General features: G+C 46.7%; 2 protein-coding genes and 1 long non-coding RNA gene across 4 annotated transcripts in view; all 3 read left to right on the top strand.

Moving 5' to 3' along the window:
* The first annotated feature begins 16,764 nt into the window (after nt 1–16,764).
* Nucleotides 16,765–17,881, top strand: LOC144101786 (uncharacterized). Its single transcript, XR_013308062.1, has 2 exons — nt 16,765–16,836; nt 17,505–17,881. It is a non-coding gene; the product is annotated as an uncharacterized LOC144101786 (long non-coding RNA).
* A 5,760-nt stretch (nt 17,882–23,641) lies between these two features.
* On the top strand, nt 23,642–60,635 carry LOC144115699 (uncharacterized). Its single transcript, XM_077650172.1, has 2 exons — nt 23,642–23,720; nt 59,569–60,635. Exon 2 carries the CDS (start codon nt 59,591–59,593, stop codon nt 60,407–60,409), a length of 819 nt encoding a protein of 272 aa, XP_077506298.1. The 5' UTR covers nt 23,642–23,720; nt 59,569–59,590; the 3' UTR covers nt 60,410–60,635.
* A 9,941-nt stretch (nt 60,636–70,576) lies between these two features.
* The window catches only part of LOC144115698 (hexokinase-1-like), a 12,758-nt gene continuing 11,245 nt past the window's right edge, over nt 70,577–72,089 (top strand). The window contains exon 1 of one of the 2 annotated variants that reach the window (XM_077650169.1): nt 70,577–71,320. In XM_077650169.1, the coding sequence (XP_077506295.1) occupies nt 70,725–71,320 (596 nt within the window). In that variant the 5' untranslated portion in view covers nt 70,577–70,724. The remainder of the gene's footprint in view (nt 71,321–72,089) is intronic. The other variant, XM_077650170.1, reaches the window with a different exon arrangement.

Here is a 72,089-nt window from a genome sequence, read left to right as displayed (position 1 = left end):
AGACACAAAGAGCTGATCAACGGAATGCACAACACAAGGATCCATCCTGGCTGTCGTCTGGACTCTCTGTACGTGCTGAGGAAGTCCGGCCGTTCGTCGCGGACTAGACCTTTTCTCTCCCAAAGTTGTCCCGATGGCGTCGCCGTCGAAGCCCGATCTCGAGTTAGCACCAGCGCGAAGATAGGTATCTTTGCACCCTTCCGCTCCCTCTAGAACACACACACACACACACACACACACACACACACACACACACACACACACACACACACACACACACACACACACACACACACACACACACACACACACACACACACACACACACACACACACACACACACACACACACACACACACACACACACACACACACACACACACACACACACACACACACACACACACACACACACACACACACGCGCACGCACGCGCACACTTGCACAAGGGGCCACAAAGGCGGCGAGAGGTGGAAGACAGGAGTAAAGATCACGCCAGTAAGAGCCATGCGACGAAGACGCACTTTTGTAACACGCGTGGTAATGCGATGGTGAGTTTAGTTATGCAGACAAAATCACGTTTCAGTTTTATTATGCTTCGCTGATGCCACTCATGCAGGCTGCTACAGTATTCTTCAATGTTTCATGTACAAGGAGCGTCCTAGTTGTGCGAAATCCAACAGGAGGGGCGGAAGAAAACCAGGGAAGAGAGGCAAAAGGAGCGAAATTCTACTTTCGACCCCTCCCTCCTGAAGCCCCGTACAGGTACCTGCCCAGATATTTTCTTGGGATGGCGTTGCACAAACAAGACGTACACAGGAAAAGTAGAAGGCGACAGATAGAGCGCAATATACCTGAAGATGTAAGTGCGATATTCGGCCTCCACAAACCACAAATTTGCCTTTTGAAGCGCATTTGCAGGTACATTACATCAGAACTTTGTCGTCAAGTACGCAGGTTTCAAGACCTGTTGCGTTCGCTTTGTTGCGCTTTAGACCCGGGTTGGCTAGCGGAAATCAAGTTGCGTTCCGCCAGAAGATTCGCAGCTCAGTTGACTGAGTTTTGGGGTGCTAACTGCCTTCAGCAAGCCATCGCCCGCACCAGAACAACTGACAAGGCGAATAGCCCAAGAAGCCTTCTAGTTTTGGACGATGTGGTACTGCCTGAAGAGGTGGCTGGCTTTATTAGCAAGGGTCCGAAGTACAGTTATGAGCCGTCGGTTCCAGCTCACGACCTGTTAGCGTTTAATCGGCATATTTCAAGCAAGGCCGTCAGAGAAGATCGTGAGAGGTGCCTCTTGGAAAGAGTGGAGGCTCTAACAAAAACAGTTTCCATGGCTTCCACCAAGCACACTAAAGACCCAGCCAGAAGCGTCGTTGCCTTCTACAGGCACAACTACCTGAGGTTACTTGAGGCCGACAAGAATGGAGGATTCGTCGTCCTAAAAGAAGATGCCTTCAACGAGAAAGCGGCACAAGCTATCGCTAAGAACTTTGTACGCGTCAAATCAAGTGCCACAAGGATCAAAAGCAAGGATTCAGCGCTGTGCAGGGATTTTGAATTGTGTAAGCTTGCAAGCTCGATTATCAATTGTAAAAAGAAAGCGCTGTCTGTTTTCTTCACGACAAAACCGCACAAGGACTCTGTGCCGTTTAGAACTATTGTAAGCGAGAAGGGTTCCTGGCAGATGTTAATTAGCCAATTTCTGCAAAAACATATTTGTGCCTTACAGATTGTAGACCCTTTTGCGACAAAAAACTCTGGTGATTTAGTAAGGTTCTTAGATTCCAGTGATCATATTGGCTACGCCTTCTCTATTGATGTGGAAGATCTGTTTTATTCTGTGCCTCATAATGAATTGTTCGCAGCCGTCAAAGAATGCATCGAGAATTCTGGAGAAATAGCGTTTCAAAATGCGGCTGGGGTTTCTGCAGATAGCTTCATGTCAATGCTGGAATTTTATTTGAAAGCCACATTTATCTCTTTTAAAGACAGTTTTATATTCAAAGACGGGGCATTTGCATTGGCTCCTGTGTCCCCCCTATCCTCTGCGAAATATTTTCAGCTGCTATTGAGAGTTCTCTGACTCTAGAGCTTACTAACCACGGTGTTCTTAAGGCTTTTTGATATGTTGACGATTTTTAATTGTTTGTTTAAACAAAAGCTCTGACCTGCACTGATTCAGTTAACAGTGTTTTAACTCTTTTTAGACAATATGGCCAATGTTTGGTTTTCACGCACGAACTCCCAACTAACGGTTCATTGCAGTTTTTAGACATTAACTTGCAGTTTGGCCTGCATCATGTCTGTTGGAAATATGCTCCTCGTGCACAGAAAGAATTAATTCCATTTGATTCTGCACATTCTAAGATTGTGAAAAGAGCAAGTGCAAACTCGTGCCTAGAATCAGCTTTAACCAAATCATGCCAGCATTAAATGCATTCCAGCTTTCATAATCAGATCACCAGGCTGCTTTCAGCCGGATTCCCTTGCTCGCTAATCAGAGCAGTAGCCGAGAACCTTCTCCAGAAGATAAAGAAAGGCAAGCGCAGCTTTGACCTTCAGCGCTTGCAGAGTACAAAGCCGACGGTGGTGCCATACATGCACAAAGGCGCCCACAATTTAAAAAAGTGGCAAACAGGCATGGTGTTCCGGTGGTTTTTTAGCCCCCAAAAAGCTCGCTGGGTTATGCCCAAGGATCACGGACGAAGGAGCCCCACCAAGCACATAAACAAAGAAACATGCTGTTCAGTTCGTGCAATGTGTCGCGGGCGTGGTCTATCAAATCCCGCTCAAGTGTGGACGCGTGTATGCCGGCCAAACTGGACTCTGCGTCAATGAACGCGCATGGGAGCATGCTCTGTCTATATAAACAAGTGAAAGGGCGAAATTACCCGCTCATTGCATTTCATGCCTTGGTTGTGAGCCGCTGCTCAACGACATCAAGATTCTAGGCAAGAGTAAAAACAAAATAGCCCGCAAACTTTTAGAAGCATTAAACATCAGAGAAAAGGGCGATAATTGTGTTAGCGATACCTCGGTCACCTATAAGATAGGGAAAAGAATTTTCTCCGTTGCTTTTGCTGACCTTTGCTGGCTTGACTTGTCATTCCATTCTTTTTTTTCCCTCTCCCCCTTCTTTTGCACCTGTGAATTCTGCATATATATGCTTTTGTGAAAGCAATAAATCCAGTTGATAGTTTGCGCTCTATCTGTCGTATTTTACTTTTCCTGCGTATATCTTGTCGTTTGCGCAACGCCATCCCAAGAAAGCTATGCACCAACTCGCCCAGCAAGAAGTTCTACATTACCTGCCCAGCGATACTGCTACATTTCAACACGGTGTAAGGTTATAGGCATGGACACCAACTAAAAATCGCAAGGCGGCGACCGCTTCGAAGAGTAGAACCTGTCAAAGCCCCGCTGCTCGCTGCTGGGTCGGTGGTCATTAAGAGGGTCGCCTATTGTAAGCCTTCTTTCACCAAGTGTGCCGAATGCTTTCCGCCGTTTTTTGCGTTTTTCATTTTCCTCCGAAGCTTAAATCTTGCTGTTCGTGCGCGCTTCCTTTGTTTTATTTTAAATATGGGAGCGGCGACGGAAAAGGCGTGCGGCTCTCCGCCTTTCTTTTACGCCTCGTGTACCTCCAGACTGCAGAAACTACTTCTCCCCTGGGAAGCTTCACCCTAGGCAGTAGCGCTCTAAAACGGGAATTCATAACAGGCTGTTACTGTTCCGGAGTTCCCGGGTTCGAACCCGACCGCGGCGGCTGCGTTTTTATGGAGGAAAAACGTTAAGGCGCCCGTGTGCTGTACGATGTCAGTGCACGTTAAAGATCCCCAGGTGGTCGAAACCATTCCGGAGCCCTCCACTACGACACCTCTCTCTTCCTTTCTTCTTTCAACCCCTCCTTTATCCCTTCCCTTATGGCGCGGTTGAGGTGTCCAACCATATATGAGACAGATACTGCGCCATTTTCTTTAAAAAAAAAACAATTATTATTATTACTATTATAACGGGCTGCACGTCAGCCCGCAGTACGGTTCGAGCCACCATACTCGCCCTCAGACCGTGCATCTTGCTTTCCTTCGCCCTCACCTCATCATGTCTTCCCTCCCTCGCCCTTACCTCACCATGTCTTTTCTCCCTCCCCCTTCGTCCTCACGAATTTTTTTGCTCCCATCCTCCCTCACCCTCACCTTACCAAGTGAAATCCTCATGAGGTGAGGGCGAGGACCCTCTCATGAGGACTCGCCTTCGTGAGGATGCCCATCTCTGGTGGAAAGGCTGTTGCACCCCCTCATTGAGATATTTTCCGTGGAAAAACCACGGAAAACCATAGTTGTTTGACGAAAAAAGTCTACGGCATGCACTGCGAAATTAAGACCTCCCCTGCATCCGCTCCATGAGCCCCCCATAAATTTGACCGGCACTGTCATCTTATTGCTCTCCAAAAGTACAGGCGCTGTAAAAATACGCGGCCCACGGCTCCGATCGGCTGAGCTGCTGCGAGCCGCATCGCGGCGCTCGCGCCAGCGTTGCGAGAGTATGCACTGTGACGACAGATTTCTCCCTCGCTCTCGAGCGGACACGTCACAGGTACGGTTGATAAAGTTCGAGTGCGACGTTCAGCTCTTTCGCAGCTTACGCTCAGGGCGAAAGAGGGCTCCCATTTGCATGAAGCGCCGCCGCGCTGGTGCCGACTCGCATCTCGTCTCCCGCGTGGGCGCATCGGCAGCGGCGCGCGAGCGCTCAGCCGTTCGCGAACAGCACGGCGCCCCTCTTTCTAGCATCGTAGTTGGGTTGAAACCTCGTGCGTGTAACCCGCCACGGTGGCCTAGTGGCTATGGTACTCGGCTGCTGACCCGAAGGAAGCGGCTTCGATTCCGGCAGCGGCAGTTGCTGCATTTCCCCTGAGGCGAAATGCTTTATAGAGGCCCGTGTACTGTGCGATGTCAGCGCACGTTGAAGAACCACAGGCGGACTAAATTTCCGGAGCCCTCCACTACGGTGTCTATCTTAGCCTGAGATGTTTTCGGGCGCTCATCATCATCATCATCATCATCATCATCAGCGTTACTACACCCACTGCAGGGCAAAGGCCTCTCCCATGTGTCTCCAATTAACCCTATCCTTTGCCAGCTGCATCCACCCTTTGCCTGCAATCTTCTTAATCTCATCCGCCCACCTAACCTTTTGCCGCCCCCTGCTACGCTTACTTTCTCTTGGAACCCACTCCGTTACCCTTAAGGACCAGCGGTTATCTTGCCTTCGCATTACATGCCCTGCCCAAGCCCATTTCTTTCTCTTGATTTCGACTAGGATGTCATTAACGCGTGTTTGTTCCCTCACCCACTCTGCCCGCTTCCGATCTCTTAACGTTACACCTATCATTTTTCTTTCCATGGCTCGCTGCGTTGTCCTTAACCTAAGCTGAACTCTTTTCGTTAGCCTCCACGGTCGTTCAGCCCCACGAAATAAATTCTATGCTAACGCACTGCCCGCTTCCGTGCAATCCAACGCGCCCGCAAGCTCAAGGCTTGGGTGTCAGCGTGCATGCATCACGTTCTCAACTAATATACCAGGGTCGTTCGCTGTATTACAGTGGTAACATGCAAAGAACCTCCGCATTAGTAGAATCAATAGAGTTGTCTTAAAAGCCACATGTGGAAGAAAAGCCGAGTATATATTACGTAAATTCAAGTGGTTAATTATTGTAATAGATGAAAGGGCGGTATCTCATGTAAAACTTTTATGGAGAGTAATTTATTCACTGGACAGAGAAATGAAAATTCGTGTAATAATGGTCCCTTACAGTTCCAAGAAAACTGTAACGAGGGTTATTAAGTTCGAATGCGAAAATGACTGCGTAAAATTAATCCAGAATTACGGGAGTCGGTAGGGTACGGGCGAACAACGCGAAAGCGGTTTTTTGGGACTGCTAAGATTTGGTGTAAATGTAAGTAATGCCACGAAATGAAGAAGTTTATTATTGTTGTATTGACAAGCAAGGCTCATCAGTGCTATCAGTTACGGGAGCCAGGCGCCATCATCATAAAGATAAAGTTTGAAGAATTTGAAGAGAAAATGATTTAGATGTATGTGTAGCAGGAGCGAGTGTTACAGTTTTATGATAGTGCATCGGCCGCGCACAGTGATAATAGGATATTTGCTTTTTAAGGTGAATCTGCCATTTTTTTGATGGGGCGGTAGTAAGTGCCGCTGAGTTTCCAGAAGCTTGCACCTACTTCTTTTTGGAAAGAATACTTCTATATTTTCTTGCGTTCCACATTTGTGCGCGATCATTTTTTTGTGTATATGGTATGAAAAGGTGCGCGTCTTCTTTGTCCTTGTATTTAAATATTGCTGAGTATAAGTTTACACGATTGGTAACTGGCAGTGATAACCGCATTTGAGACCGAAATAAGATGGTGGTAGTTCGCATACATCGACTTTACATAATAAATTGCCGGAAATGGCGAGAAATCTGTAGGCTATCAAAAAATAACTTGATGCATGTGTTTTCAGGACAATGATGATTGATGGTTGACACAGCAAGGGCATTAGAAAATTTTATTTTAATGCAGTTATTTTCGCACATTTTTAAGCCGTCCATCTTTCGGCTTAACGTGCGAAAGATTATTTCGCAACATACCAAATCTCAAGCCTGCCTAATGCTTGGTAAACATCCCCCCGGAAGCGACCACATCTCGAAGCCGCTCTGGTATGGAGGCGTACAACGCCGGAACGAGACAAGGAAGCAAACGAAGGTGATTCCATTCCTCTTTGGCTGCCCTCCACAAATCTTCTCGAGTCTACCTGATATTGAACGGCGAAACAGTCGACTTTTCTTTTGCCCCCATACGTTCTCACTTCTGTTTATGTCGGCACCTTTTTGGGGTCGTGGCATTACTTGGATGCCCAATGCGTCAAGGGTTTCTCCAACGTTCCTGCGCAGTAATGAGGAAAAAAAAGTATGTGAGTCACAAAACACAAAGGCATGGATCAATAAAGAAACAAAATATTTGAATAAAAAACTTGGCAGTTCTTGGCATAACAAGGTCGTAACATTACCGGATACGTTATTCTCTCCTGAGAGCATAACACGCTAGACTGGTTGTCGTTCGTTGTGTGTACATACATGCGTACTTACATACATACATACATACATACATACATACATACATACATACATACATACATACATACATACATACATACATACATACATACATACATACATAGGTATACGAAATGTGAGTGCATGTGAAATACCTCCCCCCCCCCCCCCTGTTGGGCGCAGTAATCAGAGCCCTCCTCATCGGTGCCTCTCCAAGCCCGAGCAGCATTGGCACATTAAGCCACCCCCCTACTTACACATACTCTTTTGTGGGGTAATGACCGGCTAAAGATGCATTACATTAGGAATATTAAATTGATTTTATTGAATCCAAGGCCTATGAGAAATGTTGTGCAATTCTCTTTTTCTTCCTTTTTGTACACATAACTGTCTGCACTTTAGCACAGAAAATGAATATAAATTAAGGCCCTTTCATATCGTTTTCTTTTTGTGGGAGGTGTTTACAGATATGTTGCCAACAATTTTCAACACGCTGCAAATAAGGTTATAATTTGTACATACGACAGGGATTCTCCTTACCTCGCGGTGTGGATAGGGATCCTGTCTTGTTGAAAAATATTGTGGGTTTCTCAGTAGGCACAGGCCACTACCCACCGCGGGTTCGAGCTTCGCGCGAGCCAAGGGCCCCGATCAGCCGTCACCACACGCACCCTGGGGCACCGCTGCGGCGGCGTTCAACCTCTGCAGAGAGGAGAGCGGCTCGCCGCAAGAAACAGGCCTCCAAGTTCACAAAGGAGACGTTTATTGACGCCGTCCTCCAGCGGTACATACACACACTCAACAGTCACCCCGTCCCGGGGCGCGCTCAGAGCAAGGCTCCGGTGCGCGCTCGGGGCAACAAGAGAAATGCGCGCCGCTAGCACGCCGCTGCAGGAGATTGTCCCCGCGGCAGTGCTGTGATCTCTCTCGTGTCGGCCGTTGGGCCGTTTGCGAGAGAGAGTGGGCAGTCAACGCAAGGTGCGCCTGTCAGAGGTCGTTGGACCCCTGGACAGGCTCGAGCCGCGGCGGATCGAGGACCCACGCTGGCGAGCTCGAGTATGAACTGGTCCGAACGGCAGAGGCCGGCCCGGACGAACAGTACCGTACGCACCTTACGCTGTCTCGGAGGGGTCTCTCTCACTGGGCCCCGCTCGGACGGTCGCGCGCCGCGCGACCACCCCAAACGGGTCCCGAATTCCCGCCAAAAGTCACCAATGGCAAAGGCCCTTGGGAAGCCGGGGGCGGAGCTGCGGCCGAATGACAGCGATTAGCCACCAGCCGTCTCTCCGCCGCCCGAGGCGGGAGAAAGGGAAAGAGAGCGACGCGAGATGCCGCGCAGACGCCACGGCGGGAATCTAGCAGGCTTCCCACATCCTCCTCTCCTTAAATGCCCTCCTACCCATCGGCGAAAGCGTGCGGCAAAATAAAAAAAAAATAAAAGAAATTAATCCATATAAAACTACCACACTTCAGTTCCAGCCATAAACTCAAACGACAAACAAACAAGAACAGAAAACAAACAACACTTGCGTACGTTTCAAAGAGGCAAAACTAACTACACTGTACACTGTACACAAGGCCAGCTGACAGGAGGTGGCCTGCAGCCTGATAATGTTCGGTGGCGCGGCCCATTGGGCCTGTCGGCGGCCAACTCACGCCCTTGCTGCCTTCAGGGTCCCGGTGGATGATTTATTGACGGCGGTCCCATGTCCTCCACAAGGTCGTCAAAGTTGAGCATGAGGACGTCGACGACGCTCGACGATCCCGAAGAGGACCCGCAGCCCGACACCTCCTCGCCTGGAGCTTCCGATCCCGGTGGACCACTTGCCTGGCCGCCGCTAGGCGCCGGCACTCCGGGCGCCAACAGCGCGGCGAACGCCGGGCTGGCCTCCGCCCGCCGGCGGCACAGCGCCGCAAGAAACAGGCCTCCAAGTTCTCAAAGGAGACGTTTATTGACGCCGTCCTCCAGCGGTACACCGCCGCCTACGCTCACGAAGAGAATGCCCGCAGACCACGCACGCCCGGCGGCCGGCCGGCCGGCCGCCGGGCGTGCGTGGTCTGCGGGCATTCTCTTCGTGAGCGTAGGCGGCCGGCCGCCGGGCGTGCGTGGTCTGCGGGCATTCTCTTCGTGAGCGTAGGCGGCGGTGTACCGCTGGAGGACGGCGTCAATAAACGTCTCCTTTGTGAACTTGGAGGCCTGTTTCTTGCGGCGAGCCGCTCTCCTCTCTGCAGAGGTTGAATGCCGCCGCAGCGGTGCCCCAGGGTGCGTGTGGTGACGGCTGATCGGGGCCCTTGGCTCGCGCGAAGCTCGAACCCGCGGTGGGTAGTGGCCTGTGCCTACTGAGAAACCCACAACTGGCGCCCAACGTGCTAAGTCACAGGATCTTAGCCTTTGATAGCACATTTGCCGAGCAGGTCGCCTTGACGATCACGCTTGCGCACCATGTCTGCCACCCCCATCGGGGCACTCGGCAGCTGCGTGTCGGCTCCCTTAGGAGTCGTAGCGTCCTTTGATCCGTTGGCGGCTGTTTCTTCAAATATCCAAACACCGTTGTTGGCCGCGGCCCCCATTGGGGCATACGGCGGTACAACCCCCAACGTCGATCACGCAGCTCCCATTGGAGCTGTATCGGGAGCACCCTGCGGTGCACCCGTCAATCACATGCCTCCGCTGTGCGTGCTTTGCACCCAGTGCGAAAGCGGTGCGTGCGACGCTGCCGCAACCGGCCGTCCTGCACAGCAGCATCCGTGCCCCGCGAGCAGTCAATTCTGCTCTGGGAACGGTGAGGCGCTGGCCCGGCTCCCTGTGGAAACCGCGCCGCTCATCGAACTGGGCGCCTTGCCTCCTGCGTTCGTGCAGCCCGCCCAAGCCTCCTCTGAGGCCGGGGCGCAGTCGCTGCTAAGAAGTGCTGCCCAGATGATTCAGTCGCTGTCAGGGGCGGTTGAGACGCTTTTGGCCGCGCCGAAGGTGTCTCACCCCGCGGTCAAGTTGCCCATGCCAACATACCGCGGATATGATGACCTCCTCAGTGCCCGGGATTTCCTTGAGTCCCTCACCCATTACCAGAGAGCTTTGGGTCTCACTGATCAGGTTGTGCTTGCACACATCATCCCCGCAGCACTAGAGACTTTTAGTATAGCGTACGCAGACATACGCAAAGGCATAGCGTACGCTATAAAATAGCGTGCTTCGTACTGCGCATGCGCCAAACGTTATTCCAAACCGAGGTTTAGCGTACGTGCGCGTTACGTACGCTATTTCTCGAATTTAGCGTGCGTGCTCTTGCGTACGCTAGGAAAAATAGCGTTGTCAAGATGGCGGCGTCCACGTCCCCCGCTTCGGAGAGAATTCGTCAATGTTATTGGGTTTTTAGGCATATTCACTGCTTTAAATGGCACACGTGATATTCGCTTTGCCTCGCCTCGCCAACAGCATAAAGAAAGAGGGATAAACTTGCCCAATTTTCGATTCTGTGTAACGATTCCGCAGCTCTTAACCCTAACAAGACAGAACCGACTGTGGATTGCCTTGATTTGGATTCTTAAGGAAATGTTTGGAAACCATTTGGCCACGCAGCCGGCTATCTGCGTGATGCGACTTGGATAACCTTGGCCATGCCTTGGCTAAATAGAAAAAACTTTGTCGCAACATATTTTCACAATTTAACACCAGATGGCGCCACTGCAACCTACGCTATCGTTGCGTTCAGGTTGGCATACGATAAACTAAAAGGGGTCGTGCGACCTCCTCTGTTACCTCCCGCTAAATGCTTGCGTATAGCGTACGCAAGCGCTCATACGCTATACTAAAAGTCTCTACTGACTGACACCGCAGCTAGGTGGCATCGGCTTTCCGGCCACCGGGCAGCGACTCTCGAGGAGTTCCGTGCAGCATTCTTGCGCGAATTCCTGCCCGCTGACTATGAGCGTAGGATGCGGCGACAGTTGGAGCTCCGTACACAGGCTCCGGATGAGTCACTCCTGGAGTACGTACGTGTGATGGAGGACCTTTTCTCAATCGCAGAGCCCAGAGCCTCGAACGAGGAACGTGTGGAAAGGACGATCAGGCAGGCACATCCGACTTTTTCGGCATACCTGCGCGGAGGCCGGTTCCGAGATTTTGAGGAGCTGGCCGCCGAGGCAAAGCGCATTCAAGGCGACATTCTCGCCGCGCGCGCCTATCGTCCGCCACCGCCGGCAAGCGAGGCCCTCGAGCCAAGCTGTGCATGGAGAGGGGCCATGCCCCGACCCAACCGGCGATCACCCGCACACGCTGCCTCTGCAGCCGTTAGCGGGCAAAACGAAGTATGGGAGTTGAGCGAACGAGCTCTCGATCCCTACTCCTACAGGAGACGGACAGCCTGCGCTGCACCGTTTTCTGGACCGCCGGCCGAGGGACGCCAAGCGCCCCAACGCACAGCGGAGGGGGAAGCCCGAATCAGCCAGCCCTTTGGCCGTGCAACGGGCGGAACCAGGCAGGGAGAGGCGCCATTGTTCCGCGACCAAGCTCGCGGCGGTGTGCGCTGTTTCCGCTGTCAAGAGACGGGGCACTTAGCGAGAGAATGCCCCGTACCCAGGTCTCCTTTGAGGCAGGGAAATGGCGGCGCGGGTCGGTCGTAAACGGACGACCGGCCCAATCCTCGCTAATCCCCTCAGCGTACAGAGCAAGCTGCCTTGCTAATGCGCACGCGCCGTTTATTCCGGTCACCATTGCTGGCCGCGAATTTTTGGCGTTACTGGATACGGGAGCCACTGCCTCCTTGTTCGGTGAAGAGGTGTTGTCCCACTTGCAAAAGCACTCGGTGCGCTTGCGGGACTGCCGTACGACATTCAACCTTGCGAAAGGCGTAGCCCATTCGGCTGGCGCCGCGAGGCTGACTGTCAGGTGGGGAGAGCGGACGAGACGCACGCGTTTCATCCACCTCCCAGGGCTCAGTGTGCCCGTGATTCTCGGAAGGGACTTTCTCCTGAAAACCGGGATCGTGGTGGACATTGCGAATGGCGGCTATCGCGACGGACCATTTTCCCAGCTGAAGCCGTTCATCTGACCACCGGCGTCGATAACTGCCTGTGCAGTGAAGGCGTTCGGAGAGTGCCACGCTCAGCGATCAGGGCCAAGCCCTTGTGTCGAGCGTTCCGCCGTTCACGCTCCCCTTTGGGACCGAGCGGCGCGGCACGACCAGGCACCACATCCGCTGGCCGCCTTTGCGGTAACGTTGGATGACACACAGAAGGCTCGTTTGACAGCACTGTTGTGTCAGTACGATGAGCTCTTCACGGATCAACCTGGCTGTACTAATTTAGTGAGCCACAAGATCCACACCGGAGATGCGCTTCCTTTGAAGTGCAACCCCTGACCCGTCAGCCTTGCGAAAAGGCAGGTGATCGATGGGTTGCTGGATGAGATGCTGTCGGCGGACATTATCCGTCGCTCGTCCAGCGCTTGGGCGTCTCCGGTTGTTTTGGTGCCTAAGAAAGATGGCAGCCACCGGTTGTGTGTGGATTATCGCCGTCTGAATGCGCTGACTCGAAAGGATGCCTATCCGCTCCCGACGATCAGCTCAATCGTAGGAAACCTGGGCAGTGCGCGGTACTTTTCCACGCTAGATGCCTCCAAAGGTTACCTACAGGTCCAGATGGTGGACGCTGACCGGTCTAAGACCGCGTTCACGTGCCACAGAGGGCTGTTTGAGTTCACTCGCATGCCATTCGGTCTCTGCAATGGTCATGCGACTTTTCAGAGGCTCATGGACCGCGTCCTAGGGGAAGCTAAATGGTCTCATGCCATGTGCTACCTGGACGATATCGTGATTTATTCACGAACCTTCGATGAGCACTTAGGCCACATTGCCGACGTGCTCGCGAGGGTACGGGCTGCTGGGATGACTTTGAATCCTGCGAAAGCCCAAATAGCGCGGACCCGAGTTCAGTTGCTAGGGTTCACGCTGGGCGAGGGCTCCATTGAGCCCGATGCGGACAAACTCCGAGCCATACTCGAGTTTCCCGTGCCCAAGGACGTACGCGGCCTCCGCCGTTTTCTGGGAATGGCCAATTTCTATCGGTCGTTCATCCCGTCCTGTGCCCGCGTGCAGGCACCCTTGACCAAGCTCTTGGGAAAGACTGCCGCGTGGCAATGGGGGCCTGAGCAAGAGCGATCCTTTCGCCTCCTGTCTAGTGCCATTGCCGAGACAGCGCAGCTCAGGCTACCCGACCTGACCAGACAGTTCGTAGTGCAGACTGACGCGAGCGATCTGGGCTTAGGAGCAGTTCTCCTGCAGGATTTCGATGGCGTGCTGCAGCCGCTGGCCTTTGCCAGCCGCTCCTTGCTGCCCTCGGAGAGGAATTATTCCGTGACCGAGAAGGAGTGCCTCGCCATCGTGTTTGCACTGCGTAAATTCGACGTCTACCTTGACGGAACGCAATTCGTGGTGCAGACAGACCACAGTGCGCTCAGTTGGCTGATGCGGCTCCGCGAGCCTGCGGGTCGGCTGGCGCGCTGGGCTCTCCTGATACAGCATTACGACTTTTCGGTGCAGTATCGAAAGGGGAGCACGAACGTGGTAGCTGACGCGCTACCCGTGCCCCACTCGCCAGCGGCGCCTTGACGCCAGCAGGCGGAGCGGGCGAAAAAGCGGACGAGCCGCCGGGCGGCAAGGAGGGGGAGCCCGCAAACGGGCTAACCCATTCCGCTAACCAGGCAAGCAGCGCTTCGCAAAGCGGGCGAGAGGCAAAGCTCCGCGTGAGCGCCTCGGAGACGCCGTCGCGAGCGGAAATTTTGGCTGCAAACCTGAAGGGGGACGAGACCAGGCCCCCTCTGGGGTAACAGGAATCGTTTTCAGCCGGAAAGAGCTGCTGAAAGCCCAGCAAAATGACCCCATGTGTCGCGAGATGAGCGACGGTCTCAGGGAGACGGTGCGCCGGGACGCTACTTGTATTGTAGCGGGCGCAGGGGGTGAAAGCCAGCGTGTGTCGCGGCGAGCCCCGGGGGATTCATATTTGCTGGGCCATGACGGGCTCGTGCTGAAATACATAGCCACCGGTGATGAGTCCATTGACCCGTTCAAGGTGGTTATCCCCAAAAGTCTGAGAGGCGCACTGTTGCGATTTTCTCATGACGAACCACTGGCCGGTCACCTGAGTGGCTCCAAAGTTTTTGCAAAACTGAGTCAATCGGTGACGTGGCCCGGCATGAAGCGTGACATTTTCCGCTATTGCCGTTCCTGCCATGTCTGTCAAGCGGTGAAGTCATAGGGCGGCAAGCCGCCCGGAATGATGAAACCAATTGACAGTGTGCGTCCGTGGCAGATGGCCACCTGCGATCTGATGGGGCCTTTCCCCAGGAGTAAGCAGGGGTTCATTCACCTGATGGTAGTAGCTGACCATTTTTCCAAATGGGTCGAGTTGTACCCGCTTCGGAAAGTGTCAGCACGAGCGGTGCTGGATAAACTCCAGGAAGTGTTCTGTCGGTTCGGCTTTCCGGAAAGACTGATCACGGACAATGCGTCCTATTTCACCGCTCGGGTGTTCGGTAACACGTGCCGTTCCCTCGGAATCGAGCACTACACCACTTCACCCTACCATCCCCAGTCCAACTTGACCGAGCGAATCAACCGAACGCTCAAGCCAATGCTGGCGGCCTTTGCCGAGTGTCAAAAGTACTGGGCAGACCATTTGAGCGAATTTGCGTTCGCCATTCGAACAGCTGAGAATCGCTCAACTGGTTTCTCTCCCGCCTTCCTCAATTTCGGGAGGGAGCTGGCGAATCCGATGTCAAACGTCGTGCAGAGCCAGCTCGGGGATGAGAAGACGCGGGCAGACTGCTCTGCTTATGCGTCGACGCTTCGGGACCGGCTTAGTCGGGCTCTCAACAGAGCAAGACAGGGTTTGGCGGCAGCCAGAGCCCAGCAGAAGGCTCAGTATGACCGCAAGCACCGCAGCCTGACTTTTCAGGCGGGTGATCTTGTCCTGAAGCGCAACCACGTTCTTAGTGATGCGAGCAAGGGGTTCTCAGCCTCGCTCGCTCCTAAGTGGCTTGGCCAGAGTCTGGTCGCCGTACCGAGTGGTCAGAGTCTGGTCGCCGCTCGCGAACATGCTGGAGGATCCCCTTTCGGGGAAAACCAGCCGTGCCCACATCGCAGACCTGAAGGCCTATGCGTCACGGTCTGACGAGTTTGCGTCGGTACCCATTGGTATCACAAGCAAACGCAAAGGCACAACTGGTGCTGCGGAACGCAACCGTACCGAGCACCGGTACAATCTGAGGCGACGGTCACCGATGTGATTGATGCCGGATGGCGGACTCTTCCGCAACCAAAGGCACGCAGCCTCAGCTAGCTGGCGAGCTTTCTCGTCGGGCCCTACCCCAGGTGAAGCACGGCGCTCTCTTTTTTATTTGTTTGCCGCATGCTCAGTTCCAGCCTTGTGCAGTTATTTAGTCGTTTGTTTGTTTTAGTCAGTCTGTAGCATGTTTTTGTTTCCAGTTTATTCGTTGTTTCTCCTAACGTTCCGAGATCTGTACATATGTAATATACGTTTGCGTTGGCGTTCAGTTTTTTAAAACCAGACTTGTACATATGTAAAGTTCAGCCTACTCGCGATTGCATTTTTCTTGTAGCGCAGAGATGGCCTTTTTTTTGTACAGCGCGCCTTCTTTTCATTTATGTTCTGACCCCACGGGTGCGGCCTTCCTCGCGAACACGGGACCCGTTGGTTCGCGGAGGGGTCGGCGAAAGTCTCCCCTTCCGGCTGGGGAGTGGTTTGCTCGTTAAAGGTGGATTCACACGACGGACCGAATCGCAGATCTCGCGGCTTGACGTCACGGCTTGACGTCACGTAGGCTTGACGTCACGGATTCAGGCCAACCGGCTCATGTCCGCGGACGACGCGGACGGAAAATGCAAGGCGCTTTTTCGCTTTGGGATTCTGGCGGGAAAGAAACACAAATTCAGAATGAAACGCCACGTTGTCTGGCCACCCTGCTACTTTTTGTGCATTTTTTGCGACAGCCGCATCAGAGTAAGCATCACTGTTTACATGCGAAACGTGTGCTTGCGTGCGCATGTCTAGTGTGCTTGTCGCGTCTTTGTCGTTCTCTGACCAACGTGCACACCATGAGTTTGTCCGACGACGCTGCGCTTTTCTTAATTAATCTTGTAGAGCAGTTCCCAACGCTTTGGGACATTGCCCGCAATGATTATTCGAACACCGAGTTGAAGCAAGCGTTGTGGGATAAAATAACTGAGCAAATGACTGAACAATGGCCAGCCTACGCTCCCTATTAAACAGGTATGTGATATTTTGTAAATTCGGGAATGCACCTCGCCTATTGTTTTTTCGTGTTTTCTTGTAGCCTTGTTTATTTGGTCATATTTCACGATGTGACGATAAAGTGACTGCTGCGAAAAAAAAAAAAACACGCAGCATGATTGACACGCTGTGCACTGTGTGAAAGCCCGGTGTACATTTGTTTGATATGGATAATGGTTGTTTTTTTCATTTCACGCAGAATCATTGAAGACCTTTTTTAATAACAAAAGACGCACGTACCGCCTGGAGAAGAAAAAAATGCTCGAAACAAAAAGTCGGCAGGCAGCCGACGAGGCGTACACTGGGAAGTGGCGATTTTTCAGGACCCCGAGATTCCTAGATGCCGTGCGAATGCCGACTCACCGCTCAATCAACGGGCAGTGCGAAGGCAATGCAGCGAGCGCAGAAGTGGTAAGATATTTTGTGTTGCGCCTCGCATATCTGACCCTCACAATATTAGCAGTGCATTATTGGCAGTTTTCCTGTCGAAAACTTGGAAAATGCGAAAACCTGTGACCCGTTTGTTTGGCGCGGTGCATGTGCGCATGACCTCTAGTAGAAATAGCAGATTAAGCCCCCAGAGCGGACAAGGATAGAGAAATGAGGGACTCGTTATGGCGCAAATAAGAAAGCCAGCCGCCATCGGAGATCAGGCAAGCATAGGAGAATGTTGCTTGCTCTTTTGTTTGCAGAGCTTATAAATGGGAAATTAAGTATCATATTGTTATCGCTCAAGAATATTTCCACTTATTTTTAAGGCATAATATAATTATTGTTACTATCCCGATTGTCAACCGCACAAAAAAAAAATTGAAACATTCGCCTTGTTTTTCCTGGCTTTAGATGGCTGTTGGCCTCCTTCATATTATGCTTGCAGTAAGAACTGCACGTTTGGGGCAAGAGCTCACTATGTACTTATGTTTTTGAAGTTCGAATAGGATGTTCAAGAAAAAAATTTCCTGCGATAACTGTACTTGCTACTTTTCCGTAACAATTACAATAACTTCCAAGACCTCCGACCATGTGTATTGCACACTGAAACCAGTAATCAGGACCATTATCATTTTTTATCATCTCAGTCTCCAGAGCAAGACACAAATGAAGCTGTAGGGAGAACTGCAGCAGAGTCTGGCCTACTTGAGACCCAGTCAGCACCATCCCCACCCTCTCCAGGTCAGCAACCAGGCAAGAAGAGGAGGAGGACAAATGAACGGGCTCAAGAGTCGAGTGCTCGCTGGAGCGACCGCCAGCAAATACTGGAAAAATTGGCCAGTGCATTTGAAGTGCATGTGCAGCCAGAGGATCCAGCAGACCAGTTCGGAAAACTGGTCGCTGCACATATTAAATCTGTGCCCAGAGAGAAAGTGCTGTCCTGTCAGGCAGAGATCTTGAAGGTCATTGAAAGATTTTCAAGTGATATGAGTTAGTCGGGAATAAAAACTTTATAAACATTTTATTTAAACACTTTCACTGTTGTCAATACTTGCTCACGTCTATGTGGGCAGCCTCACGCTGCCATGGCACAGCCCCTTCATTTCCAAAGAAGTCGCACAATTGTTGTCGTACTGCTGCACCGATGGCATTAATCCTTCCACGAGGTGAAGGCTGCATATTAAGTTCTGAGGTGTTGCCAAGCTCGAGATGTGCATCTCCATCACTCATACCATCCATTCCCACAAAGTTGTGTAGCACACACGCTGCGTCCACAATCGCTGTAGCACGTTCTGGCTTGGCATTGATCACGGTGTGGAGGAAGCGAAACCGATTGGCAAGTATGCCAAAGGCATTCTCAACGACGCGTCGTGCACGGGACAACCTGAAAAGCAAAAATACAAATCAGTCTACAAAGCACGCATACAAGTGCAAAAACAGGCACGGACAGTGCCTAAAACAATGAACAGGTGAGGACAAGATGACGCACTATCAAACATATGGATCAAGTGACTGCAGGAATCAGTTTTAAAGCACAAAATGTTGTATTCAGTATTAACCTGTAGTTGAATATCTTCTTGTCCTCGGTGAGCTTTTTGTCACTGAACGGCTTCATGAGATTCCTGCCTATTGGAAATGCATCATCACCAACTAATACAGGTGGCACCACAATGTCAGGTGAACTTGCCACTTTCACGCCGTCTGGCAGGCCGGCTGTTTCGTTGGTGATGTTTTTCTGCAGAGGTGTTTGCCAGACCCCCGCGTCTCCTTGCGATCCTGGTGCACCAACATCAGTGTAGATAAACCTGTAGTTGGCGTCCACCACAGCAAACAGGATTATGCTGAACGTCTTCTTATAGTTATAGTATATCGAGCCCGACTTGGCAGGTTTGGTTATGGTGACATGCTTGCCGTCAATTGCCCCGGCACAGTTGGGGAAGTTCCATTGACGTCCAAAGCCCTGCATCACTTCTGTCCACGCTTCCTCTGTTTTGGGCGTTTTTATATACTCCGCTCTCAGTTCTTGGCATATAGCCGTGCAGGTTTCATGAATAATATCATTCACGCTTGAATGACCGAGCCGGAACTGGCAACTCAGCGAATGATGGCTCTCTCCTGGGAAGACAGAGCATAATACAATGTAAATTCGGTAGCAAATTAAAAGAAGTGCACAAAAATTTTCAATCTGGAATTTGCTTCACAAGAGCACCACAATATAGCAACCCTTGAAATGTTTGTTATTCTAGCGTAACGAAGCTTCTCGGGTGACTAAGTCCCCATTCTTTTGCATCTCCTGAATGTCAAGATGTTATTAATCAAAGCAAACGAATCTGCCGCAATAACACATTCCATAAGTTCTCGTGTTACACGGTGCCGCTAACTTGAAGACTCGTAGACTGGTAAAATAGCATCGAGCGGCAGCAGTTAAGCATCAAATATTAGACATGCGGAGCCCCCACCAGCTTCATTTTATCTTTATCGTCAATTGCACTTCTGAAGCAATTCCGGGAATAAGATTCCCATACTAACACGTTCCCTTCAGCTGCCCCCAAACAAAGAAAAAAACTGTCGCTACAAGCACCTACACAGAAAAGTACGACGCTCACCTGAGACAAGGTACCGTAGTGTCACCTGCAGCCGTGTCTTCGCGGGAATGGCTTTCCTCATGACAGTATCTTGTCTTTCAATCCGTGGACCCACGCGTGACAACAGCTGCAGAAATTGTTCTTCGTTCACACGGAGCAGCCGGCGGTATTCGGCTCGATCTGCTTCCAGAAGCTCCTCGTACAACTGGTTTTGCAACCCAAGCTCCTTTCTGGCAATCCAGTTCCTTTGCCAGCAACTGCGTTTTGCGCAGTAATTATCAGAATCATCATCGAGCTGGTCTAATTCGAATACCACTGCAGCGATCGCTGCCAACTGACGCTTCCGCTGCACCTCCATTTTGACGACTACTCTCGAACCAGTTCTCAGCTGCCGTTCGCAGCCAGCCTGGTGTCGAGAGCTTGGCTGCTCCTTCCGTTTCCGTCCGCTCTGTCGTCTGCTGTTCACGTCTGTCGTGTGAATGCTTTTAGCCCGCGGACGGACCATGACGTCACGGATTCGTTCCGCGAGGTCTGCGATTCGGTCCGTCGTGCGGATCCACCTTAAGGAGCGAGTGTCTCGCGGCATGGTCTTTGTGTGGCTATGGGGAGCGTGAAGAGTGCGTCTGAAGAGTGTGTCCTTTGACCCCTGCCACGGCGCCTCGGGACGATTCCGACAAGCGGGTCGTTGTGACTGATCAATGTCCGCTTCTGTGCCGGTGCGTGCCTGGGATGATGTGCGTGTTCCCAAGATCAAAGGCAACGCCGAGAGGGGGGCAGGAAGGACAGCACCCATTCCCGTGCGGGTCCTCTTCGGGATCGTCGAGCGTCGTCAACGTCCCCATGCTCAACTTTGATGACCTTGTGGAGGACATGGGACCGCCGTCAATAAATCGTCTACCGGGACCCTGAAGGCAGCAAAAGCGTGAGTTGGCCGCCGACAGGCCCAATGGGCCGCGCCACCGAACATTATGAGGCTGCAGGCCACCTGTCAGCTGGCCTTGTGTACAGTGTACAGTGTAGTTAGTTTTGTCTCTTTGAAACGTATGCAAGTGTTGTTTGTTTTCTGTTCTTATTTGATTGTCTTTTGAGTTTATGGCTGGAACTGAAGTGTGGTAGTTTTATATGGATTTATTTTTTTATTTTTTTATTATTTTGCCGCACGCTTCTGCCGATGGGTAGGAGGGCATTTAAGGAGAGGAGGATGTGGGAAGCCTGCTAGATTCCCGCCGGGGCGTCTGCGCGGCATCCCGCGTCGCTCTCTTTCTCTTTCTCCCGCCTCGGGCGGCGGAGAGACGGCTGGTGGTTAATCGCTGTCATTCGGCCGCAGCTCCGCCCCCGGCTTCCCAAGGGCCTTTGCCATTGGTGACTTTTGGCGGGAATTCGGGACCCGTTTGGGGTGGTCGCGCGACCTTCCGAGCGGGGCCCAGATAGAGGAGGGACCCCTCCGAGACAGCGTAAGGTGCGTACGTTACTGTTCGTCCGGGCCGGCCTCTGCCGTTCGGACCAGTTCATACTCGAGCTCGCCAGCGTGGGTCCTCGATCCGCCGCGGCTCGAGCCTGTCCAGGGGTCCAACGACCTCTGACAGGCGCACCTTGCGTTGACTGCCCACTCTCTCTCGCAAACGGCCCAACGGCCGACACGAGAGAGATCACAGCACTGCCGCGGGGACAATCTCCTGCAGCGGCGTGCTAGCGGCGCGCATTTCTCTTGTTGCCCCGAGCGCGCACCGGAGCCTTGCTCTGAGCGCGCCCCGGGACGGGGTGACTGTTGAGTGTGTGTGTGTACCGCTGGAGGACGGCGTCAATAAACGTCTCCTTTGTGAACTTGGAGGCCTGTTTCTTGCGGCGAGCCGCTCTCCTCTCTGCAGAGGTTGAACGCCGCCGCAGCGGTGCCCCAGGGTGCGTGTGGTGACGGCTGATCGGGGCCCTTGGCTCGCGCGAAGCTCGAACCCGCGGTGGGTAGTGGCCTGTGCCTACTGAGAAACCCACAACTACGTTGGGCGCCAGCCGACTGCGCTCGGCTATACTTTGCAATGGATCTTAAAGCGCGTCAGTTATCGCGCTTCTTTCTATTCTAACGCAACCAGACAAAACGGTGTCATACCCTTATGAAAATGGTCTATAGACGGTCTATAGACTTTTTATAGACTCTATAGACGCCCCTTAGGCTTTTTTTTAATAGACAGTCTATAGAGAATCTACAGACAAAAGTCTATAACCGCCCTAATTTCCCTTTGTCTATAGATGGTCCATAGACTATCTATAGACTAAAGTCTATAACTGACATAATTTTCCATTGTCTACAGATGGGCAATAGGTTATCTGTAGACTAAAGTCTACAACCGCCTTATTTCCTTTTGTCCATAGACTGCTATAGATCATCTATAGACTAAAGTCCATAACAGACAATTTTCCTTTCTCTATATTCAGTCAATAGATTATCTATAGACTAAAGTCTATAACAGCTTTTATTTCCTTCCGTCTATAGGTGGTCCACAGACTATCTATAGACTAAAGTCTATAACCGCCTTAATCTTCTTCTGTCTATAGATGGTCCATAGAATATCTGTAGACTAGTCTGTAACAGGCAAGTTTTCTTTGTGTATAGACGGTCAATAGATTAACTATAGACTGAAGTCTATTACTGCCTCATTTCCTTTTGTACATAGAAAGTCTATAGACCATCTATAGACTAAAGCCTATAACCGCCATAATTTCCCTTTGTCAATAGACAATCTATAAACCATCTATAGACTAGTCTATAACCGGCTTAGCAGCCATTTGTCTATAGACGACCTATAGACAATTTATAGACCAAAATCTAACCGCCTTAATTTCCTATCGTCTATAGACAATCTTTAGACTGCACATAGACTGTTGTCGTTGTCTATAGACCTATTGTATATTGTTTATAACAATCCTAATTTTATCTAACCATGTATAGACTGCCTTTCGACTAAGTCCATAAAATATCCATTTCTTTTCGCACTGCATGCTGAGTAGAACTGCATCGGGCCATCGCGGTGGTTAAGTGGTTATGGCGCTCGGCTGCTGACCCGAAAGACGCGGGTTCGTTGCCAGCCGCGGCGGTCGAAATTCGATGGAGGCGAAATTCTTGAGGCCCGTGTAGTGTGCGATGTCAGTGCACGTTAAAGAACCCCAGGCGGTCGAAATTTCCGGAGCCCTTCACTACGGCGTCCCTCATTCCCTGAGTTGGCTTGGGACGTTAAACCCCCACGAACCAAACTGAATCGGGTGACCGCAACTATTGTCAGAGTCCTCCGCTTCCTTTGCTATTTCAGGAATAAAAAAATATTGTCCAACGGCAATGCAATACCTTCCTGTATATTGTTTTTAGAAGCTTTGAAGAGCTAATTTTCCTTAAACCGCGACGCATATTGAGAATATAATTCAATAATTTTTGATGCTTACAGGTAGAGTGAGGAAAGGCACCCATTTCTGAAGTAAGGGTGCTGCAAACTGTACTACATCAAACGAACACGCTCTCCCTTAAAGAAATCGCTCGAGAATATATCATTACATCGTTCTATCGTTACTGTCCAACGCGCTTAATTAAGAAGCATTTCATCAGTGACTGTACATTTATTTCTGCTTAAAACCTCCTATAAAATAAGGGAGAATAACGGGGGTGAGAATTCAAGGATATGCCCATCTCTCAGAAACATGATTAGAAGAGTCTCAAAGATCATGGTTCTCTGCGGAATTAAGATATGCCATTTATACCTTTGCAGTTTGCATTCACGTGAAAAAGTGCTGCGGCTCAACAATCAGAAACCCAGTATATTTTCGTTCTTCGCCGTACACCTGCTGCATCGGAGGCGATAACACGCTATTGTCCATACCGGTTTTCCAAACACGAGCACACGCCAAAAAGACGTTATGCTATGCAGCACTATATTTGAAAAGGGCGCCACATTCTATTCGATGGGAGATACCGCGCTCATGGACAAAGTAGTAAGGTTTCGGTTTTGGTTTTCGTGAAAGTAATAGGGTTTTTAAAGCGCGAGTGGAGAATTTACGCTTTAAACCAATGACCCTTTGTGTTCTTGGATGCTAGAGCAAGCTACACTTGGCAAGAGTGTAATCAATATAGACATGACCGTGAAATTGGTGTTTCACTTTTTACCCATTTTGCCCGGAGGCGGCGGAAAATCATCCGGGAGGAAAACAACTGTGTGCGCCGGTGTGTCGGCGTCGGCGGCGTTTTCTCCGGTGGATTACGTTTTGATTGAAATTCAACCTAATCGTCCACTTACAGTAAGTCTACACGATTATTTTTATTCATTTGGTCTCCTTAGCCAGTCTAAGCAGTGCTGTGTGTGCAGAGCAGATTATGTTCGCAGCGACAAACTTCCTATCCACGTTTGTAAGCACGTTTGTGTGAGCAGCGGCAGCCGCCATGTTCTCAAATAATGCGCTTACGTCTGTGCCGCGATGTCTTTCCTAACGCGCGGAAAGGCACTCGGTGCGAAACCCGGGACGGTAAGCCCTCCTCGCGAGCTCTCTACTGGCTTTTCCGTGTTCAAAATTAAGTGCACAGCCAGAAATATCGCTTAGCCCGTGAGTGAAGGCTGAAATGAAACTATGCGTTAGAGCCGTGTGAGCACGGTTTACTTGGCATCTGCGGAAACGCACAATCAAGTTCTGAGGTGGATTACATTTATTTTTTATTCTTTGTGTTATCGCCTGTCGGGACCATGGAGTGCTGTTCATTGAGAGGTGTGCACTAATTGCTTGTTTGTTGCAGCCGCTCACACGGTGCGCGTCGTGGACAGCGACGTTTCAGCAAATATGTTTTGTAACGCTATTGACTAGAGCTCGAGGCGTTTGTCAAAGTTGTAGTAAAGCGGCGGTGGAGGAATGCTAATAGAGTGATGGTTGAAAAAAAAGTGGTTGCCGGCGCAAATGGCGAGCGTGTACAAACAACGCGAAGAACCTACGAGCTGCAGCCCGTCTCCCCATTCGTTGCACACGTATGGATTCGTCCATCCATGTTATCCGAGCCGTTGGCCGCCGCCGCTGGCCTGCGGGCAATTCATTTCGAAAGCTGAGTAAAGGTCGCGCCTCGACAAGAGATGGCTTACATTTCGTTCCGAGAGGCTCGTTCATGAACCCCGCTTACGCGTGCACAATTTTCTCCAGTACCAATTGTTCGAGAGGCAGAGTATGCGTTTCTGATCTCAGACTGCTACATTACAAAAACGCCAATGTAACTTGGCGCTTATTTGCGCCACCAATGTAATTCTGCTCGCGATGTTTTATTATGGCTGCGCCTTTTGATGAACACGCTAATTGTTTAAATTAAATAATTCTCACTTTGAGCATGTTCGTTGCTTTCGTTGATTTTTCTATCAGCGTTAGGTTAGGGTACCTGCATGCAAGTGTCTCCTTTTTACTGCTCTGTCCGGGCTGCACTTGAAGTAAAACCTTAACTGAATTTGAGATGGTATTTCATCCTTACAATAATAAGCTTGTTGTCTGAAGCTCACGTATGGTTCTGAAATGGCGCTGTTGCAGCCGCTGTGTGCTGTTGGAGTTTTTCTGGATAATGAGCACGGCATGGAAGCGCTGTAACCCGCTTGTTCCAAATAGCGCACGCTGGTGTATTAGTATGCTGTTTCGTCTTAGTGTTTCAAGTTGTGGGCGCAAAACCGTGGTGAACTGGTTCGCAGTCTACCTGGTAGGTTTTGCATGACTTGTGCCCGTATGAGTATCGGCGTACGTACCAGGCTTCATGTGGGTATTTTGAAGCGCTTGTTCAATAGTGGGTATAAAAATAAATGCTTGAATATTCTCCAGTTGGGATCCTTTTGCAAGGAGCACTGAATGTACGTTTTATGGGGCAGCATTCTCAACAGCTCGTAGCGAGTCAATGATGATTAGTGGCACAAGTTTACTAAGTATTCTATTCCAATTAATGTAAAGGGAATGCATACAGAGGTCAGTATTCGCAGTAGATATTTAGTGTAGAGGTAGAGTGCTGCACGGATTGTAGGTATTAGTTCAAATGTTTTATGACAGCCACTTGGAATTTGTCATGCATATTTACTGAAATAGAATTTGTGATGCATATTTACTGAAATGATGAATCCGGTGCGATGGCTCAGTGGTTATCGTGTTCTTCAGGTGCTCAAGTTATTCCAGGGCGGCTTCGAGCTGTGGTCGCTGCCGGGGGGATGTTCACCAACCATTATAGGCAGGCTTGAGATTTAGTATGTTGAGAAAGAATCTCTCGTACGTTAAGCCGAAAGATCGACGGCAAAAAATATGCGAAAATAACCTTATTAAAATAAAATTTCCAAATACCCTTGCGGTGTCAACCATCAATCATCATTGTCCTGAAAACACATGCATCAAGTTATTTTTTGATAGCCTACAGATTTCTCGCCATTTCCGGCAATTTATTATGTAGAGTCGATGTATGCGAACTACCACCATCTTATTTCGGTCTCAAATGCTGTTATCACTGCCAGTTACCAAACGTGTAAACTTATACTCAGCAATATGTAAATACAAGGACAAAGAAGACGCGCACCTTTTCATACCATATACACAAAAAAAAATGATCGCGCACAAATGTGGAACGCAAGAAAATATAGAAGTATTCTTTCCAAAAAGAAGTAGGTGCAAGCTTCTGGAAACTCAGCGGCACTTACTACCGCCCCATCAAAAAAATGGCAGATTCACCTTAAAAAGCAAATATCCTATTATCACTGTGCGCGGCCGATGCACTGTCATAAAACTGTAACACTCGCTCCTGCTACACATACATCTAAATCATTTTCTCTTCACATTCTTCAAACTTTATCTTGATGATGATGGCGCCGGGCCCCCGTAACTGATAGCACTGATGAGCCTTGCTTGTCAATACAACAATAATAAACTTCTTCATTTCGTGGCATTACTTACATTTACACCAAATCTTAGCAGTCCCAAAAAGCCGCTTTCGCGTTGTTCGCCCGTACCCTACCGACTCCCGTAATTCTGGATTAATTTTACGCAGTCATTTTCGCATTCGAACTTAATAACCCTCGTTACAGTTTTCTTGGAACTGTAAGGGACCGTTATTACACGAATTTTCATTTCTCTGCCCAGTGAATAAATTACTCTCCATGAAAGTTTTACATGCAATACCGCCCTTTCATCTATTGCAATAATTAACCACTTGTATTTACGTAATATATACTCGGCTTTTCTTCCACATGTGGCTTTTAAGTCAACTATTGATTCTACTAATGCGGAGGCTCTTTGCATGTTACCACTGTAATACAGCGAACGACCCTGGTATATTAGTTGAGAACGTGATGCATGCACGCTGACACCCAAGCCTTGAGCTTGCGGGCGCGTTGGATTGCACGGAAGCGGGCAGTGCGTTAGCATAGAATTTATTTCGTGGGGCTGAACGCCCGAAAACATCTCAGGCTAAGATAGACACCGTAGTGGAGGGCTCCGGAAATTTAGACCGCCTGTGGTTCTTCAACGTGCGCTGACATCGCACAGTACACGGGCCTCTATAAAGCATTTCGCCTCAGGGGAAATGCAGCAACTGCCGCTGCCGGAATCGAAGCCGTTTCCTTCGGGTCAGCAGCCGAGTACCATAGCCACTAGGCCACCGTGGCGGGTTACACGCACGAGGTTTCAACCCAACTACGATGCTAGAAAGAGGGGCGCCGTGTTGTTCGCGAACGGCTGAGCGCTCGCGCGCCGCTGCCGATGCGCCCACGCGAGAGACGAGATGCGAGTCGGCACCAGCGCGGCGGCGCTTCATGCAAATGGGAGCCCTCTTTCGCCCTGAGCGTAAGCTGCGAAAGAGCTGAACGTCGCACTTGAACTTTATCAACCGTATCTGTGACGTGTTCGCTCGAGAGCGAGGGAGAAATCTGTCGTCACAGTGCATACTCTCGCAACGCTGGCGCGAGCGCTGCGGTATGGCTCGCAGCAGCTCAGCCGATCGGAGCCGTGGGCCGCGTATTTTTGACAGCGCCTACATGTTCCTTGAGTAAGCACTGGGCCACAATTAGGTACCGACCACCTATTAGCCGTGACTACCCCGACAGTGGATAAGATATTAGCCCTGATGAAGCAGGTGACATATCTGATCGTAGAAGCTTTTCGGCCTCGTCATGGATAGCGCATCATGTATGGTGGTGCAATGGAACTGTCGAGGCTTCACTAATATGGCCTCTGAAGTGAACATCCGCCTTCGCGACGGAAAGCTGAAGGCATGCGCGTTCCTACTGCAAGAGCATAATTCAATTCCACGCCTTTCAGGATTCTGCGCATACCATTCGCCCTCTATCCCTGATCGCCGTTGCATCGCCTCCTCCCTCAGCCCAGGTAAATCTGCAATTTATATTCACAGTTCAGTTCCGCATACGCCTCTCGACCTTTCACGGTGGTGCAACACAGGTCAAGAGGTTGTCGACCTTCTTGTTAACCTGCACGCGCACCCCTTATTCTAGTTTCTTTTCATGGCCGTCCTTTCTCCGCATCTCTCACTCTGCGGTGGGTTCGTTTTCTACGTTCTACCAACTCGGGTATCCCTATTTTAGCTGGTGGAGACTTCAACGGCGCACACACTTCGTGGGGTTACCTATCGAATTCCACAAGGGGCGCACACATCCAAGGCAGCTTTTCGATCATTCCTTTCAACATTTACACCAACCGGATACATCTTTCCGCCCACGAGGTGGCCCGTATTCACCTGATTTGGCTTGGTGGTTAGGCTTCGGTAACCCTCGTTCGGCTGTTGATTCATATACTTGGGGCAAGGATCACAGCCCTATTTTTTATCTCCCTCATTCCTATGGGTCTACTGAAAATTTGCCGCAGCGTACGCATAACGTCATGTGAATCTGTACGCACGATCATTTATCTATATTCAGTCCTCCTTCAGGACTGTCTACTCTCTGTGCTGTTCTCGCGGCTCACACTATTACTACTACTGTAAATGAAGACGATCTGAACACGGACATACACCTCTTGAATCTGTGGGCTCTTCGATGCCAGGTGGATCTTTATGCTACTCGTCATCCCGATGACACATCGGCTCTTCCCGCTCTTCGACGCGCTACCGCACGTGCGCGGCGCTATGCAAAGCGGCTAGGCAGGCAACGCTGGGCTGCATAGTGTGCCCGCCTGTCCTCTACGCAGGGCAATCGACATCTTTGGAGAGTGTTTCACGCCATGGAGCGCCCTTCTCAGGTTGCAGATTACACAGAGAGCATTCGCCTCGCGCTAAATGTGGATGAGGACTCATTTGCAGAACATGTAGCCCGTCAATTTTTTCCAAACCATGACTGCACCGCTACGTCTCCACCTGACTTATCGGTTACAAAGCCCTCCGATGGAATTACTTCTGACCTAACCATGACAGAGCTGCTGGCCTCCATTGAACGCCTAAAACCTACCGCTACTCGCGGGCGCGACGGCTTACCCAACTTCATATTCCGTAACTTGGAAGGGAAGGCATGCAAACCCTACATGATACTATCAACGAAGTGTGGCATTCTGGCGTCATGCGGGGAGAGTGAAATCATTGCATTGTGGCTCCAGTGCCCAAGTGAGATCAGCCTCCAGTATCTCTCTCGGCCCTTCGTCCAATTTCCCTCACGCCTACCATCTGCAAGCTTTATGAAAACATTCTCGCCGCACGCTTGTCGTGGTGGCTGGAATTCCATGATTGTTACCCACATTCCCAAATTGGTTTCCGCCTACAAATTGGAACGGAGGACAGTCTTGTTACTTTGGCTGCTGGCATGCTTCATCACTCTCCGCAGAGTCACCTTGTTCGAACCGCGATCGCTACAGACATAACAAAGGCATATGATAACATCCTTCACACTGCCATTCTTGTCTCCCTTCAAACTCTTGGTCTCCCTCACCGGTTTCTCCTCTCCATTCACGCCTTTTTAGCGTATGCGTGTCCACGGAAAGCCCTTCGGTAACTTCACTTCCAATAGAGGAATGCCCCAGTGCTCCGTTCTCGCCCCCACATTTTTTAATGTGGCTTTTATTCCTCTTATTCGAGCCCTAGAGACCACCCCTCCTGTGCGTGTACTTGCGCATGCAGACGATATAACCTTGTGGTGCTGTCATCCAAATGCGTCTATCCATCAGTCGGTCCTCCAACGTGCGCTGGACGTATTCACATCTCGCCTCCCACCTCTGGGCCTAACACTCTCTCCTACTAAATCATGTTTCTTTCGCATTGGAAATAAAGCCGACTTACCGGAAGCTCCCCCTTTAAATTTTACGATAGATAACTCTCCGATTCCTCGGGTTGAAACTATTCCTATTCTTGGCCTTCTCCTTCACACATCTGGGACTGGCACCCTGTTGCTGGCAGCCACCGTGAATCGGCTCACGCTACTTTAGGTCTAACTCGTCGCATAGCTAGGCGCTCTGGTGGCGCGCGTGCTCATACGGCCCGCCAGTTTGTGCGCTATGTCCTTCAGCCACGGATAGTATATAAGGCACAATTTCAACGTCTCACCCGCAGACAGTGGGACTCCCTTGAAGCTATCAATCGTGAGGCTATGTGCGCCATAACATATATGCCTCGTTTAACACCCATACCTGTGCTAAAGGAGTTCGCCCAATTTAATACACTCAGTGAACTCATCGACCAACGGGTGGCAAACAGGGCTCGAAAACAGGCTCTCCAAATTCATCGTTTAAAGACACTTTCTCCGTCGTTATACTGCCAGCTCACAGAAAATTGCCCCACTGTTTCCCCGTCAGTATCAGTGTGCATATTGTACACGCATTCATCCCATACTGCAGAGAGGGGAGTTACTGCTGGGGGGGGGGGGTATAGTTCCTCCCATCCGCATCTCAACTCTCGCACGACGTATACCGCGGATACCTGCACTCGCCTTGCATTGAAACTTCAAGCTATTTACAATGCCATTGCTTACCTTTCGCTCCTTCCCACCATTAAATACAGTTCATATCTATCCCTCGCCGCCCTTAAACAGCTTAAGGCTGTTCGACGCACCTACCAGATTACACAATCAATTCATGTGCTCTGCGCAAAGTACCCATGTCCTGTGCGCATACACTGGATTCGCGGCCATGCCCAGGATCCACATAACAATCATGCGGATGCTATGATTCACCTGGGCACATCAGACGACCCGCCACCTTCCCCTCTTCCCCCAGATCCGTTCTTGTCCTAGGTCACCGATTCCGAAGTTCTGCGCCAGCGAACACGCCCTCTAATTCCTCCGTGTCTGCACCCTCTCCTCCGTAGTCTTACTCGGCAGGAGGAGGTATCCGTCCGCCCGGATTCGGGCATGGGCGGCTCTGACACCATCTGTCCGTCATAGGTGGCGTGCAAAAGATCTGCCAGCAACTGACAGTTTCCCTCACTCTGGCGCTGCACCGGACATTTGTGATGTGCGATACTTGTGGACGTGCCCAGCGACGGCTGCTATTAGAAAACGGCTCCTCTGGGAGGTGTGCTTGCGGTGGAACCGCGAACGTGACAGTGTGATATGGACTATGAAGAATCATTTCATCGGAACCTCACCGACTACCTCAGCGCAACGGGTCTTCACTCCTTTTTTTAACTTTCTATCTCCCGCATTCCTTCGCCTTTTTTCAACTGATGTCTCATGGCAAACTTTTCGAATAAAAAAAAAATGTACATGTACTATTTGCAATAATGCGGTCGGTAAGTTGAGGCCTCTAACTTACTCCAAAGTCACGAAAATACCTGTACGTTTTACGTACAGTCGTGAAGCGAGACAGACTGCCCACATAATTTCAGTATCAGCCCGTAGAGAAGGGCGTCATAAGTAAAATACGAGGCTGATCTCACGACTCGCACCCGTTCACAGTTCGGGTAACAGCCCAGAAAGGAAGTCATCAGGAACGAAGACTCACCTGGATATGACGAGGACTACCCGCATGTTGTTCGTCCCAGCTAGCGGGACAATTGGGTTGGCTGGTGCCTGGTAAACACACACACACACACACACACACACACACACACACACACACACACACACACACACACACACACACACACACACACACACACACACACACACACACACACACACACACACACACACACACACACACACACACACACACACACACACTGCGGGAGGTGGCTGGTTCGAAACCCTCTGCCGGACACCCACCGGTAAAAGTGGGTACAAGCCACCTCTGTCCAGGCGCCCAGCTTCTTCAGGGGCGTTTGCTTGGAGAAGGCTCCGCAAACCCCGCTGCGGGCTGTCAGGGGCAAAACCCAGTTTCGAACACAGCCTAACCAGCGTCAAGTTCAACACTGCTGTATGCGAGCCTTAGTCAGAAGCGTGAACTTGAGTATCGCTGCGGTCCTGGGCAAGTCCGGTTTTTCCGGCTGTCCGACTGTGAGAAAAAAGGGCCACAAATGGGCTTCTACTGCACAATCCGGATTTCAGGTTGCTTGACGGCGGAATTTACCTCTAATCTGTCAAGGCAACTGTGGCCAAGACCCTTTTCCCAAGCATCTCACCCCAGAATAGCGGAGCACCAGGCGGCGTGTTTCCGTTTGCAAGCCGCTACACACAAGCGCAACGTTACCGACGCCCGATACATAGATAATAGACAGATTGATAGGTCGGGCGTGGACAAGTTTCTATCTATCTATCTATCTATCTATCTATCTATCTATCTATCTATCTATCTATCTGTCTGTCTGTCTGTCTGTCTGTCTGTCTGTCTGTCTGTCTGTCTGTCTGTCTGTCTGTCTGTCTGTCTGTCTGTCTGTCTGTCTGTCTGTCTGTCTATCTGTCTATCTATCTATCTATCTATCTGTCTGTCTGTCTGTCTGTCTGTCTGTCTGTCTGTCTGTCTGTCTGTCTGTCTGTCTGTCTGTCTGTCTGTCTGTCTGTCTGTCTGTCTGTCTGTCTGTCTGTCTGTCTGTCTGTCTGTCTGTCTGTCTGTCTGTCTGTCTGTCTGTCTGTCTGTCTGTCTGTCTGTCTGTCTGTCTGTCTGTCTGTCTGTCTGTCTGTCTGTCTGTCTGTCTGTCTGTCTGTCTGTCTGTCTGTCTGTCTGTCTGTCTGTCTGTCTATCTATCTATCTATCTATCTATCTATCTATCTATCTATCTATCTATCTATCTATCTATCTATCTATCTATCTATCTATCTATCTATCTATCTATCTATCTATCTATCTATCTATCTATCTATCTATCTATCTATCTATCTATCTATCTATCTATCTATCTATCTATCTATCTATCTATCTATCTATCTATCTATCTATCTATCTATCTATCTATCTATCTATCTATCTATCTATCTATCTATCTATCTATCTATCTATCTATCTATCTATCTATCTATCTATCTATCTATCTATCTATCTATCTATCTATCTATCTATCTATCTATCTATCTATCTATCTATCTATCTATCTATCTATCTATCTATCTATCTATCTATCTATCTATCTATCTATCTATCTATCTATCTATCTATCTATCTATCTATCTATCTATCTATCTATCTATCTATCTATCTATCTATCTATCTATCTATCTATCTATCTATCTATCTATCTATCTATCTATCTATCTATCTATCTATCTATCTATCTATCTATCTATCTATCTATCTATCTATCTATCTATCTATCTATCTATCTATCTATCTATCTATCTATCTATCTATCTATCTATCTATCTATCTATCTATCTATCTATCTATCTATCTATCTATCTATCTATCTATCTATCTATCTATCTATCTATCTATCTATCTATCTATCTATCTATCTATCTATCTATCTATCTATCTATCTATCTATCTATCTATCTATCTATCTATCTATCTATCTATCTATCTATCTATCTATCTATCTATCTATCTATCTATCTATCTATCTATCTATCTATCTATCTATCTATCTATCTATCTATCTATCTATCTATCTATCTATCTATCTATCTATCTATCTATCTATCTATCTATCTATCTATCTATCTATCTATCTATCTATCTATCTATCTATCTATCTATCTATCTATCTATCTATCTATCTATCTATCTATCTATCTATCTATCTATCTATCTATCTATCTATCTATCTATCTATCTATCTATCTATCTATCTATCTATCTATCTATCTATCTATCTATCTATCTATCTATCTATCTATCTATCTATCTATCTATCTATCTATCTATCTATCTATCTATCTATCTATCTATCTATCTATCTATCTATCTATCTATCTATCTATCTATCTATCTATCTATCTATCTATCTATCTATCTATCTATCTATCTATCTATCTATCTATCTATCTATCTATCTATCTATCTATCTATCTATCTATCTATCTATCTATCTATCTATCTATCTATCTATCTATCTATCTATCTATCTATCTATCTATCTATCTATCTATCTATCTATCTATCTATCTATCTATCTATCTATCTATCTATCTATCTATCTATCTATCTATCTATCTATCTATCTATCTATCTATCTATCTATCTATCTATCTATCTATCTATCTATCTATCTATCTATCTATCTATCTATCTATCTATCTATCTATCTATCTATCTATCTATCTATCTATCTATCTATCTATCTATCTATCTATCTATCTATCTATCTATCTATCTATCTATCTATCTATCTATCTATCTATCTATCTATCTATCTATCTATCTATCTATCTATCTATCTATCTATCTATCTATCTATCTATCTATCTATCTATCTATCTATCTATCTATCTATCTATCTATCTATCTATCTATCTATCTATCTATCTATCTATCTATCTATCTATCTATCTATCTATCTATCTATCTATCAATCTATCTATCTATCTATCAATCTATCTATCAATCTATCAATCTATCTATCTATCTATCTATCTAGCCGCCGCGGTGGTTGAGTGGTTATGGCGCTCGGCTGCCGGCCCGAAAGACGCGGGTTCGATCCCGGCCGCGGCGGTCGAATTTCGATGGAGGCGAAATTCTAGAGGCCCGTGTGCTGTGCGATGTCAGTGCACGTAAAAGAACCCCAGGTGGTCGAAATTTCCGGAGCCCTTCACTACGGCGTCCCTCATAGCCTGAGTCGCTTTGGGACGTTAAATCCCCCATAACCCATATCTATCTATCTATCTATCTATCTATCTATCTATCTATCTATCTATCTATCTATCTATCTATCTATCTATCTATCTATCTGTCTGTCTGTCTGTCTGTCTGTCTGTCTGTCTGTCTGTCTGTGTCTGTCTGTCTGTCTGTCTGTGTCTGTCTGTCTGTCTGTCTGTCTGTCTGTCTGTCTGTCTGTCTGTCTGTCTGTCTGTCTGTCTGTCTATCTATCTATCTATCTATCTATCTATCTATCTATCTATCTATCTATCTATCTATCTATCTATCTATCTATCTATCTATCTATCTATCTATCTATCTATCTATCTATCTATCTATCTATCTATCTAATCTAGCCGCCGCCGCCGCGGTGGTTGAGTGGTTATGGCGCTCGGCTGCCGGCCCGAAAGACGCGGGTTCGATCCCGGCCGCGGCGGTCGAATTTCGATGGAGGCGAAATTCTAGAGGCCCGTGTGCTGTGCGATGTCAGTGCACGTAAAAGAACCCCAGGTGGTCGAAATTTCCGGAGCCCTTCACTACGGCGTCCCTCATAGCCTGAGTCGCTTTGGGACGTTAAATCCCCCATAACCCATATCTGTCTGTCTGTCTGTCTGTCTGTCTGTCTGTCTGTCTGTCTGTCTGTCTGTCTGTCTGTCTGTCTGTCTGTCTGTCTGTCTGTCTGTCTGTCTGTCTGTCTGTCTGTCTGAATTTAAAAAAATTAGGGAGGCACTTTGTTGACCTAAATTGCAGTGAGGCGAAAGCATTTTGCGCGGTGTTGCGGCTTGTGTCAGTGATGTGTGGTTAAGATGTTGATTAAGTACACAATTGCTTGTGAATCTTAAATTCTGGAGACACTGGAGGTCGTTTGGGAAGCAGCCGTCTGATTCGACGCCATTCTGCAAGCACTGTCTAGCATCCTAAACAAGGTGAACTACATGTGCGTTGGCAGGAAGTAGCGTAGGCGTTAGCACGCGCAGCTGCGGAGCGGAAGGATGGTGGTTCGAATCCCATCGTGCAGAGATTTTTTTTCTTACTGAGTTGCTGGATGTAACGGACGTCGGACAGATTCGTGGCCGCGAGTTTGAGCCATTAAATGCTTTCACCTTAATATTCGCCTTCAGTTGGCGCGCAGATGGCGACATTCGATTATGTCCAGGCAGGTAGCGTAAACTGTGTTCGGTGGGACGAAAATCGGGCCAAAAAGTTTGTATTCACGTACAGAAAATCATACCATCTCGCATGTCTATTCGACAGGGACGAAGCCAAAGAACAAGAATAGCGAAATTAAGAGAAAAAAGAAAAGGAATGAAGAAAAAAGTTAAGAAGTCGAGGAATCCAAAAAGACCTCTTATACAGGCTACACGCAAAGTCGGGATGTAGAACTGCGTAGGCTGTAGCGGTTCACTGGAAGAAAACAGAAGCGGGCACGTTATAGATCGGTTTTCGCATGCGCATATGCTCACAAAGATTGGGTATGCGCCCACAGAACCAACTTCATGTGAATTCCTTGCAAGACTAATTAATGCATTACTTTGGACAGGCGTCTCACTTTGCCCTGTGCAATGTTTCATTTTGCCCTACACTGTAAAAAAATTCCGTACCTATAACGTAGACTATGTACGTTTTAAAAACAGAACCACTTCTCCTTTTAATGAAACGTAGGGAATGACCGTATATTCAGTCCAGTATTGAAGGAAACGTCCGTGTTCCTCTGTAGTCGTTGCAGGGAAAAGTACTAAACAGTCAATTTTAGGGATTAAAACCTAACACGACAGGACGGTTGACCCCATCGACTATGTGTTGCACCAAATGCACTAATAACTTGCTTAAAGGCAGCAAAAACAGAAGATGCTTATGATGTGAGGCCACTTTTACCCGATGAACTGCTGGCCCGCGGACTATAGGCATCACATGACGTCCGATTTTTTATTTGTCTGGTTTACTCTTAGCCAACAATGTCCGCAAACTAGCATGGCGAACGACCGTGAGCATGTCTAGTGCGATTAACACAATGAAGAGCCGAGGAAGGGTGATGAGTGATTGGTACAAATTGTGAGCAACATTAAATAACAAAGGCCTTAATTTGCTATACTGTTAAAAGCTGACTTGAAAAAATGTTTCGCTATGTTGCTAGCCACATGATAGAGTAACATTTAATAAAAATGTTACTGCCACATTTGCTTTCTATGAGAAATGCTGCGTAATGAGGTCAACTGTTAGAAAACATTTAGACACAGACAATGGTTGGACAACTTCTCCAAAGTGAAACTGAACAGCAGCTGAAAGTACATTGCAAACATGATGAAAGTGCACAAGTTGAAAGCCAAATTTCCATCTGCCATTTGGTAAGAAAATGAACCACTGAGAAAACCAAAAGCATGGGCAAACAAATCTGTGAATGCAGTGCAATGTAGCAGTTACATCTTTGCTACACAACCATTAATCAAAAATACCAACTCATTCATGGATAACAAAAGCACAGACACAACAACATATTGCTCATTGCAATGTTTAATTTAGTAAGTACCTATTGCCGCCCATTCATGCCTGCTCTTCCTGCAGATAAATGAAACGCCGCCAAAAAGCAGCGAGCAGCCATAATTGCTGCAGTGACAAGGAGGATGTGCACCATCGATCGATGCTGTTCCCCCATCCTGAGTAGGAAATAATAGCAGTTTTTTCTGGAAATACTCTGAAAGCACGAATTTTCTATCCATCGTATACTTAGCTTGCACTGACACGACCCATTGTGTACTCGGTAGATTTGACAAATAAGGGGGCCAGCCGATAGGCACAGAAGACTGTAGAACCTTGCTAACTTGCAAAAGATCAATGCACAGAAAGAAAAAGCTGACAAAAAAATGAAGAATTCCTTATTTGCACTTTTTATACAATACTAAGAATGTGGCTAAGATATGGCATGAAAATTGTTTTTTTCTGTTCACTTACAAACTTTCCAGCCTGTGCTAGCATATTACTGCGATGTAAATAATAAAGCATGCCAGCACTGTACAATATGCTGTAACACTTATGAAATACTCCCCTTCAAGGCTACCACATGCCTCTTACATGCGGTAATGTTTAAATCTGCCAAACTAACTAGTCTGCAAGATGAGACACCAAGCCTCTGACATCTGGCGATGTGTACCTCCCATGTAATTAGAGTGATTGGAGATGCTCCTTTTTGATGGCATTTCAGTTGCTGGGTGTGGAAGGATCAGATATGAAGGGCAACAACTAGACACCAACTTTTTAAGCAACACCACAATAAGCAATGTGCCTTAGCTTTCCTTCTGTCCAAAAAGGAGTTCCATTTTCAATGTTCTGTGTTCACATAACTGCTTGCATGTGCACATTTTGGCTTGCTGGGAGGTGCTTTCCTCTGTTAAACTACAGTTTTAACTCTGGCCTCAGTCTTCTGCGCCTTCTTAATTTTTTGCTAGCGTTCACCTTAAGTCGCGTACAAACTCACGCAGATCTCCACTTTTCTACGTTTCCAGCTGTCACATCTTCTCTGCCTTCGTCATGTCCACCACTGCATCCCATGCCTTCAAGTCTGCTGTGTATAATCATTTTAATTAATCTACCTACACATGTATTTATGTTAGTCGCTCTCCTCTCTACGATGCCAATCGGCCCTGAAAGTAAATAAGTGAAATGGTAGTCTAATCTAGGTCTGAGCAATCACGCATTATGTTGAGTTTATTTTACCATGTTGGCCAGTAGAGAGTGGAAGGAAAAAAGCTGCTAAGTGGAGCTCGACATGCCTCTCGACCCCTGCACTGGAAAGCAGCAGACACCAAGGCATACGTAATCACTAACGACAACAGAACATGACAAGTGTGAAGTAATTCAGTAACGTTCCTCGCATTTACCACAGTGCATACTCGTTGCTCAGTAATTTATTACCTCATTAGACATTCTGCAAAGAGAGTGTACAATGATGTGTTTTGTTTGAACATGGCACCACAGTACAATGACAATCATTAACCTTGTGCCAACACAAATTAAAATAAACTTCTGCCCAATAAATGCATTGCTTACAGTGCCACCACGGCACCTGTTTAGAAAATAAGCTCAAAATATTAGTGACATTAAATTTGAGCAGACGGTAATTCCCCCACCCCCTCCCTAAAAAAAAAGAAAAGGGTGCTCTTCCGACGGTACGTTCGTACGCTGTAATATTTGCGAGTCCAACTACGTGTGAAATTCAGATATAAATAATTAACGCCAAAGCATTCGGTTGAATGCGAGGCGCCAGGGCGCGGGCAAACAGTAATCGTCTTCAGGTATCCACTGGTGCCACGCCCTGAGGGCCACTGCTCGGCGAATACCATTCATGGCCACGTTCACATCCAACAAGTTTGTCACAAACATCACACAGGTGATGATGCAGCAGCAGTTCATCATTATTGCTGTTGGCCAGTGCTGAATTTTTTGGCGTGGTAAACGGAATCATCCACCGAAACGCGCGTCGCCTGTTACTCGCCAGATTCTTGCAGTCCCACGAGGGAGAGCAGCTTTTCCGTCGGCTTCAAGTCTCCTCTTTCGTGCAGGGCCACTGGCATTGTAACACACATTCTGCATGATCGTTTTACTACGCACCGATGCCGCACGGGACAGCAAGCTGTTGTATGTACCCTCCAATGCAGCGTTCGGGCCACACACATACACACACACATACTAAAGACACACAACGCGCAGGACGCACGCAGCGAACAAGGAAGAACAAAAACCGATTCCAAAGCTCCTGTTCATTCAACTCCACACTGCGCTAACTGCGCACATGTTTCCGACTGCGGGCTCGGCTAGCGCTTCGACTTCGCCATGGCTAGCCATGGCCAAGCTGCGCTGCCGCTGGTGGTAGTAACGTTCATGCAACGAAAAGAAAAAACAATATATCAAACGATTCAGGTTGTCAGCTAAAAAAGCTACCGTAAAATTAAATACATCTTATATGTTTTTGCCGTTGTGCGCCTTTACGACATCAGCGACGTGAGCTTGAGCGCGAATACGCGAATGGCGCTATGTATTTCCCGTGCAGCTCTGTAAATTGCAAATGGCGTGGCTGCGCTCTAACTTTTAGACATGCTTGCAGACATAGAGCTGCTTGCAGATGTAGTCGGCGCGAACAGTTGGAAGCTTAAACGACTGGAATTGCTCAAGGAAAGTCAGCGGCACTGCATTTTTATTGTTTCTGTGCATTGCGAGTGACTTTGGCGGCAGCCACTCGGCAGCGTCTCCGGTTTGGCGAACTTGTGAAAGGTGAGCCTTTTGTTCTCAAATTTTGAAAGCGGTTTTTTGTTTGTATTGTAACCCTGCGTCTCGTCGCATGTTATGTTCACGATAACATCAGTACAACGTGCATGCGCTTTCTGTCTCTATTTCAAGTAACTTGGTCGATCAGCGTAAACTTTTGGATTCAATTAAGCACGAACTGTCCATGTTGGTACTGCGTGTCGAATGTGTTTTGAGATGATTCCGAGCGGGAGATGGTCTTCTGATAATTTGTGTACTACCGGATATAGTCTAGAGATTTGAAACCATTTATCACACTGAAACAAAGTTGGAAAACTGTTTTGTGTTCATGCATCTGCTGTCCTTAAACTTGACTTTTCGGCAATCATTCGCATGGCTCCTTTGGATCTGGAAAAATGACTACTGTTGCTAGGGGTGCCTGGTAGCAGAGCTCCTGGGGACGCCCAGTGGGTCATTTGTTTGTCCAAGTGCCGAGTACCAAAGGTACCATTCCTGACATTTTTTCCCAGTCCGTTAACCTCATATTCCTTGCAAAGATTACAGTATGCAATCAGGTAGTAAAAAAGTTGTTAACTTCTGCATATTTCAGACAGTTCAGAGAAATGCACATGCAGCATCAGTATTCTCTCGGTAAAATTTCTGAGACCTGGATTCATTTCTTCTAGGACTGGCAAGCAGTAGGTCAACTGTACACAAATTTATTTTCCTCTGGTGCAAAGTAAAGAGTGCAAACATCATGAGACAAGTCTCTAGTCTGTTTCATTCTCACTGCATTTGGCCAAAGCATAATATGAAATGCTGTATTTTTTATAACCTTGTTTCCTTTACTTTGAGCAGTAGATATTGACAGTGAACTGCAAGGCAACTCCACTCGCTGATGATTTTGCCTTTGGCAGCAAAACAGGGAATATCTTACCCCATGTGTTATCTCGACAGACTCAAAACTGCGATGGACAGCTGCGTCCACAGCTGCTGTCACCTCCCAAGTGCATGCGCTCGTAGGACACATAACTCTGGATTGCCATTTACATAGCCTTGCTCATTTCAATTACCGATAAACACCTCATAAGTGGTACTATTATGCACTCTTTTCTTTGGCACTATGTATGAGCTTCTGTTCTCGCACTTTCTAGAAATAATGCATGCAGTTTTGAAGTGCGAAAAGGGAATTTACGTGTAACTATATTGTCATGTCAGTACGTTACAGCCAAATTGTACATTGATGTCAGTGCTGGTGGTTTTTTTCAGTATTTTAGGAGAATGTTATAATTTCACCTATAGCTAATTTCACTAATTAGCTGATTTTGTCATGCCCAGTATTTTGATATGCTAAGCCACCAAAGCATAATTCATAATGTTGTCTGAACTAAAGGCACTGAGTCTTTCGTGTCATTAAAAAATGTGCTTCATACCCCTGTCACACGGCATTCCTCGAAGGCCTTTCCAGCAAAGGCACCATTTTTCACCAAAAGAGCGAAAGCTTAAAGGAGCAGCGATGCAGCTACACGGTGCAGCCCAAAGGTGAAAGTCGTTCAGGCTTAGCACCCGCTGCTATACTCGAGGTGGCTGAAGTGAGTGTTTTAAAATTAAAGTGGTGTATTCTGTTCATTCGTTGAGCTTTGACAGTTTTTTTATTCTGATTGCTTCCTTAAAAGTACTGCAACAGCTACTCTCATCAGCAGGAGCAGGTTTTAACCTGTACGTGTATTGCCTTGGCCACCACGGGCGCTCGGTGTTGCCGCAACACTTTCACTGTCTTGAAATTTGAACATAAAACATAAACACTCGTACAAAAACCAAAGCTAGACACACCTTTCGTATTTGAAAAAAATGTTTTCAAACATTATTAGCTTATCTATTTTTTTATTCCTTTTACTTTTTGACTTTGGATGGTACTGCGATCACAGGTTCTCGAATGCCACGCCTTCGGGCTCCGAAGGTCTCGGTTGAGCGCCTTCGCCTCCAAGGCCCTTAGCGACAAAGGCGCAACATTTGTACCGGGTAGCTGCACTCCTTACGCCTTTGGATATGATTCTCAAAGGCCTTTGCGGTGCCCGTGTGACAGGGGTATTATTGTGGTATGGCTGCTTGAACACCTGTCCCTGGTATCTCACAAACTGAATAAGGAAGGAAAAAGCCTCAGGGTGCTTGCCGACGTTTCGACAAGAGGACTTGTCTTTGTCTGGCAAAGCGTTCATCATTGGTGGGGTTTAAATAAGGTTTTCACTTCGAGGAGAAAGGCCTGTTGTGGAGAAAGGCCTGTTGTGTGGGATGAGGGTGCGATATGGGAAGAGCGTTACGATGGGGAGCGTGAACCTTGACCAGGCATGATAGCTGCTAAAGAAGATTAACCGGTTGACCTGCAAAACTGTGAAAACAAAAAAGCCCAATTCAGTAGAAACGAATCTCGGGGTATGGAGTGTGGATAGTGGGCTTGAATGGCTTTATGTCCAGCTGCAATAGGTGGCTTAGTATGGCTGGCTGCCTTTTCCTGAAAAACTAAGATAAAGGAATTAAGCAGCATGGCAGAATAAAATACCAGAGGGGGGGGGCAAAATAATTTGAAGGAAAAAGAGAAAATGAGGGCAGGTTCGGAGAAAAGGCAAAAAGAAGGGGGGGGGCAGGAGTGTGGCAGCCAAGGTTCCGAGAAGTGACGTCAGGAGGTGCAGGGCGTAAAGTTAAAATATAACGATAAATATAACACTTGCATGATACATTCCTAGAATCGAAAAGACAAGTATTATTGCAAAATCTTCAAGCAGTGTTTTCTCAGAGAAAAAAAGTTGGATTACTTTGGTGCACCTTGGGGAAAGGGGCTCCCACTTTGTGAAAGGCTTAATTTTGGAATAACGACAGCGTTTAGACTAGTTGGGTTAACATGTTTAGATAGTGGATGTGCTCAAAAAGACACTGGAAGTAAGCGCACTGTGCGGAAATCTCTTTCTGTATCCTTATATTTTTGAGCGCTTTCATGATCTAAACTTAATTTTGCAAGAGAGCAAGGAAAACGGATATTTAAATTCTGATAATTAAGGATAAAAGATCATGTTTCATTGTGTTGCTTAAAGTGTACATTGTATCGCTATTGCTGTATTGCAGCACTTCTGTCGTGGCATTGCATTGCAGCCTCTTGACTTTTGTTTATATAACAGGCAGTCCTGTTTTTCATTCGATTGCAACACTTTAGGAGTTACTGCAGAGTTGCGTGGTAGCGAACTCTCAGATTAATGGTTTGCATTATTATGCCAGCATAACTTGCTAAGTGTTTCACTGCAGTCTTGTTACTAGAACAGCCTCTTGAAAGTATTCAGCCTGGTGGTCATTGAGGGTTACTGTTCACATATCAAAATGACGGATCAGCTGTATACTCTTTACAGCTACCAGAACTATGGTACATTTCATGACATGCTGGCTGACGAGTGCTGGAGCACCAGACTGGGGATTTGGATGAAACAATTTTCAAATGTGTGCTCGGTATCACGCTGTTTTGTTCCAGTTGTGGAGAGGTTTTCTTTTCATATTTGTTCTGTCAAACATCTAAATTTTGGGCAATATGTTGTTGCCTTTATCTTGTGTTCTCTTTGTTGTTGAGGTTTAGTTTTTGTGGCACAAGCACTACACTCTATTACTTTTCAGTATAATTTAAAATTTGTAGGGCACGCCTTGAAGAATAAAACTTCTACTTGAATAATCTGTATGTGTTTATGTTCTTCATTGATGATATAGAAACTAAGTTGAGACAGCTTATATTTTAGCTCTGGCTAGAATTTTTAGGAGAGCCTCAGTGACATAATCACATGACCAACACAAACTCGGTATTATTGTTTGTGCAATGAAAAACAGTTTTAAAATATCTATTAACAGCTGTCAGTGTAGAACTGGCCTAAAATGTTTTGTGCTCTATGTAGCTCTTCTCGGAGGCAGGATTAATTCATCTGCACCTGCAGCCTGATACCGCCAAGATACCAATTCTTGGGTGAAGTTATGATTTTTTTTCACTGAGAAAACTTGCATCATCTTGAAGCATGGAACTTGAGCTGATTCTTAACAGCTCTAGTGTAGCGAATTTCATTATCCTCATCGCTTAATTTACATTCACCTCAGAACAATGGCCTTTTCCAGTTTAATTATCTGTGTCTTGCACCAGCTGCATGCCACACTATCAGAAATCTCCTAATCTTATCTAGTGAGCTTATAATCAGCTATCTCCTGCTATATTTTCCTTAGGGTGAGATTCATTTTGTTGCGATACAATGCACAAGCTGTTTCCTGGCCTGGTGCTCAGCTTATCTGGAATAAAATGCTTGGGAAATGGGTCTCTGATCTCACCTTGAATAGACGAAATTAACTTGTGCTAAGGCACTCTTTGGCCACAGATGCCCTTGTGCCATTAAAATCTATCAAATTCATTCTGTTGCCCTAAGATACCATTGGTGATTCATTCTCTGCATTGTATGCCCTGGCCAGATCCATTTTCTTCTTTTAATTTCTGCCAGAATATTAACAACTTCCTTGTTCTTCTCTGTTTTGGTTTCACTCGGTCAGTTATTCTATTAATAATTATAATCACTTTATTGAAAACATATTTTGGGCTAAATGGCATCAAGTTTGCCACTCTGCACAATGATATATATGTTTGGTCTTGTATGTCTTTACTTGTGTGGTAATGTTTATTTTGTGCTCACTGTCTAAACAACCTTATTTGCCTATCATATCGTAAGCCCTTCTATACCTGTCTTCCTTCCCCCTGGCTCTTTCTCTTTTCAGTCATTCCTCCTCATTCTTTTACACCGGCCATTGGTCACAAGGCTGCTGTGGGAACGACAGTCAGCACTGGGCCCTTTTTCGTTCATGGAATCTGCACTGCTACTATTAACACTAATAGTAAGTTATCAGTATTTTTGTGATACTGCATTTATTGTTATTTATGAAGTAGTTGGCTAAGGCAATGGCAGCAGTGTTGGATATTACAATATATCATGCATATATCTCGCTTGCAATATATCAGTGTGTTCACTATTACACTACCCTCTATTTCTTTCAGTTCAGTTATTTGGCTATAGATATATTGTGCTGCTTTCCTAGTTTAGTCCACTCAAACTAAAACTTTGCTCTTTGTGTCACAGGTAGAATCTACAATGATTGCTGCTCTGGGTCTTGTAAGCAGGAGGCAGTGTTCAATGGAGCCATGAACTTTCCTTGGAATTGAAAAGCCTTTGCCGTATTATGCTCTGAACCATGAGTGTGAAGAGGAAAATGTCATGCCTTGGATTTCTGCAGAGGTGAGCCATCGCGGTGAATCCACCAGCGCGAAAGACAGGGACGAAAAAGGAGACAAGACAGGTGCTGTCTCGTGACTAAAGTTTATTGGCGTGAACTGGGAATATATAAAAACCCAAGCAATACCATAAACCACGCAGTTACAGATAAGCATACAGGACAAAATGAGTCAAAAATCGCCCTCAAAATTTCTCTGATCGAGATAGTCCAACTCATTGCGTGTTAACGAGATAGACAAAACGCTCACACATTCTTCACGGAGTCATAAGATGTGTCTAGCCTCGATAATCTCCCATTTAATCTCTGAATTTACTGTCAAAATGCACGTTGCCAAAAGGAAAGGGTAGCAAACTTCACATCCCGTGCAGTGTAGCGCACAGTTACCCCAACCACCTAGCCAAGCCACTACCCTCTTGTGTTCCTGTAGTCTTACATTCATACACCTTCCAGTTGCACCTACGTAAACCAGACCACAAGATAATAATATCTGATACCACATTCATTTTACAAAGTCCATATACATTTCACTCTACACGTGTACTTTTCTCGAGCCACATTCACAGAATTATTCTTAAAATTTTACATACCTTATAGACAACTTATTAGGGGCCGAGAAAGCCACTTTTACATCATACCTTCTGACCACATTTTTCAAATTGTGCGACAATTTATGTACATACGGTAACACAACTGGTCTTTTGGCATCTCGCTGGCTGGCCCCAGCCTGATTGTGCCGGTCACCGCGAAACTGTCTCAGCTTCTTCAACAATTTATCATATGCTTGCAGTAACAAGGCTGGGAAATCCTGCGTTAACCTTAAAATCTGCTTTTAGAAACTAGTCGTCATGCTGTGAAAGCGTAATTTCATCAATTCTGAGCCCGGGCTAGAAAGTGCAATGCTATCTTTCACTAGCTTGGAATGGTCGACATGTAGCCAGGTAGGAGCTTAACACTCGCCAGCACACATGAAGTGTGCAGAACATCAAGATAAGGTCCTGAAACAACAGCTCTTTTTCTTGGGACATATGCTCCAAGGTAAACCTGAGATAAAGGCCTTGCTCCTTAAACAACTTGAGAAGATGTACAGGTCCCAAACTATCACAACCTTTATAAAAGACCAGAAAATCATCGACATAGCAAAAGATTTTTCCCCCAGCCCATGCATATTCTGGACAATTATTCTATCCACCCTACTCAAGAAAATATTGCTTAGCACAAGGTCAACCTTCGAACCACTACATATTCGAGACTTTATAACACATACCGCACTGCGCTACTTTACAAACATGCTCTTCAAATAAATGCTATTCAATAACATGCTCTTCAGATAAATTTCAGAAAAGGATTCATGCAAAATTATCTCTGGTTATTTGCAAAAGCATCTGTCTAGTTCGCATCTTGAAGATCCATTTCTTGTACTCAATTCGCAGTGTGGTTGAGTATCTTAAGAATGACAATCCAGCAGATTGTCTTGTGATTAGTGTCGATGTAGAACTATTTTATTCTATCCCGTAAGAAGATCTTGTGAAAAGCTTATGAATGTGTATATCGGAGCACAACGATGAGCTTGTGTTTAGGAACAGGTGTGTAACATAAGTCCTTTTTGGCACTTGCCACCTTTTATTTGAAGTGAAGAGCATGTTTGTGGAGTATGGCAGTGCGGCATATGTTCAAAAGTCTGCTAAATGTATCTATTCGAAGGTTGTCCCTGTGCTAAGCAATATTCTCTTAAGCAGGGTGGATGGAATGATTGCCCAGATATTGCATGGGCTGGGGGGGAAATCTTTTGCTACGTCTATGATTTTCTGGTCTTTTACAAAGGTTGCTATAGTGTGGGATCTGTACATATTGTGAACTTGTTTAAGGAGCAAGGCCTCTGTATTAAGTTTACCTTGGAGAAAATGTCCCAACAAAAAGAGTTGCGGTTTCTGAACCTTACCTCGATGTTCTGCACACGCCATGTGTGCTAGCGATATTCACCCAGGAGTGTTAAGCAGCTCCTTGACTGTTGGTCGAACGATTCTAAGCTAGTGAAAGATAGCATTGCGTCGTCAAGTCTAGGCTCGGTATTGGTGAAGCCATGCTTTTACAGCGTGACAACTGGTTTCCAAGAGAAGATTTTAAGGCTAATGAAAGCATGATTTCCCAACCATGCTATTGCAGGAGTGTGTGATCAATTGTTAAAGCTAAGCATATAAGATTGGGCAAGTTGTTCAGACATGCTAAAGATAAGAATGGCGCAGTATCAAGTAACGAGGACAACAGGAGAGCACACCCCCGCACACGTGCCATCCTTGGAGCGGATGCAGAATCTAAGAGTGTGTACTTGACATTCAGTGTTGGCAGCCAAGGATCGGGCTCGTTCAATCTTTAGTGTTCAAATCCGTGTTTCCTTGACTTTCAACGCTGAATGTCAAGCACGCGCTCTTGGATTTTGTATCTGCTCCAGGGTTGGCACTTGTGCGTGGGTGTGCTGTCCTGCTTTCCTCGTTACTTGATGCTGCGCCATTCTTCCCTTTAGCATGTTAAAAGCTGAAACCCCTTCGCAGGGACTGGCATGATCAGCCAGCCAGTGAGATGTCAAAAGACTGACTGTGTTACTGTACATACATAGATTGTTGCAAAATTTGAAAACTGTGGCCAGAAGGTATGACGTAAAAATGGTGTGTTCAGCCCCTAATAAGTGATCTACAATCTGTAAAATTGTTAATAATTTTGTGAATTTCGTTAGGGAAAAGCACATGTGTCGAGTGAAACGTGGCAACATATATGTGCCTTGCAAAATGTATGTGGTGTGTCGGATACCATTATCATGTGGTTGGGTTTATGTTGGTGAAACTGGAATGTGTATCGATGTAAGAATACAGGAGCATGAGAGGTATTTGGATATTGGTAGGGGTTGTAACTTATCTGCATATTACAAGGGATGTGAAGGCTGTTAGCCATTCCTTTCGGCAACACGCATTTTGGCGATACGTTCACAGCAGATTAACCAGAAAATTATCGAGGCTAGACACATCTTATGACTCGGTGACGAATGTGTGAGTGTGCTGCCCATAGCGTTAACATGCAGCGGGTTTGACTGTCTAGATGAGAGGAATGTTTAGGGCAATCTTTTACTTATGTTGTGATGTAGCTTATGTGTAATTGTGTAGTTTGTGGTGTGTGGCTTTTCAGTATACTCTCTGTTCGCTTCAATAAACTTCAGTTGCGAGTCAGTGCCTGTTTTGTTTCTTTTCTCGTCCCTGTCTCGTGCTGATAGATTCAAGTACTTGTAGAGTAGATTCACTGAATTGTGTACTTGCAGAGGCTTGTGAAAAAAACCAGAGGAATTTTCTTTCCTTTATGCAGAATGGAAGGTTGAAATTTTTTTACTTAAATGTTTGCAGCATTAAATTCTATTCGGAAAGGTAAAACCCACTTTATTTTACATTTTGTGTGCAATGGTGCCGATGGCTGCATGCAACTGAAAACATTCGTCCAGGTTATCTAGCTAGCGTCCTTCTTCCTTGTGCCACATTTTCTGAAATAATATTTTGTCAGATTTATTTCAATCAGAATTTCTAAGAACATATTATTACACCAAATTTGGTGATCATATATGACATAATTCAAAGCGTGTTCATTGGTATTTTTTAGTCTGGGGCAGTACAATGAGAAGTACATAGTATATAGTAAAATTAAATATGACCAGTCTAACATAAAAAAACTACTCTTTTTTTAAGGAAAATTTTGCTACTGAAGTGCTGGAGTGACATGGCATTATGAAGACGTGGACAGTGTGCTGTATTCATGATGGCACGAGAACTTGCATACAGTGCTTCAGGCAATTGGTGAGTACCTTGGTGCTGTGCTTCTGCTAATGTAGCCAAATTATGTTTTTAATCTAAGAGTGTATCTGAAAACTTAAGCAAATATTTAGTAGTATTTAGATATTCTTGCACCAGATACCACTGTGAGAATTAGTTATTAATGATGTGTCTCACATGTACCCTTGTTTGCTGAATATAGTAAGCATGCCTTTCGAGCTGAGTGCCTCCGACGTATGAAAAAAAATGGCCACTGGGCTGCTCCACGACGCGTGGAGCAGCCCAGTGTAGCACATTCAGGCTTCATGGAGTGGAAAATGAAGGCAGTAAGTAATTTAAGAGTAGAAAACACAGCACAAACCACAGGACCAGGAAACTGACAGAACACACCGACCCTGATGACACTCTTTGCATGAAGGGTGTTATAAAGTTGCCTGTCATGTAATGCAAGATGGAGGTCGCACAGGACGGGTGTTAAATATGAGTTGATGCAGACACCTTCTGTCATTACGTAGTACTCACTGTACAACTCGAGCAAGAAGCAAAGGTAACAGCTGAGCATGGCCACTCTTGTGCTTTCCTCTGCAAGCAATCTGGAATTGCACTTAGAAATCTTTTATGCTTTCGCTTGACATATACATAATTGCTGCATGTGGCGAGGAAAAGTACATACCCTTGATGTCAAGTGACAGTGCACTCACAGGGCTGGTAACAGCTCACTGAGGTGTTGTGATATATCTACAGGGCACCTCATGAGAAATTCTTAGGCGTCAGAACATAGAGCTCTTGCAGGAATTCTCTCAAAGTTTGTTGCCACATGGACCTCTTCGTAATCAATGACCCTAAAAGGCGAGCCTTTTTTTAATGTCACAAAAAAAGGCCTAGGACATGGGTCTTTTTGCTTCTCCTTTAGTGCCAAAATGTTTGCTAGCGAGATCTTTCGCAGATATATAATTATTTCACAAAATGTCAAGAAGGAGACTGAAGCTGCGCCAAGCAGTACCAGTAAAAAACGTATCACAGCTGTTCAAAAAGCAGAAAGACTCATGCCTTCATCCTTCTTTTGCATCAGACACATGAGGACACTTAGTCTTTCTGGGTCATTTTGAAAAGGTTCACATGGCAACGGCCTTTGGTTAAATTTCTGCCAAGAGCCCTTTTTTGAAACTTGAGCATCCGTTCCTCGTGAGGCACACTGCAGAGATATTGGAATGCCTTAGTGAGCTGCTTCCGGTACGTGTGACTGCATTTTCACTGACATCAGATATTAGTACATTTTCTTGCACATGCTGAGATAATGGAAACTATGAGTGAAAATATGCGGTTTGGGGGAAGTGTGCTTCCTGGGGCCGTATTCCAAGTTTGTGTCATAATAAAAAGCGTCATAATCTGCCGCAACGGGCATGCCCGGGAACTGGATATAAACTGAGTGCAGGACTTTCCCTTCGTCTTGTCTTGCCTATAACAAATTGGATGGACGATAAATTCGGCAAGCGTCCCGCCTTTTTCAGACGTTACCAATGTTCCTTGCTCGCTAAGTTGTGCATTTAGTACTATGTACAGAAAGGCAGCTGCATTGAATTGCATCTGGCGCCCATCCTGAGCTACTTTCTATTTGCACAAAATGATAAACAACTGTAAAGACTTTCATGCGCACAGTGCCACCCGGGAAAGCGCATTTTGTCTGATTCTTTCTGGACCTGTGGTTTTTACTGTTTACTGTTATGAGAAATGAATTTTGGGCAATAAATTATAACGCGTTGGTTCTCAGTGAATGACTTTTGAAAGCTTCTACGAAAGTCGATTGTTCAATAGCGGATGGTTGAAATGTATTTGTGAAATTTATATTTGGTGTTGTGTGACCACTAAATGAGGATTTTTTTTATGCTTTTCAGATGGATCTGACAGCAATGTGCAGATGTACAATGTGTGTAGTTTGCCATGAAAATAAAACGTATGTACTTGTACTCACCCAAACACTTACCACTCTTTCATTCTAAGCTGCATTCTTTGTACGTATGCAATACATAATATGCGTAAAGGAAAGCCTTGTACATAATACTTATTTCTTCGGCACCTGGACGGCTATATCTGCAGTGAACATTGCGGGCAGAAGCTATACGAAGACGCATGTTCATGTACTAAAGAAAGTACATAATTACAATACAGATAATTTCCGCTCTAGATGAAATGACTCCTGAGTGAACGGAGGACGTATGCATACACATTGCAGAAACTTCAATAAGAACAAAACAGAAGCATTCATTGTGGAAAAACGATTTCGGTCTCGTGCATAGCATGGCGTAACTTTCCGTTACCAAGAATGTGACAGTCGTCATACGGAGTCTCTGTTTCTGACATTTAGTCCGTACCTCATGTTGCGGAAAACCCTCCGGCAATGCATTACCAGCGGGTTTCTCTGTACTGCGGAGCATTTTTTTTTTTACAGTGTATGGTTTAGAGCAAAATGCGACATTTTGAATTTTGCGTGATCGTAACAATTTACTGTATTCCTCTGAAGCTGACCTGTTCATACTTAGCTCGTTACCAGGGCGGTAGGAAATCATTTTGTCGTATTTGTTCGTTGATACTTGCGTATAATTTATAGAAGGCGATGATTTGCAAATTTGTGGTCGAGTTTTGCCCCATCTCTCCTGGAGCCTTTATACAGGGTGCCCCAGCTAAGTTTAGCCAAGGATTAACAATACGCCGCGGCACTCTCAGACGACGCGACTAAATGCATGTTGCTGGCTATTGTATGGAGCAACTCGCCTATTTTTGTATCGTGCTTAATTTCATAATTAGTCGAGATTTATTAACCAACTTCGCAAATTGGAGATAGGCGAAAAAGTCCACTGAGAAACTTGTAGAACGGTCTGAGAAACGTGCGATTGAACAGTTTCTAACTTTCCATCTATTACGTATCGGCTTTTTTTTTCGCTCTCTGCAGATACCACGTGACAAATACCACGTGACATGTCCACTTACGCGTCACGATTGCAGTGCTCTCAAACGTTCCGCGTACGAACGAACAGATCATTTAGCCCGTTGTGCTGCTGTTTAAAAAGCGCAAGCGGTAAGGACTGTGTCTGCTTGTCGCTATCAAGCGCCCCAAGCGAAGCATACCTATAGCCTATATCGCACAGCCAGCTTTTTTATTTACATAAATACTTGAAAAATGGCTGGTGCCCGACACTTGAACGGCAGCTGTAATACCCAGAAATTCTGAACAAGACTAATATTTTCAACGGGGAGTTGTGAGCGCTATTTTTTCGCATATTGCAAGATAACGCCGTAAGACTAAATATTCTATGTAGTGTTGATGGCAGCCCAGACAGTGAGGAAGACAGCGAAAAGTTCTTTCAAAATAAAACTTTATTTGGCTGACCTGAGTCCACAATAGATTGAATGACTCGGCGGCGAAAGTAACAAGCGTGCTCGGCGGTCGTCGAACAGAATGCCTGCAGTTCTTGGCTGCGCTCAATTTAAAGCCCCCAAAGAGCCTTCGCGATACGAACCAAAAGTAACTACAATAAACTGGAAAAAACTGTGTGAGTGTGGTTCTTGGGAACAATCAATCGAGATAAGTCTGGTCACATCCGCGTCACAAACAACATCATAAATCCTCCTGCTGGCGGCTTTGAGCCTGAACAAACTACAAAGATGCACGGCAATATATCTGTAGATCCTCCTTAAGGTGGTTCGTAGTTTTGCACTATTTATTTTGGTTTGGTTTATAGGGGTTTAACGTCCGAAAGCGACTCAGGCTATGAGGGACGCCGTAGTGAAGGGCTCCGGAAATTTCGACCAACTGGTGTTCTTTAACGTGCACTGACATCGCACAGTACACGGGCCTCTAGAATTTCGCCTCCATCGAAATTCGACCGACGCGGCCGGGCTCGAACCCGCACTATTTATTTTCGTAATCGCACAACTTTGTTTTCAGAGGCAGCATTAAATACTGTGTGCGAGCGCAGTACAATCTTTAAAAGCAAGGTTTTTGTAAGCATCGGTAACATATATCATTTCCATCAATATATTATAACGGTATCTTGCAATATTGTAAACTTCTCTCACAATTATTGTCACAAGTGCCCCAGTTTCTGTTTTCTATGGCACCCTTAACTACTCTGTGAGAGCGCAAAATAAACTTTAAAACAAATATTTTCCTATGAATTGGAGGTTAGACCATTGCCATTGTTATGTTCCGAGCACTACAATATGCTACATCTGCCAGAGAATTAAAAGTATTTTCCAAGAATCCTGGACTTGCAACCGTGCGAGAACAGCGAATACAAAATACAGTTTACGGCAGAACGCGTCAGAGGAAATGTTGGATTAAAAAGTCGCAGCACTGTGAACAGCATTTACGTTTTAGAAAAAAAGCAGGAAAACAGCCTATTTTAACGAATGAGCAATATTATTCAATCATAAATAAAACAATGTCAATTAGAACACGGGGTTTAACGTCCTGAGGCTGGTACATGGGCTATTAGGGACGCCGTCGTAGAGTGCCTCTAGTTAACAGTGGCCACGTGGAATTTTTTTAACATGCAGAGGCGTTGCAAAGTGCACAGGCGTCTTTCTCATTTTCCCCTCCAATGAAATGCGGCCGCTCTGGCCGTGATCTGATACCACGGAATCTGAGCTCAGCAGCCGCACTGCGTATGAATCTCTGGGGCACTACGGCTGATGGCACTACGTGTATAGTATCGAGGAGTGAAGAGCTATTGAGTATGAAGGTAAGGAAGGCAGTACAATTTTTTTACGGAGGTGTTAACCTGGGATTAATGCATGGATTGAACCAACTAGCTGCCACGTGCCCCGGTGGCTCAGTGGCTTTGACGTTCAGCTGCTGATCCGAATTTCGCGGGTTAGACCCTGCAGCGGCGATGGAGGCGAAATACAAAAACACCCGTGTGCTGTGAAATGTAAGCGCAAGTTATAAATAAAAAAAACAGGTGGTCTAAATTATTACGGAGGCCTCAGCTAGGCCATAGCCCTCGTGACGCTTCGGAAAAGTGAACCCCACAGTTTTTTTCCTAGTAGCTGCCACAGGTACTGCCTCACTCGAGAATTGCTTTCGGGGCAGTAATTGTATGTTTTGTGGTGCATACGTCGGTCATGAACCTATTAGCAGTTTGAGACTGAAATGCCTGTTATCCGATCCGGTAAACTGACTTACTTTCAGTACTGTATAGCTACTGAAACAACAAAATGCTTACTTCACTGCTTATTATCTGAAGTTCTTACCGGATGCTTTTTGCTGCTCATGATGAAATATCGCAATCACGCAATCACTATCTCATTCGCTGCGCGCTGTCATTATTCTTTGTATATTTTGTGACAGCGAGATGACCGTATTGGAAAGCGAAAATGTTCACGCTCATAGAGCTCTCACTGCATGAACAGGATCCAGAAAATTTAGTGGGCTGATTTTAAAAGACGGATCATCGGTGCTCGCTCTTAACCCTGTCTGATTTTTTTTAGGTGCCGTTTATATTGTTTGAAAATAATCATTATCATCTTTCACACTCACACGGTTTTCGGCCGCACCGCTTGCCGTTGTTCTTTGGTAACATGTTCGGCTCTTAAATACGAGTAATTTATGAGGGAAAATGCGAATGAATCTGCCAAGCGAACTTTTAGTGTTCGTTAAGGAACCCCGGTTGGCTGGAAGTAATACGCAGCCCTGCACCACGACTGTAACGGGCTTAACGCTCCTGTGTTTCAATGCCAGTCCAGTTTGGTGAGTGAAAGGGATAAATTAAGTTTATCAGCGCCTTTAACGTCCATGGCGCCGCAACTATAAATTTGAAAGTCGCATTTTTTAACAAGGACGCACACAAATGACTGATTGCTATGGCACTTATGTTCGAGTACTAATAAAGAAGTCAACGCTTCTCAATGGAGGCTTTTTAAAAAGTTAACCCGCCCTCACCTCATTATTGCATGCCCCGCTTTAATAGTAAAATAGCAATTTCTTAAAACCAAATATAGTAGTTCGCGTGTTTTTTTAACGTACGGCCGGATGTTAGAGAGTCTGCTTTGAAGCAGGGGGCTGTCAGGTGCCACCATGCACGGTATTTGCTTTTATTATATTTCACTAACCAGTCTGTCAAATTTCATGGCGGGTTCGATCCCGGCCGCGGCAGTCGAATTTCGATGGAGGCGAAATTATAGAGGCCCGTGTACTGTGCGACGTCAGTGCACGTTAAAGAACCCCAGGTGGTCGAAATTTCCGGAGCCCTCCACTACGGCGTCTCTCATAGCCCGAGTCGCTTTGGGACGTTAAACCCCCTTAAACCAAACCAAACCAAATTTCATGGCATTGTTTATAAATGCGCCATTTTTCTATACATTGCAATCGCACAGATTTTATGATAGGTCAATTTTTAGTCCTGAGCTTGTACCCTTACGTCACCGCCCAGCTTTTGAGACACGAACTTTACAATCGCCTTTTGCTAACCTCTGCAGCAGTAAATTCACATTACATTTGTTGTCTCTAAACCCTAGGGCCTCAGGAGAGTGACCAACATGTTCCATTGTTATTGCGGATTTACCTCACACTGCAGATGTTACATTTTAGTTACATTTATTTTGCAGCTCCGCGTTCTTAGACACCGTGATCTCGATACAAAGGGTTGGTAACGCCTCTTGAGCTATCATAGATTGATTACTTCCTGATTTACCATTATTACTGCGATTATCAGTGATTATTATAAAATAACAATGGAAACAAAAGATGCTGCTACCCGCGGCATTTACCATCGAAACCTGATGCACCTCAGCGGCGGCTAGCGGAAGTAACAGGACAGGGGGAAGACGGTGAAGAGGAAATAAAGAGGGGAGAGATATGAAAAAAGGATAGGTTCCTAATTTTCCTTTTCCATTTTCTGTACAGGTATACAGTCTGCATTTCTCCATTGATTAATCCAGTTCTCACCCTCTACATTTTTGACCTATTGTTTAAAGCTCTTTATTTCTTCGTTCTGGTTTCCTGCGTGTGTACTGGTTAGTTTTCTAGTTATTTTCCGCCACTGTGAGTTGCCGCTGTTTTCCTACAAATATTTAAATACCCTAGCTGTCCACCTGCTATCGTCGAGTTTCCTCAGGAGTTGTTCATATTAAATTTCACTCTGAGCTTCCCGCGCTTTGACTCCCCTGTACTGCCTCAATAGTGTTTTTGCAGTGGCTAATTCCCTAACAGCTCTATGATTTATTTCTAGTCCCGACTGAACTTCTGCCCTTACGCACAAAAGCACATTCCCAGAAGTAAGCCTAGCAGCATTATTTCTTTCAAAATACCTCTCAGTACCTTATACCTGCGGTAGTCATATTGTGCTCCATGCTACATTATCGCTGCATCTCTTCGCCTTTTCTCCCTTGCAGCCGCTCCCTATTAGCAGCGTCACATCGCGACGAGTAAATGAACCAAGCCGTGTAAAGAGGCACTACTGCAAACATAGAGATATAGGCAGAGATGTGGCCGAAACTGAAAGGGACATGTTGGCCAGGAACTGACTACAATGAGCACATTTTCGAGGGCACCAACACTTCTGTTCATATGCATGACATTTCCATTTTCCCGCACTGGAACGCAGCCCTTTAAGGTTATGACTTACTGCGACTTCAGTGCCGTTTATTTATTTATTATTTCACACTAGGCAAAGCCACTGCCGAGGCAGGCGAGGTTACAAGAGAAGCGCCTTTACTGAGCGCTCAAACGTTGGAGACATCAGCGCATTCCACAACAAGTGGAGACAGGCAGTTGGATGGAATGCAGAAAAAAACAATTCTTTAAAAAGTTTGGTCATAGCAAAATACGGGAGCACGGCTTCGGACTACTTCAGACGCAATGAGCTTCTTGCTGGCGGGCGCAAATATTTAACTCTTTGTAAACTTGCTTTCTGGCGGCAGATTGAATGTAAGAATTTCAGTTTTGCTGTATCTAATCGCGCTTTGAGCGTCTCAAGCCCGAGCTGCTTCAGGAAGTTAAAAAACGCTGACATGCAACTGTGATCTGGTAAGATAATCCTGGCAGCACGTCGCTTGATCTGCTCCACCCTGGCAACATCTTTGGCATAGCAAGGATCTCACATGGTTGCCGCGCCCGTGACAGTAAGCGGGACAGCGCCCACCCAGTGCCGCTAAGCCTGGGGCCTAACACGTTCTGTTCTGCCACCACTTGGTCATTCTGTGTCTTTCTTGTGGCCATGGATGATGTCAACGCGCAATTTTTAAATGCTCAAAGCCATGCGCCACGTGGTGGCAGGTAAGGCAACTAGAAGGGCTTGCCCGAATCCCGCGTAATGCGAATTTATATAAAAGTTTTTGCTATTTTGCTATAAACCTATCGAGCCTAACGCTGGACGGGGTGCGTTTAAGTTTTCTGCACAGGAAACAACGTTTCGCAAGCCTTCGTGCTTGCGTTTTGAATGTATGTTTCGAAATTAATTTATTGATAATCGTCAAGCCCAAATATTTAACTCAGGTACTTCCGCTAAGGATGTGATGGTTGATATAATGAGAAAGATTAAGGCAATTATTTTTTGTTGGTATGGTCATGGAAGCAATTTCAGTATGTTATTTTGCATTCGTCTACGATCGGACCAGTCTCTGAGTTTAAATGGTTTTCATTGAGCAATAATTGGCAAGACAAATTGTTATTAACCGAGGAAATGACACACTAATCTGCAATCGATTAGACTTTTATTCAGTGATCGACTTTTCTCGCAATATCTGTAACATATATCAGGAACAGTAGTGAGCTAGTACTGAACGTTGTGGTACCCCAGAAAAGACTTGTAATTCGTTTGATATAGTCCTTCATTTTCCACTTCTGTGAATATCACACACATGAATATCGTTTTAAAGAAAGTGAAGTGGCTGCAAGCGATCGCTGTTTACCTAAACACCACTGAAAGAGCAATATGGGAACGGCGCAGCACTGCACACAGTGAGTTACAATGACGCGGCTCCTCTTGTTGGTCCCCTCTGCCGATCCTCCATACTGATGGCTAGGCAATCAAGATGAGGGAAGCAGTGTTCAAGCGATGCGCATTGAAACCATCAAAGTGGAACTGAGTTTGTTGTTTGTCAATCCTCAAAGAGATCGTGCATTTGTTTACAGCTGGAAGATGGGTGTGAAGTATTTTTCTTTTTGTTTGGGCCTAAATAACTTCATTAAGCGTTTGAAAGGGGCGCTCACGATGGCTAAGCAAAGACACAACCCTTGCATTGTTTTGTAGCGATAGGAGTAAGGGTTCTGTTCAGCGCCGAACCTAGCGTAGTTGGCGTTGCAGTTGCGTAGTTGCAGTTCATCCCCGGAGCGGCTTCGTAAGGCAATATCATCTGTAAAACGTAGATTGCCAAGGTATCCTTCATTAACTCTTATCCTGAACTGTTCTCAATCCAGGCCTTTCTGAATACCTGCTGTAAACAGGAGGTGAATATCATTGGCGAGATCATGACTCCCTGCCTGTCACCATTCCTTGATGGAATTATATTTCTGAATTTATGAAGGGCTATGTTGGCTGTGCAGCCGTTATAGATATCTTCCAGCATTTTTACATACGGCTCGACTAAATCCTGATTCCGTAATGCCTGCATGACTGCTTACATTTCGGCTGAGTCAAGTACTTAATCGTAGTCTATGAAGGATATACATAGGGTTTGATTATATTCTGCGCATTTCTCAATCGCCTGATTGACAGTGTGAATATGGACTACTGTCGATTAGCCTCTGTTAAAACCTGCCTGATCATTTGGTTCATCCTGATTCAGTTAGCGATTACTTTAGTAAATACCTTGTTGGCAACAGATTGTATGTTGATCGGTCTGTAATTTTTGAAGTCTTTGACGTCCATCTTCTTATGGTTAAGATTATGCTGATCTGGAGTATCCCACCATTTTTTTTTTGTGCAGCGGTTCCAGAATCTGTCACTTGAGAATGAATACCTGGAATAACGCGTGAACAAATTGCCGCACAAGTTGCTGTTATTGCATGTGTTTATATTTCAAACTGTTCTTTACAGCCATTAAGGAGTACACCATATCAATAGCGGTTTAAAAGGTTTTGCACTTTGCTGTACCTCCTGCTCCTGTATTCACAGTTATCACTTGCAAGAGACATCTCTAAGCTCTGCCATCTCTGTCAGCTCTGTCATTCATTGCTAAAGCGTGACACGCATTTACAGCCCGCAGATATTATATGTATTTGTAAATGCTTATGAAGAGCTAAACACAAAATATTTCTTGGTACTAAACCTTATCCTGGCGATATGGGAAGTTCCCGCTACCATCATCATATCTCAACGTACCGGTGTTACTACGTCAGCAGCGAAGATCAGAGGAGTCGCTTAACAGCAATCTACATGAAATTAAACTGCCGATATGCTTGTGCAGTATAAAAGTGATTGAACGTGTCGATGAAAAAATCAGTGCTCTCTGCTGTTCGGCACCTGCCTGAAGGAATATTCAGCTATTCGTTGTGCCGATCTTGACCCGTGAAGGTGAGCGGTAGAAAAAGCGGGCCATTTATTGCATTTCCTACGCTGTGGTACATGTACGTGCTGTGGCGTATCGTGTTTCAACTCCATGCTGGGATTTTGGGCTGTTCTCTTTTAACCGTTCTGCAGGCCTTCCATTGCAAGCCACAGTATGACTGTTACCACAACCGAGGCGTCCAGCGGAGCCGACGGCCAGAAGCCCAACGACGGGGGCACTGACGCTGGCGCTGCCACCTTCGAGACGGAGGCGCGCGGCAGCGACGACCAGCATACCCACTCGGGCGACTGCGCAGAGCCTAGCAGCGACGTGAAAACGCCGGAGTTCGAGAAGAGCGAAGGGAGCCAGAACAACGAGCCAGGCTACAGTGGGGAAAGCCCTCGTAACCTCCCTACCGGCAACCAGGCTGACGCCGCCGCGACGGCCGTCGGTGAGCCCTGTAAGCAGGTCGCCCGCAAGAGTACTGCCGAAAATATCGGTGGTGCGTCAGCAGGGCCCTTGCGTTCACCTGCCGAGACCAACGCTGGCTCTGAAAGGTTCCGGCAGAAGCGCCCGCCGTCCTTGATCTTGTATCTAAGGGACGAGGAAAGCTGCTACAGACGTGTGAACAGCGAGCGCAACCAACAAAACCCTAAGAGTGCTCCGGAAGTGCTGGGCCACCGACATGATAGCAGTGAGATTGGCCACAGCGTTTCCGGAAGCAAAGATGGAAGGGATGATCGTCGCGGGAGCGGCCGCGTTTCTGGAGAAGAGAGCGCTGGAACCATCTCCGACGTGACTTCTGAAGCATTCCTGGCATCGGATGAGAACAGCTCCGATGAACCGCTAGGCGGAGTCGCCCTGCGCCTTGATTCCTTTCGAGACAACTCGAATCGCCGTTTCAGGCCAAGTTCCTTCAGACCGCCTTACTTCTTTGCGGGTGTTTCTCTTGGACTTGTGCTTGTTTATATTTGTCGCAGATATTGGTCTTAGTGCTCGGAGCGCTGTTCAGTAACTCGCTAGCAGTATTCTTTAAGCTTTGCCACGTGGTTTAGAAATGAGGCAGAAACATGCATAAAACATAAAAACGGAACGCAACGAGGCATCCTAAGCATTTTATACTCTCGTTTTGTATTCTTATCTCCGCCTATGGGTTATTTTACTGCGATATAAGTTTGTATACCTTTTACTGCAATAAAGAATTCTGTTTTCAATACAACGCGCCTTCTTCCAACTCTTTATTTCACATTCTTGTCCTGCTTTTAGTAGTGCATCTTGTTAATGGCCTTCCGCTCCTTGACTTTTATTGCCTGCTTTCGAGAGCGCACTCGTTTTGGGAAAGCTGAGGACATGCCGCTGCCTACTACGGCTGGTGCGTTGTTTTGTCGAAGCTGACCATGGTTTTAATTTGTTCTGCTGTGCTCTCACGCCAGCTCTCGAATACAACGCTCTCAGCCAGCGAAAACCTAGACAGAGCGTGCTCAATACAAGTGCTTAGAATTGATGCAAACAGTGCTGAAGAACACATGAGGTTGAAGGGGCAGAGCAAACGGAGGTTTGGTTTCATTCGTCGCTGTATTTTGAAGCCATTTTATTTTAAAGCAGCCAAGCCGGCGTGCGCGCACACTATAGTACCATATCTCTGCATATTCAACTGAGTAATAGGGATCCGTTGTTTTCCCCCCAGTGATGTTTAGCATGTAATGAACAGCCCATACACGCGAAAGGTATTTCCGAAAATAATTTCGGAAAGCTAGTCACAAGTTTCAGAGTAAGTTTTTCAAAATTCTAAAAATTGGTAGGTCGTGAGCACGAACGTGCATTTAGTGTAGATGCTGCTTGCGTACCTGTCGCATCACTACAGACTTCAAATATGCGCTACCTGTTTATCTTATGCCTCTGATTAAGGTGATTTTATCAATGCATGCTCCTAAGCAGTTTCCAAAAGCATGGGAGCGTGTTGGCTCGTGCACTGCGGCTACGATCCAAATGGGCTGCGACGGAAGAACGGACATGCGCTGCGCGTGTCCGACAAAGCTGCTTTTTGCACCGCGCTCACTTTCTGCTAGGACTGCTCCTGGGATGAGCGAGTAGATAACTGTAGAAGACAAATGCGATTACGTCGCATTCGCAGAGCTTCACAGGTTTTTTTATTTCTTTGGTTGGTATATTGGTTTCCCCACGATGGTCACAGGAACAACAAGAAAGCAAAATAATTCGAAATTTACCCCGAGGTTATGTGTGTGTTTACGAAAGACAGAAACCCAAAGCTTACGAAAGGCTTCTCCCGTAAATATACTTTTCCTAACAGCTAATTTGAAGACAAAAACGAACAAGTGTGGCTATAGGGAACACTGAATGGTAGTGAACTTTTTTTTAGTCCAAACATTAAAATTTTTTTCAGAATATAAAGTTCGAGCTCCTGATTCCAATTACAGTAACAAAAAAAGACTCCAGGGTTTCCGCAAAAGCTTCCGTCTGTTCGTGCGGATCTTTTAAATAGTACCATTCACCTATATGATTAGCAGCCGCTCACCGCTTAGTAACGTAAAATCTGGTGTCCCGGAAGGCGCAGGCTTCTCACCCCTGTTATTTCTCATCTGTAATAATGATCTACCTGCAAACATAAAGTCTACGGCGCGATTATTTGCAGAAGACTGCATAATTTACAGCCCCATCCTCAGCTTTGCCGACATCCCTACCCTCCAATAGGACATACGCTCCCCCGCATCATGGTGCGATAAATGACACATGCCGCTTAATCTGAACAATTGCAATATCCATGTCATTCTCTCGCAAACGCACAGTGATGGGCAGCACTTAGCACATTAAATAAGTTGTCCATAGCTGAACATGACGTTATAAATACCTAGGAGTGCTGATTACGTGATCGTAATCACATATGTTCGAAGCATCTGATCCAAGGCTTCTTGCACACTTGGTTTCCTCCGCCGCCATCTGAAATCTGCATCACCTGAAGGTAAACAGCTGGCATAAATAACGTTTGTGCTAAGCTATAGAGTACGCGTCATCTGTCTGTTATCATTTCCAAGCATATCTCACCTCAGACCTAGAAGTAATACAAGACAGAGCCGCCGGTTTCATCACGTCGCAGTACTCCAGGGCAAACCGGCGTCACTTTACTAAAAAGATCTCTCAGCCTTCTAACACTCGCAACCCGCCCAGTGATTTCCCGCCTGTGCCTTTCCCACCCGCTTTTTTTTTCGCTCACTAAGACATTCCTTGTTTATCTTCAAGAATGTCATCCGGCCAAAGCCACAGTCATGCCGTCGCACGCATTAACGCTCGCACTTTCGCAATGAGCCACTCGTTTTTCCCCAATGCTAAAACTCTTTGGAATACCATGCCCGAGAGTATAGTTGAATGCTTTTAGTTACAAATATTCCGAAACATATTGGCTAGTTTCTTTTCATAAACTCACCGACCTTTTTTTCGGCGCTGCGCAGTACTTTACAACTGTTGACACACACTACGACATGGAATTGTCACCTGTACTTTCGTTGTTTTGAATTCTGAATGCCTGCTTTTCAATTGTTTTTTTTTCTTGTCATTGCTTTCAAGTAGCACGTTATTGTGTTGCTCTATGCCTTCCACCGCCGCGGTGGCTGAGTGGTTACGGCGCTCGGCTGCTGGCACGAAAGACACGGGTTCAATCCCAGCCACGGCGGTCGGATTTCGATGGAGGCGAAATTCTAGAGGCCCGTGTACTGTGCGATGTCAGTGCACGTTAAAGAACCCTAGGTGGTCGAATTTGCCGCCTCTGATAGCCTGAGCCGCTTTGGGACGTTAAACCCCCATAAACCGAACCAAGCTATCTTTTCCTTCCTCTTTTTTCTCTTTGTTTTGCAACCACGCCAACCTGTACCCATGCCCCCTCTTCCGTCACCTTTTGGGCCTTTTGCATAAGTAAATGAAATAAATAATGAAATAAGTGATTAAATAAACGAAATGGGCTTGCTGCAGCTCGACTAAAGCTTGCGAAGGCAAAAATAAAAAAACTGCTGTGACGAAGACATAAAACGAAGAAGATGTTTTCGTTGACAATTACTTCCTTCAGCGAGGTGTCACATCATGCGCCCATGACGTGTGTGCGCGCAATAGCAACACGTAAACATGTGATTCGTTGTTGGCTCGCCATTGCTTCGTTTTTTGCCTAAAAGCGACACGATAACACCACAGATAAAGCCGATGCGCGAATGCAGCTAATTTTCTGGGCATCCTGCGTTCATCTCGAAGTGACATTGTGTGTCCTGCCAGCAGTATACCCTTTCGAACTGCTGTGCTTGCACTACGCGAGGCGTTTTTTTGTGCTCCCCTGTGCTCACAAGGTAGCAGGAACGCTGTACAGCCATCGTCAAGATCACTGCAAGCGGTCGACATCGGTCATAGCCTTTAGACGGCGACATCACAACCTTCGACGCCCAACATCATGGTAATAACCATTCCTGCCTCAGCGGTTGTGGAGGAACTGGTGAAAACCTACAGGTCAGGGCGCTCTACCAACAGTAATTTCAGCGGGCATCCTGACTACTCGGGAAACGACTGGTGGACGTTCCTGGACTTGCTAAGCGGAGCGAGCGATTTCGAGATGGGCCATTCGTCGCAACCGCCATCGCTTAGAGCGCAGCAGCCGCTGCGGTCAGAGGACTGGTCCTACTCTATCATTCGGTCAACCCTCGATCAGGACGCCGACGCAACATCCAGAATCCACGGCCAGAGCTTTCATCGCACGCGGCGAAGTCTGTCGTCTTACGTGGTGGCTGGAGGTGATGTCCTGGCCAATAATGGAAGCGTGCTAGAACGAACCGTGCAGTCACGGAATTGTCTGAATATGCCGTGGGATATATGGCGCCGACAACAATGGTTTCGTGTTGCGTTGTGCTGCGGGTCTCTGAAACCGTTTGTGCCGATCATAGTATTCGGCTTCGTAGTGCTTGGTGTGGTTTCATGGGTGGCAGTGCGTGCATTTGCTTCCGTCGCAGATGTATGAGGGGCTGAGCTACATCGCTAGCATTTCCTACTGATATTTACGAAGTAATCGAATTTGATTAAGTGCACAACAGATAGGCGCTCAGTATCGACTCGTGGGAAGTGAAATATGCAGGGAATGCCCAAGCACTTAAAACGGCTTCTGCTGCCCTTTGTCAAGTGCACTTTATTTCATCAATGTCAAAATGATTTCGTTAGTAGTGAGGAAGTGACCAAGAAGTCGACAGTCGGTCGTCGGTGCTACCGTGGTCATAGAGAGGATAGGTGTGGGTATCGCGGTATCTATCACTTAAGCGCGATGGCTGAATAGCACCCAGGATCCAAAATAAGTTGTTCATACTTGCCGTTCTCGTAGGTCGACGCCCATTTTTTTTTTTCATTGTCACAGCGCGCTCACAGGAGCAAGTCTGCTTTGCTCAGCTTATTTGCTTCATATTGTTTTATTCGTTTTACGTGGTTTCGCCATCAGCACTGCCCTTGACACGTCAATAAATTGTGACACGGTTACACAAGTCCTTATATCCTTAACGCAGACTGGAACTCAAGGCCTGCCACGGGTCACTGCTTGGAAAATCTCCAGCGGGCTATAAACTGCTTTAAGAATGTGATAAAACTATGAACCTCCTCTGTTGTTGCCTAGAACAATTTGTTTGCGCTGCACGCCATGGGGCAAACAGCAGCTACCATCGAAAGTTCTAATTTAGTTTCGCCCGTGTGTACTGAAGTCTCCGATCAGCGGTCTTTCGCGCACGTTAGCTTACTAATGAGCATTCTTTGGTGTGAAATGCAGCCTAGAAAGACGCTGTTCCTTGAAAATGCCAGCCACGTAATATTTCATTTGCTTAATAAAAATATAACACCACCGTGGCTGAAGTGTTATGCAGTTATGGTATTGACGAACATGTCTGGCATTTAATCCCGGCCGTAGCGGCAGTATTTCATCATCATCAGCCTAACTACGCCCACTGCAGGACAAAGGCTTCTCCCATACCTCTCCAGTTAGCCCTATCCTGTGCCAGCTGCCGCCACCACATCCCCGCAAACTTCTTTATCCCCTCCGACCACATTATTTTCTGCCGTCCCCTGCTAACGCCTGCCTTCTCTTGGTATCCTGGTATCCTTCTCTTGGTATTTCGATGAACTTTAAATACGACAAAGCCTGTGTATTGAACGCACGGTGGTCGAAATTTGGATTTTTTCAGGCTTAGATTGTGCCCAAGTGCTGATACGGCCCATCAAAAGCGTGTTGTCTAAAAAAGCCACATAAAAGGGGGCAGGATATGGCGAAAGATGAAAAGAAAAAATCAGTCGGTGAGTAAGCGTGCACGAAAAAAAAAAAGCGACAGATGCGGAGCCGGCATGTGAAACGCAGGAGATATTCCAAAGAGCATGTGCATGCAGCCGGATGAACAAACTTGGCCCTTTTGTCCGGCTTTTCGACCAACCTTTTCGTGCCCTGGCAACACTAAAATCGCGCTCCCAAACAGTTTCCGGCATAAAGTCGTATACAACAAGGGGACTTCGCGGGGTCCGTCAGGTGATGCGCTTGGTGTGGAAAATAAAGGCCTCTGGCTGCCCTTTTTGTTCGCCGCCTTGCTTTGACAGAAGCATTCGTAAATGTTGCATTGGCTTCTCGCCCAACCACGCTGCGTGCAAGTAACGTGTGTTTCCGCAAGAAAAACACGGCCACTAATGCAACGCTGTTGGTTTTTGCTGTGGTATTTTGTGTGCCAGCTCGGCTCTGCAGTTTCAGTTAATTGCGATGGAGGCGTTGTCGCCGAATAATCCAACACGTTATGGTCTCAAGGTTAGAAGTTGTGGGATAGGCGGCTTGATTTTTGCAAAACAGCTCAAATGACACGTATGATTTAAAGGGTTCAGCCTTATCCATCCTTCCATCCATCCGTCCATTCATCCATGCACGCCTAAATTGTACAGCTGTGAGCTGCTTGGCCCACGATAAAGGCGACACCATATTCTGAACGATTATGTGCTCTCGACGTTGCCCAATTTCTTCTCGCATGCCACGTATAATTTTTACACAGCGCGCAAGCTCATGCCTATATGTGGCGTGGAAAAACTGTAGATCTTCTAAATATTGCCTAGAGAGAAAGCTGGTGCCGTCACTTAAGTGTGTTTTGTAAAGAACACTTCATCTACCGCAAGAATTCAATGCCGGGAAGAGGAAATTTCTTACTTGGCTTGGCCAGTGTTATCCCCGAAACGACTGCAGAAATATGAATATTTGCAAAAAAAAAAAAAACTACTGGAAGGAAACGTTGTCTTCCTGCCTAAATGTCCACAATGAAATATGCTTACTGTACGTTGCAATGAACGAGCAGAAAAGCAGATAGATGCACACGAGCACGGAATTTGCCCTCAGTGAAGGAGGCCTTTCTCTTCATTTCGCCAAATATATCAAACCGCTGAAAACATTTTTTTTGGGGTTTAACAGGCACACTTTTGAGAGAAAATACTCTTTCATAAAACTAGTTAAGATAAAAATAGTACATTTCAGAGGAACCCGCCGCGGTGGCTCAGTGGTTATGGCGCTCGGCTGCTGACCCGAAAGATGCGGGCTCGATCCCAGACGTGCGGATAAATTTCGATGGAGGCAAAATTCTAGAGGCCCGTGTACTGTGCGATGTCAGTGCACGTTAAAGAACCCCCGGTGGTCGAAAATTCCGGAGCCCTTCACTACGGCGTCTCTCATAGCCTGAGTCGCTTTAGGAATTTAAGTCCCCATAACTCAACGCAGTACATTTCAGAGCTTCCGTGTTGGTATTGTGGAAACTAGAAACGTTCCATTGGTGCCATCTACCACTGTGGGTTCGCACCCTGTGTTCGAGTCATGAGAAACTTGTTTGCGCACGCAGAGTGCCAGCTCTTACCAGGTATCTTGACGATCGGGTTCATGGTGACGCATGTAGTCTTTCTGCTTAGCAAGGTTGCGCTGAAGGCCACTTGGTGATCCAGAGTGGAAAAGTGCTCCAGCGCAGCAAACAGAGACTAGAAATTGGAAGGCACGCCCCCTGATGTGGTTTCTTCCTTCGTGTCGTCCTTGTTTGCCTTGCCGACGCACTTTTTCAATCTTTTCTAACCCAGGCCTCGTCGATAGCAGTTTACAGTTCAACGTTGAACTTGCGCTTATCATCCAGAGCAGCTAACTGAACTTCGCTGAAACGGCATGTCGGTGTGCATATGCAGAAAAAAAAAGTTGATTGGCGAAGGCATTCGTTAATTTCTGTTCGCTATCTCGATATACGGAACATGTGTACTGTTTTCGGAAATAAGACAACTCGAAATGATGCAGCCATCTTTATTTACGACATATACGAAGTCGAAACAAAATATTCCCGTTTCTAGATCGTGCAGCCAGATACACAGCATAGGCGGGTAAGCTCATGTGCGACTACACGCGAAATGATCGACGCTGTTCACAGCGAAAGCTGATTACATCTGTGAAATTTATCGCTCAGAAGCAAGAGTTACTGCACCTACGAATTCATTGCGGTAACCATATTCGTTGCAGTGCAGCTATTGCAACCTTCGGATGCTACGGATCTTAGATGAACTACCGCGCATCTGGATAGTTACACCACCGCAAAGCGCTCAAAATATCAACGAAAACAAAACTGAAAAACCAAGAAATCCAATCCGTAGAGCAGTCAACAAGGCATCAAATGTCAATCCGAAGCCACATCTCTCCGGCATTCCTAGTGCATCCCTGGTGCATGAAGCACAGTACTGCCGCCTCTTCCTCTAGTTATTATTTAGAAATTCTATTGTAACAACACTACTCGCGCGCCTGAAAAAAAATGCTTGCTCCTCTGAATAGTCTATGTTTAAAATGAAATCTAAGGTTCGACGAAATCTCGTCTGGTCGGGTGAATACATTGGGGAAAATAACGAAGCGCCGACCAAAAGGTGTTGTCAAGATGGAAGGACGTTTCGACTTCCACACGGAAGTCTTGTTCACTGATGGAAAAATTTCGCACACAAAGCTTAAGTACGTTGTGCTAATCGTCGCAGGCATCTAGCGTACGAGGGCGGTAGATTGCCGATGTTGCGGTTGAGCGTCTGATCTGTTGTCTGGATAAACAAAGACTCCAGATATTGGCGTGACATCCAGTTCTTCTCACGGCCGATAATTGCCGCTTCTTCCCAAGCGATATCATGCTTCGTGTTTTCAACGTGTTCAGCCAGTGCGTTGGAACAAGCCTTCTTTTTCTTGACATCATTCTTGTGCTCATTCAGCCGTCTTTCAAAGTTTCCGCTTTCACCTATGTAGGAGTGATCGCAGTCTGAGCAGGGGATTTTATAAATTACTCCGGGAAACTTTTCCTTTTTTAGCTTGCCTTTACGGACACCAACTCGTGACGAAGTTTGCACGCAGGCACGTGAGCTATATGCACATCGTAGGTGCGAAAAACGCGGGCCAATGACTCGCTCACGCCTGGCACATAGGGTATTGCAGCTCGGGCACGGCAAGGTAGGCGAACGGGCTGAGCTGGTCTCGTTGTCTGCTGTATTACAGCGTTCACGAAGTGCTGTGGGTAGCCACAATTGTTGAGCTCGCGTCGCACTTGGCGTATGTCAGAGGCTTTTTCTTCGGGTTTCGAGCATATTCTTTCCGCACGACGGACGAGGGTAGAAACGACGGAGCGCTTATGGCACAGTGGTGCGATGGACGCGGCAAACACTATCTCAGGCTGCCTATGCCATCTACTGCATGCTATCCTTTCGGCAGTAAGTCTTAATATAACCTTTTAGGATATCATGAGGGAAAATAAATGGAAGCTGGACACTGAGAGTTCGGCCACACTTACATGACAACGCAATGCGAAAGCTGTACAGCGGCAACAGCTATGTTTTCCTACGTGGCGATTAAGACGCATGGCTATTTTCAGTATACCAAAAATCGCCGGCCCGAAAGACGCGGGTTCGATCCCGGCCGCGGCGGTCGAATTTCGATGGAGGTGAAATTCTGGAGGCCCGTGTACTGTGCGATGTCAGTTCACGTTAAAGAACCCCAGGTGGTCGAAATTTCCGGAGCCCTTCACTACGGCGTCCCTCATAGCCTGAGTCGCTTTGGGACGTTAAACCCCCATAAACCAAAACCAAACCAAAAATCAGTAAATTCAAATCAATCAGTAAACTAACAAAGAGGCTGATTGAGTCAAATGCATCGACCTACAGCTTTGGGAAAAAGTCTTGTCTGCTTTTGAGTCCTGCAGTGGAGATCTTGTTGCACCCCCAAGAACGATCGGCTATTTACAGGTGAGGGCGAGGGTACTCACCACCCTGGGCGTTCCGGGGTCCTATTACTTCCCCATTACAAAGCTGAAAAAAATATGCGACCTGAAGAACTTTGATGTGGCGCGGAAGGTTTTGCATGAAGGATCAACTATATTAAAAACAAAAACGTAGCATACGGACGGGACGAAGAAGGGCGAAGAAAGGACGGTTGCTGCGCTTACAACTGAATAGAATGAAACGGTAAATCACGCCCCATCCCAGAGCAGCAACACGCATGCGCATGAATTGAACCAAGGTAAAAACAAACTGATAATCTTAAAACGTGTGGAAAAAGAGAAAAAAAGAAAAGAGAAAGAGCGATAGATGATAAGAAAACTCAAGTGCGTTTTAAAAATTTCAATTCCTTCTCCATGAGATACACAGATCTTCGCCCTTCTTCGTCCCATCCATATGCTGCGTTTTTGTTTATAATATGTCTGACCAACTGGCCCCTCAGTATACTCTGTTAGATCAACTATATACCTTACATACTTCCAAAAAGAAAACAGGTATCGTCGAACTGAGAAAGGCAACGTGAAAAACAATTTCCACAAAGGCCATGTTTGAGCATTCTGGATGGCCGAAACTGATAGTGAGTCCTCCACTACAGCGTTTATCATTGCCTGCGTGCTGCTCCTGTGCGTTACGTCCGGCATACGAGGCCATCGCTAACACGTCCAAGGAAGCCACAGCCGCATAGACGCCGCTTACATCATCGCGTAGTAACACCCTTCCCCGGGCGTGGGTTATCTTGCTCCGCTTTCTACGTGCCTATTCTGGAGAGCAGAGGCATTGGCCAGTGTCCTAGAAAAGAAGAACGAAACCAAAAAGAAGAAGGAGAACCTGTTTCTCCGACAGGCGCTGCGGTGGTCACCACGACACGGTGCTCCGAGGGAAGTTGTACGCGAAGTGGAGAAAAGTGGCTCTTGCTGGAAAAAGCGTTGCCGCAAAAGCTTATCCCTCGTAACGGCGAAAGAAGCACATTGGAGTGCAAGGTAGGATGGACCCCTCTGCGCTGGAAAAAGTGATGGACCAGTGTTATCCTGTGTTGCTTGTCAACGACGCCGAGAAACAGGACGTAGTGCAGCAGGCCGTTCGCCCGTTTGTCCTCGACGCGCACACCGTCCGCAGAGTGCGAGACACCTTCCGCAGGGAGATCGAGCTGGGCCTGCAGAGGAACCCAGAGCGGCCTTCGTCGCTGCAGATGCACGCAGCCCACATTCCCGAGCTTCCTGACGGCACCGAAACGGGCGACGTCTTGGCTCTGGACTTGGGTGGCACAAACTTCCGGGTATTGCATCTGCGCCTGGGACCTGGAACCCCGAGCGAGTACAGAGTTAAGCACTACGCGGTTCCGGAAGTCGTGAGGAAGGGTCCCGGAGAGGGACTCTTCGACTTCCTCGCGGACTGTCTGCGCGACTTCGTAGAGGCGAGCGGTTTGTCCGGGAGGCGGCTGCCTCTGGGGTTCTGCTTCTCCTTCCCAATCGTGCAGAATGCGCCGGATGCCGGCGTGCTCATTGCGTGGACTGTAAGCTACGACTGTTCTGGCGTGGTTGGGCAAGACGTCGGTCGCATGCTGAGGGATGCGATACGCAGGTGAGGAGTAAAATGCAGGCGATTTTGGAGGGGGGGGGGGGGGGGGATGGCTTTATGCCTAAAAACAAACGCTCACCGAGGTCGCACAGTTAAGGAATAGTTTTTATGCCGTGCGTTTAATGAACATCTTTTAGGCAACTTTCGCACAAAACATTGGGCCCGCGCCCTGTCATCAGCATTTCTCATTTAGAGGGGCGCATAGAAGGTTTCCGTAGTAGTTACGACGAATTATGACATGTGACGTAAAACTGCAAGGATCGAGGTAAAAAAAAAACCTGCTCCGCCGGGGCCTGCATTCCCACTTAGATTTTCAGCTTTTTTAGTTACTAATTTCATCGGATCTCATCGCATAGCTACCCAGCTTTCGATTATGTCCGATCATTGCACACAATAAGTAGGTCCTCGGTTCTACATAATTAGGTAATCTGACTCATAAATTACGAAAAAGGCTGATACGTTGTTTAAAATTTCAGCATGCACGCCTGTGTCGGCTTTCGAAGGTGAGGTGTGGTTTTCAAATAGGCTTTCAAAACGTGCGTTTTTTTTTTTCGGCGACTTCAACTGTCGTGATGGCAGAAAGAATTTTATTGGCGCGCTCTGTGATTGTTCTGTTTGTTACACCTGTATTAACCTGTAACCATTTTCGATAGCTCACTCCGACTCGTAGCTCCGTTCAACCATTCACGATCTTAATCGGCTGTTAATAGCGTGATATCACAACACTAATCTATCGGCGCTGTTTTTAGTTGCTTGAAAATTTTGCATTTAT

This window comes from Amblyomma americanum, chromosome 1, assembly GCF_052857255.1.
Source record: "Amblyomma americanum isolate KBUSLIRL-KWMA chromosome 1, ASM5285725v1, whole genome shotgun sequence".
Taxonomy (NCBI): domain Eukaryota; kingdom Metazoa; phylum Arthropoda; class Arachnida; order Ixodida; family Ixodidae; genus Amblyomma; species Amblyomma americanum.
This window is presented reverse-complemented; position numbering and strand designations above follow the sequence as displayed.

Coding starts and splice junctions, on each gene's coding strand:
- LOC144115699 (XM_077650172.1), top strand. CDS start 59,591: ATGACTGTTACCACAACCGAGGCGTCCAGCGGAGCCGACGGCCAGAAG.